Source organism: Lepisosteus platostomus, chromosome 16, assembly GCF_059453375.1.
Source record: "Lepisosteus platostomus isolate fLepPlt1 chromosome 16, fLepPlt1.hap1, whole genome shotgun sequence".
Taxonomy (NCBI): Eukaryota; Metazoa; Chordata; class Actinopteri; order Semionotiformes; family Lepisosteidae; genus Lepisosteus; species Lepisosteus platostomus.
Window position 1 is genome coordinate 23,680,273 of NC_142626.1, and position 72,089 is coordinate 23,752,361.

General features: G+C 41.5%; 3 protein-coding genes across 3 annotated transcripts in view; all 3 read right to left on the minus strand.

Moving 5' to 3' along the window:
• Positions 1-8,052: 8,052 nt before the first annotated feature.
• Positions 8,053-13,176, minus strand: LOC148647077 (uncharacterized). The gene is made up of 2 exons (XM_088608845.1): positions 12,624-13,176; positions 8,053-9,687 (listed from the first exon to the last, which is right to left on the minus strand). The coding sequence occupies exons 1-2, from the start codon at positions 13,000-13,002 to the stop codon at positions 8,513-8,515; spliced, it is 1,554 nt and encodes a 517-aa protein (XP_088464971.1). The 5' UTR covers positions 13,003-13,176; the 3' UTR covers positions 8,053-8,512.
• A 3,471-nt stretch (positions 13,177-16,647) lies between these two features.
• Positions 16,648-46,943, minus strand: LOC148647078 (uncharacterized). Its single transcript, XM_088608656.1, has 4 exons — positions 46,815-46,943; positions 40,046-40,153; positions 24,929-25,024; positions 16,648-17,851 (listed from the first exon to the last, which is right to left on the minus strand). Exons 2-4 carry the CDS (start codon positions 40,141-40,143, stop codon positions 16,945-16,947), a joined length of 1,101 nt encoding a protein of 366 aa, XP_088464782.1. The 5' UTR covers positions 40,144-40,153; positions 46,815-46,943; the 3' UTR covers positions 16,648-16,944.
• Positions 46,944-69,417: 22,474 nt separating this feature from the next.
• LOC148647079 (B-type lectin plumieribetin-like) overlaps positions 69,418-72,089 on the minus strand; it is a 5,959-nt gene continuing 3,287 nt past the window's right edge. Inside the window, exons 3-4 of the mRNA XM_088608809.1 lie at positions 70,437-70,530; positions 69,418-69,795 (exon numbers count right to left, since the gene is read on the minus strand). Coding sequence (XP_088464935.1) covers positions 69,523-69,795; positions 70,437-70,530 — 367 coding nt within the window. The 3' untranslated portion in view covers positions 69,418-69,522. The remainder of the gene's footprint in view (positions 69,796-70,436; positions 70,531-72,089) is intronic.

Consider the following 72,089-nt stretch of genomic DNA (forward strand, 5'->3'; position numbering starts at 1 on the left):
TTATTAGGAGGCATGGGAAATTTGGCCAGGATGCCAGGGTTACACCCCTACTCTTTTCGAGAAACACCCTGTGATTTATAATGACCACAGAGTCAGGACCTCGGTTTTACGTCTCATCCGAAGGACGGCACTTATTTACAGTATAGTGTCCCCGTCACTATACTGGGGCATTAGGACCCACCTGGACCGCAAGGTGAGCACCCCCTCCTGGCCTCACTAAGACCTCTTGCAGCAGCAACCTTAGTTTTTCCCAGGAGGTCTCCCATCCAGGTACTGACCTCACACCTGTTTATCACTAATTTGAGGTAAATGAATGTTCAAATGTTCAAATCTCTCTGAGCCTTTACCAAGATGACCTTGATTTGGGACACATCACTCCATTTATGGCCATATGCCACATGTTAGAGCCCACATCGACTGGCTGGGCTGTAGACAGGCTCTGTCATCTTTTTCTGAAGATGGCGTCGTTCTTGATCCAAGCAGCCTTGAACTTTGGCGGAAAGATGGCAGCTGAGATCAACTCCCGTTCCTCCAGTATTTTGCCAAAACACATTTTAATACCCCTATGAAGGCTATCTTCCAGTAGGCTACAGAGTTAAGAAGAAAGTTTGGAGTCCTGCTGGTACAGCCATGAGTGTGCTGGTCTCATCTTGAAGAATATTCAGTGCATTTGAGACCTGGTCCATGACAGTAGCATACTGCGCAGAGAAGACCATCTTTGCTGAATGAGCCTGTCAAAAAAAAAAGATAAAGATAAAGATATGCAAGATAAATGTATACATCAAAGCAATGTTTTTTTGGGTAACTGCTACTCAAGACCATAATTCATGTCCAGTTCCAGTTCTTTTGAGTAAGAATTCTAGCTTACTTTCCTCAACAACTTTTTTCTCTAGATTCTGTTTTTTTGTCTCTAAATATTGTACATTGTAAGGAAATTTTAGCAATTGTCTGTGGTGGTTCTAATGAATTTCTCTCAGATATGATACTCTGAATGGATGTCATTTAAGGCACTGGCCAAAACACCAAACGTGAGTGAGCCTACATGCTAGTATAACAGAACATCTCTCTAGACTCAATCCAGTGAGATTATCAATACATTGTAGCAATGCCACATTCCACTTACAGCATGAGTGAAATTAGTTTTTATGCTTTTAACAGCCTTACAGATCTCGGTACAAACACAGGTTTTAATATGAAGGTAGAAATGCCCTGTACATCATGTATAACATCCTTAAATGCAGTTGTTAAAAACCTGTGTTTTTAATACATTTGTGCTGGATACTAAAGAGTGTCTATATTTTGGAATAAGTTTCAAAAACAGGGTCACCTGCGAAGGATTATTCAGTTAGTGACATTTATGTTTAGGAAAACTGATTTATTTACCATTATTATGATTTATGTCTAATTCCAAGTATATTAGGGTGGTCAGTATTAGGGCTCTATGGATATAAAGCAATTAAGGATCTAAGATGTTTCAACACTGATAAAATCAGACCCCTATTCCTGTAAATATTATAATGTAATTAACAGAATTCTCTGTATGTTATTGAATGAATCTTTCTCTTCTAAGATATTGTTTTGACCAATTAAATATTCACAGAAAATACAAAAATCCTCTTTAGGTTTTTTAACTCAGTTTTTTACCTTCACCAGACAGGTAACCATTAATGGCTAAGACATTTTTAGATTATACAATATGGTTATGTATTCTATAAAGTCCTGAGGTGCAAAGGCCATACATTTTGAAATATGCAAAGTTACTAGATACCACAACATGAATGCAGGTGTCCAGTGGCAGTCATTTTTCATTGTGCATTTGAAAACCTTTTTAGGCTGGCAGCAAAATAAAGTTTGCAGGAAATTAAAATGTTGTTTTAATTGTAGACAGCCTAAATAAAAATTCTAAAATAAAAACTGAAATCTGTTATTAATTTTCCTCAAAAATACAAACGTCACAAAGTCTTATAAAGACTTATGGAACGTTATAAAGCACCAAGAAGGAGTTTGATTAAGTACACTATTTAAATATTTTTTAAGGCATAGCAATACATTTTACTAAAGATTAAAAATTATCTTTAGGAAAAATGGCTTTAAACAATATTCTTCTGTTCTTCACAACAGAAAACTTATTTGTGGGGAAAAAGAAAACAATTTAAAATGGAACTTATATCCTTTGAAGAAGAACTTGATATCATGTAAAAAAAGTGATTTTATATATATATCAAATTTCAGGTTTTTCTGTACAGTTGATACAAATTGGAACAAAAACATTATGATAACCTGAGGGTTGAGCATCTTGGTGATTTTTTATAGGTGGATCCTTGGGAAAACTGGCACAACGCTCTAATAAAAGACAAAGGTGCTCCTTAATTTAGTGCTATAATATAAAACTAAAGCCTAAACTTCTTTGATGTCCTGTCTAAACTCACTTTAGTTCCCTCAATCTATAATAATAATAATAATAATAATAATAATAATAATAATAATAATAATAATAATAATAATAATAATAATAATAATAACTGGGGAACTAACTGACTTGACAAACCAGATTCTTAACTTTGGAACTTACAGTCCCATGCAGACCTTCCAGCAGCTCCACACAAGATACTTTGTTCCATCCTCTTCCTTTGTCTTCCCCTCCATGTGTCACCACCTGAGTTACACAGAATTCTGAGGCCCTTATAGCAGTTTGAGTGATGTGGGTATTCGCAGGGCTGTTGTCACAGTGATGTGTTGCTCCTTGGACGGAGGCTGTGAGCAGAGTGTTGTTACCAATCCAGTGGCATTGCATGGTGGATGCGATGAGGGCAGTGTAGTCTTCCAGGTGTTGGTCTCTTTCCTTCCTGGTTCATGGAAAGGGGAGAATAACTAGGTGGTGTTCCCCTCCTCCTCTGGAGGATTAATGGTGACATCAGTGGTCTTTCTTTCTACTCCAGAGTCTATAAGACAGACCAATACCCTTTCTCTGTTCTTTTCCAGGAAATACAAGATACCCATCAAACATCAAATACAATACCCATATTCCTTCACCTTCACTTTTTTTGGTGTGTTTGCTGTTGAAAACAGATACCTTTTGATAGCCTCCTTTTCTTCTTTTGGTTGTGTACAGTAGGCACATCTTCCTTTGTGTGATAACAACACCATCACCCTCTTGTCACAGTCACCACACCTTCCTCACCACCAAAGGTAAAAGCACTTTCTCCTAATGTCTTTTGGGATGCAAGCAGCTGTTTCTTCCTCAGATGCTGCCTGACCAAAGTAAGCTACCTGCTCAGTGTTTGTTTCTATCTGGTCCATTTTCAGCTAGTTGTGGGAATTGGCCATCTTGGTTCTTCAGACCATCTCCCCCTTCTGCACTGCTCTGAAGGTCTTCGTGCACACAGTCCATGGTAGCAAGTACTCTTCTTTGCTGCCCATACTCTGCCTCTTGAATAAGACTAACAGGTGCAGTGTTTCTCTAGAAGATTGGCTGAGATAATTCTGTGCTTTCTGCTTGAATTTTTTTAAACCACTTATTCTGCTCTGTGCCAATGAGAATTTGAGGGAAAGGCACTTAAAGATCCACCTTTTTCTCCCCCAACCACGGCCTCAGCTGCTGTTTCACAATACTGTTTGCAGTCTGAAAAAAATTTAACTTCTCTTGACACTTCTTTTCAGCAGGTGCCAGTGCTGCTATGGTTTCTGAGTGCTCCAACAACAAATCATTAATCTGCATCTTTGTGGCTTGTAGTTTCTTCTTAGTGATTCTCCCTCCATTTTTTGCTCTCTGGCTAATCTTCTCTTCTAACTGTCCCTTCTCAGGTTGCTTGGGTGAGCTGGAATTGCAAAAACATCACTCCTCCCTCTGCATTGGACAATCTAGACTAGACCTTAGGGAAGACAGCCATCAGCTGCTTAGCGTTTCCCACCTCTGGGATGCTATGGCCTCTCTCATTTGCTTGTGATGTAAGTACTTGCTCTCACCGTGACTGAACTGCAGCTGATTGATCTGTATCGCACAAGTGGCCACATTGGACTCCAGGCTTTTTCTCTGCTCTTCTTTAGCCTACAGGGCTTCACTCTTCTCTCAGGTGAATTTGGTGCACTCTTGGCAGAGTATTCCCTACCCTGTACCTTGCTGGTTCTTCACTGATTGCAGACCTGAAAGAAGAGTCTGTAAGAGAAGGTAAGTCCTGCAGAGCACTGTGCTGGTATTCCAGCTGCTTATGCAAGCACCTAACCATGGCAAACAGCTACTGAATTCTGGTTAATCGGTTCCAGCAGCTTGACCACATGTGGGACTCTGGAGCTGTGCATCCCTGGTCAGCTCCACTTTTTGGAAATTATTTTAGCTCTGGTAGTTTCTGATTGGTTCTCTTCCCTATTTCCTTTCTAGAAACTTTCTCTCTAGTCAAGCCTGTTTCACTGAGCTCAAGGCACACTGCTGCATGAGCAATTGGCCCCTAGTCTTAGACTTCCACTGCTTCTTCTACTTCTTTGTCTTGCCTGGGCTGAAGATATCTGACATCACCTCAAACACTCCTGAAAAGGATGCACTGCACTCCTGTCATGCTTTAGGTACATCCCAGAGCAGGAAGGTATTATGTTGGGGTCCATAGATTTGGGGCAGTAGACCCAGTCATGTCCATACTCATTACAGTTGTCACACCAATTAAAGTGTCTCTTGGTGCTCTCCACTGAGTGTGAACAGCCCTATTCAGAAGACTGGACAGGTCCAATCGATAATGCAACTTCCTACCATGCTACTTGAGCCAGCAAGTTATGCATCATCAGTTTATTGATACTCCTGTCTTCCCCAAAACTTCCCTAGGTTTTGGTGTGCATTCAGGTCTCCAAAGCACCTGCTACTAAAATTAATCCGCTGTTAGCACTTTGCATGCCCTTTATACGGCAAAATGTTCCAGGTACATCATACAAGATCACACGTTGAAAAAATGAAACAGATGAAGTCCCTGAAAGTGAGATGATGAAAGATTGCTTTTTCATAGCCTGCCCAACACTGTTAAATGACAAAAGGAGCTTGAGAAAGAAGTGGGAAAAAAAAAGCGGCCTGATGGTACTGTGGCAAGACTGGACTCAGACACAAACTAGGAGACTCTGAGAGTACAAATGTCCTAAAGGATGTTATGGATGAAAGCACCAATATCCAACATATCTCATCAGAGTTACAACTGCTAATTTGATGTGAAGAAAACAGAATGCAGTGTAAAATGGAAATGGGAGAGTATCTCAAAATTCAGCATTGGGTAAGATTTTGTTACTTTTTTAACAAGTAGGGGAGAGGTAGTACTAAAGTTAGAATTCTGCTTAACCCTTCTTCTAGAGACCCATGCCTTTGACGCAGTCCTTGGGGCAGTTAGCCCAAGGGGTGGAAGGACCTCAAGAGCCAGTTGTTTTTAGTTATTTTAGCCAAAAACTGTAATTCCAAAAGACTCAGTAATAGAGAGTAACGGAATATCTAATCGAGAAATAGGTTGTTGCCAGTTTAAATTATTGCCAATGGAACTATCCATTTGTGATGAAACTTGACCACAGGGCTTTAATGCACGTAAATCAGATATGGGATGTCAACTATCATATTCTGAGGTGTGTTTATCACCGCAGTGCTTTTAAATTTAAGACTTGCTATCATTTCAAAGGGCTCATACTGTATTTGTGTGATGGGAATTTAGTACCATCTGGTGGACATGACAGGGGTAGGATTACTGTTACATGAAGGTTTTGCAAACGTTCACTGTATCCATTTACCTGTGACTTGATAGTGAAACGGAACTGGATTTTGTGAACACGTACAGTATATGTGGCTATAATTGTGATTGCTTTCACATTAACCTTCAGGTGTACTCCCATTGAAAAAAAAATCTTATCTGCAAATATTTCTAGTCACAAAATTCTAAAATGTTATACACTAATCTTAACACTTCAATGAGAAAAGCAGCATTTGTCCTAAATTTAAAAAACTCAAGGGTAACATTTGTTCAATCACCTTTTGCTGGTATTTTGTAGATCCTTCTCCATCATTTGAGTACCTACAAGATGCTGAGATTCTGGCACATCTGGGGTTTGGGGAGTTTTGACAATTCCTCCTTGCAGAACTGCTCTAGGTCTTTCAAACCCTTTAGTTTCTATTTATGAACTGTCATAACCACAGGTCTTTGGTTGGATTGAAGATAGGAGAGTGACATTTAAAGTAATAGTAACTTTAGTGTAATATTTTTTACAGCTATGTACAGTTAACCATCTTTTTGTGGTTCTGAATGTATGCTCTTGATGACCACAATGGTAGACATGGCCAAATGGCATTTTTGGTCAAACTTGCAGATATGTGCAGAGAAAATAGGTGTTGAGCCAAAATATAAAGGGACCAGTTAGAGCGTCCATTCTCCCTATCTTAACAAGTTCAACAGGTCAGAAGATATTATATACCCTGTGCCTGTTGTTAGAGTGGGTATGTTTTTACACATTTCACAACAAATGATCATATCCAAAAATACAAGTTTTCATTTAATTGGCCACAAAGATATCCTTCCATCCGCCGTTCACATGTAATTCAGCAAATTCAAGTCGCCCCTTTCTGTTGTTGCTCATAGAAGAGGCTTCTTCCTTACAACTGAAGTAAGACACAAGATGTAAAAAGGGTTAACTTAAGTCAGTCCTGCCTGAAAATTAGACTTCTAAGCAACAGGGATTTATGGCAGGAAAGGGGGTTAACTGATAAAGATTCCAGATGCGAGCTAGGAACTCCCTGGGGGCATAATCTTAAACTGACCATTTGACCAGTGTCTCTTAACTGCCCAAATACCATGACCCCCCCCTTACCATAACACCGAATGACGTCCGAAGCAGCAAGGAAGGACTACAGAAACTACAAGTTTGTACCGGCACATCGAACAATACTTCGGTTTTGTTGTTTCTTGCGGGAAACAAGACTTCGGCTTTATTATTCCTTGCATGCAATAAACTCATCTGTTTTACTTCATCTCGGGATCCAGAACCTTATTCTTTCTGTTACAACACAACCCAGCTGTGAAATGGTGAAATGTGAAATGGTGAAACCATTTCTAACTAACTAGTAGTGGATATTACAGTGGAAATTGGTAGATTCAGTTTTTTGTAATTCTTTTATAACTAATAATAATAATTCCTTATACTTACATAGTGCTTTTCTGGATGCTCCACTCAAAGCGCTTTACAGGTAATGGGGACTCCCCTTCACCACCACCAATGTGCAGCCCCACCTGGATGATGTGACAGCAGCCATAGTGCACCAGAACGCTCACCACACATCAGCTATCAGTAGAGAGAAGAACAGAGTGATGAAGATTATTGATGATTATTGGTGATGGGGACCATTAGGAGGCCATGATTGGTAAAGGCCAATGTGAAATTTGGCCAGGATGCCAGGGTAACACCCCTACTCTTGTCAAGCACAGAGAGTCAGATCCTCGGTTTTACGTCTCATCCGAAGGACGGCGCCTGTTTACAGTATAGTGTCCCTTTCACTATACTGGGGCATTAGGACCCGCACAGACAGCAGGGTGAGCGCCCCATGCTGGCCCCACTAACACCTCTTGAACAGCAACCTCAGTTTTTCCCAGATCTCCCATCCAGGTACTGATCAGGCTCACACCTGCTTAGCTTCAGTGGGCTGCCAGTGTTGCAGGGTGACATGGCTGCTGGCAACTACCACTCACCTTGTAGCGGTCAATGAACATTTGCCTGCAGTACATGGTGATGCATTGTGCTATTGTCTTCCATGTGTTACCCCTTTTTATACCTTCAGAGGCATCTATGTAATTCTGGAGGCTTTGAGTGCACTTCCAAAACAACTGTTTTTAGCAATAACACTGCATATGTATATGAGAATTTTGTTCCTATTAGGGGAATTAATAAACCTGTAGAGCACTGCATATTTGCATTTCTAAAATTCACCTGCTCTGGAACACAGTAACCTGGAAACATAAAGAAGGTGGGACTACACCCAATCCAAGACACCACAGGTCTGTATCTGTGTCAACACCAAAGAACATCTGGGAACACACTTAAATGTCTTGTTTTTAAAAGATGTTTATTTATTCAAAGGCATAGATTAACACTTAAATCAGAGTGTATCGAAAATTGTCAGTACCGTTGCTTTACTGCAGACATCTCCAAACCTGGTCCTAGAGAGCCCCAATTCAGCAGGTCATTATTGAATCACCATTTTCTAACAATTTTCGTGTGTTAATGTTTTGAATTAGAGATTGGTGCTTAAGATCTAGGGACCACAGTTCACTGCAATAACTTAAAGATGTGCAAGACACAAGCTTCCTGTAAGAAGAACTGGATATGGTCTCTCTTGGACCAAGGCTGGTGATCTCTACTGTCTCGTCAAGCAGATGTGTTTTGTATTGAGTGCATGGACCCTGTTGCCACACTAACTGCAGCAATAAGGCAGGTCTCCATAATGAATCTGCAGATGTGTATTAAAATCTCTCACACAATTAAAAGTATTCAAGTATTGACTGTATCAATATGGTCTCTCTCCTTTGTGAATCAGCTGATGCTTTTTAAAATCATATGAATACTGAAACCTCTCCCCACAGTGACTGCAGAGAAAAGGTCTTTTCCCTTTGTGAATCTGCTGATGCTTGTTAAAGTCATCTAAATGGTTAAAACTCTCCCCACAATGACTGCAGGGAAAAGGTCTCTTCCCTTTGTGAATCTGCTGATGCTTGTTAAAGTCATCTAAATGGTTAAAACACTTCCCACAGTGTCTGCAGCGATACGGTCTCTCACCAATGTGTATGTGTTGGTGTTTCTTAAAGTCATGGGAATGACTAAAAGTCTTTCCACAGAGGGTGCAGCGGTATGGTCTCTCTCCAGTATGAGCTCGTGAATGATGTTTCACGTAACTTGACTCGCTGTGCCGCTTGCTACTTTGTCTCTCTCCAATGTTGCTGACCCTTGATGTGGTCCCCTGTGTACAAAGACTCGCGGTCCCAGAACTTCCACTTGGCTCTTTCGTGTCCCCCGACAGCGAGGTTAGCGTGCTGGAGGATCCGTGCTGCTTCTGCTGCTTGTATTGTAATGGCAGTGCTTCTGCTTTAGCTGAGGAAGACTGCATATTTATAGATGCTTGTGGTGTAGTCTTCCTAATTCCTGGGCCTCTCTGCTGCTCTCCCCTTTCAAAATCTTCCTTACATTGTCTCTGATCTGCCCTCTTCACTGTGGACCCTTGTACATTATTACCTGTATCCCCCTTTTCAGAGTGAAGAGGGTGTAGTGTCATAGTGTGTTGCTCTGCAGAGGGACTTGACTGGAACTCAATACCTTGCGTTCCAGGTTTAACCTCATTCTGTCCTTTCAGCACTTCCTTGTCTGCTTCTGTAGCAATAGTCCCCCGTTTCCTGAAACTTTCTCTAATTTTCTTTTTGTTCAGAGTCCTGAGAGCTTCTCTATGGGGGTGAGATCCTAAAGAAACCAGATTTTGTACTCTAGGCACTGGTGCTGTCATGTTGACAGACTCAAGTTCACCAGGATCCTCTATACTCTTTCCAATCCTGTGCTGCACAGCGACATTTCCATTGTCTTCTGTAGGAATGAGTTCCATGTTTTGCATCAGACCTGAGCCCCACACCTCGCTATTGTGTTTAATGGGAGACTCCTTTTTTATGGCAAGGGGGGCACTGGCTCCTGCAGCTCCTGGGAAGAAAAAAAAAAGGTAGGATTAGACAATCTTAGTTACTACAGTGAGGAACAAAACAAAAATCACCCACCTAGAATGTGCAAAAAGTAATGGCAAAGTAATTTGAAAGACTGGCCCTTGAAAAACAAGCCTGAATGAGAAACATAATGTACATCCACTGCAGAACTGAATACAATAACCTTTAAGTCAGGTACTGTACAAAAAAGAGCCGATTGCATCACTGATGCAACCAACTCCAGTCAGATAACTTAACAAACCAATCAACGACAGCACACCCAGCAACATGCACCAAGCTTTGCCACGTCAGCATCATTCACTTCTCATCCTCGTCATTTACGAATTAGCCGTGCAATCAAGTAAACCTGACCAGGCCTTCAGGCACTACTGTTTTGGAGTACTCCAGGAGAATTAGAAAAGCACCAAGAAACTTTATTTTCACTGCTTTGACTGATAAAAACTTACTTTCTCTACAGTTCTAATAATACTACAAAGTGTACCGTTTAATGATCACAATTATTTTAAGATTCCCTTACCACTGTCTTCACTGGGCTAGATTAATACAGACACATTTTGGAACACTGGCAATCTTGTGAGCACAGGAAAATGTGATAGATAACAGAAAAATATTTAAGGACTGTTCTAGGTTAATTTGAAAAAAATACACAGAGCGTCTCTGTGTTTCACTCCCATGAGCATGAAATAAAAACTTCTTTTAACTTCTGAGACGGACTTCTGAAATGGAAACGGGGAAAAACACAAGCTTGCGGATTGCTAAAGCAGGTAAGCCCCACACTACTTGTGAAGAACTTTGTTTACCATTGGCAAAAGACCTGACATGTATTATGTGTGGAGAAAAAGCTGCTAAACAGCTCGACCTGCTGCCGCCTTCAAAAAACAGTCACTCATAGAATTATTGATATGGAGGATGATGTCAAAAGTACGCTGATAGAGCGCGGCAAGATGAGCAGATGCTTTTCACTGCAATAAGATGAGTCTGTAAATGTTGTTGATTTGGCCAATTTGCTCGTTTACGTTAGATACAAGTTTGAGGGTATGTCCCATGAGGACTTTCTGTTCTGTAAGCCGCTACCAACAGGAACTACAGGAGAAAACATATTTCAGCTTCTGAATGAATGTATCGAAGACAATGGCATCGTCTGGATATAGTGCGTCGGAGTTTGTACAGACGATGCTAGAGGGATGACAAGCCGACACAGTGGTTTAGTTACATGAATTAGAGAGGTTGCCCAGATGTGAACTGCAGCATGCACCGCGAGGCCTTGGCAGTCAAGAAAATGCCTGACAATTTAAAATCTGTTAGACTCTGTTGTGAATTGTATCAAGGCTCGACCAATGAATTCACATCTGTTTTGCTCGACTAAACAGGCTCACCTCTCTCACTGAAATGGTGCTTTTTATTGTTTATTTTTAATTGTTGTTTCTGTTGTCATTCTGTAAAGCACTTTGAGAAGCCACCTTTAAAGGTGCTATATCAAATAAAGTGTATTATAATATTTATTATGTGTATGTGAGTGTGTGCGCGCATGCGTGCTCATGTTGATCTTTGAGATTTTCTGGGGTTCCTATAAGAAGATGACCTGTAGGTGGTACTTGGATGCTTAGGTTTGATCAGGGCTGAAACTTGGTCCAAAAAGTTTGAGAACCACTGCTGTAGACATCCTCAGCGAAAGGGAATATCCAAATAAATAGTGACTGTCCAAGTTATATTGTTGTATGGAATACACTTAAGAAAATCACAAACCGATTTTAAAAACTCACAATTACATGAACTTACACTGGGAAAAGATGACTCCACTTTCTGCTGTATTGCCATGGCCATCCCTCCTGATTATAAAATTGTCTCACAATTCTGACAAGAAAGATAGGGAAGTCAGCAAAAATAATTATCTTTTTATCTTTGCTAACTGCAGTTTATCTAGGATGACAACATCAAAAAAATTAAGGGATGTTTTGGTAACAGCTCCACATCATATTCCTTTTATAACTAACCTCATTCCTCAACTCCCAACTCTACCAGTTTCTCACTTCAGAGAAGGATAAAAAACTCAAAAATCTTCTACAGTGAAAAGCCATTAACACCCCTCCCACCTCCACCAATCCTAACATTGTTGTTACTATACCCCTGACCTTATAATCAGGAGGGAGGGCCATAGCAATGAAGCAGAAAGTGCAATCACTGTTTGCCAATGTCTTCTCACATACCTTGTTCAGAGGGTCATATTTAAAAAATGGAACAGTCAATTTTTCTGTTCAGGATTTTGATATTTTGCTATATTGTCTCTCATACCTTGGTGCCAATTGTGAGACGATTTTGTAATCACCCTTTGCTCATCCTCGGTTAACCACATATTCTCATATTCTCTAAATGTCCCATTTAATACTGCTATATTAAAATGTCTTGTAAAATGCAATAATTTGAGACTTTTAATGATCAGAAGGCAAGGTTGTAGTAAATATGCAGAAAGTGCCAGTGAATTCACGTTTTGCCTTTGTCTTATTTACTCGTTGTCTAACATGCCAGTTTGTGTTATTGTGAGTTTTGAAAATTGTTTTTTGGATTTTCTGAAATGTGTTTCATATAAAAATGCAATTTGGACAGTCCCTTTTTACATACACATTCCCCTTTCCTGAGGATATGTACAGTAATCTAGCCTCGTCGAACTCCAGCACGTCTCACACATATCTGCAACTTTTCACTGTTTCACTTTCTTGCATTTTAGTACCGTAAAGGTTCTCCTAAACTGTTAAAACAATTATATAATTTAACTCAAGTAGGGATAAACAGAACCGAAATAGTGGAAATTTAACTGACCAATCAGTTCAAAGAAAACTGACTGTTTTACTACGACTCCTACATCGTGCGGTACAAGACGTGACAGTTTAGGCTCGGAAATGTGTTTATTGATCTCACCAGTCAGTGTTTCTCCGCGATGTCCGGTGCTGCTCTCAGTACAGTCCTGATCCCCACCGGCGCTGCCGCTCTTCCCGGTATCGCTCAGCCCGGCTCCGGCTCCGAGTCCGGGTCCCGGCTCCCTCCCCGCCGGCCCCAGCCTTTCCTTGGCGATTTCCAGTCGGAAATCGTTCAGACTGGCCTCGAAGACCTTGGTGATCTCTCGCACTGCCAGCTTCAGCAGGGTGTCCGAGAGAGAGGCGAGCCGAGCCTGGAAGACGAACACGGACTGCGACACCCCGCTCTCCACCAGGTCTGCGATCTCCCGCACCGCGACTCGCAGCAGGATCTCCATGACAGAGCAGAGCCGGCTCTGGAAGGCCACCACCGACTCTGCCATCCCGACTTACTGGTCTACAGTTTTAGGTTTGAAAGCTCGGTTAGGGTCCATTCCACTGAAACAATCCAGCGGCACTCTGTGCCTTGCTTGCAACGGGGAAAGCTGTTTGAATGGGTCCCACAGGCTGCCTTCTCATTGGCCCGCTCCACACCCCCCTCCACCCTGGCGCACATTGATGACGTGTGACTGTCACGTGACAGTGGACCGCACTAGCCATATAGAGGGGCCGCAGTACAATGATTTTCATTTTTTGTTAGTCTTTTCTTTACCTTGTTATTTTTCAGGTTTTTGATGGAGTATAATATCGTATTTCCACCATATAAGCATTAAAGGAGGGAGTAGCATTAGACCATTTTGTTTTGTGAATGTGGTATCAACCCAGTATTATTATTTTTTTCATTTATAATTTAAATCTATATTATGAACTCCTTAAATCTAACATTCACATTTAAATGTTTAAAGATAATGTTCTGCAAGTCCAGAACAACCATATATATATATACAGGTAACAAACAAATATCTCAGTTTATTTTCCTAGCTCACAGAACACACATACTGTAAATCTTGTTCTTGTTCTTGTCTGAATCTCGAAAGTGTTAAACAGAATTAAAGCTCCAGTATGAACAATTGCAAATGTGATTTAACCTTGTTTGCAAGGCAGTATCTGTTGGGTTGTCCAAACTAATTTCCAATGACTGATTTCAAACGTTGCATTCCAGAAGGACAGCATAATGGAATCATCCCTTTTATTTATTAGTATACCAAATCGTATTATTATACAAAGTCTGCAAAAATATACTGTACATTGCCCCCATCTTATAATGAAACAGCTGCTGTTCCAGATGTAGGAATATCCACAGCTATAAAATGACTTTGTGCAATTCCCACCTAGGCAAGATAAGATAGATAATTCAATTCAATTCAATTCAATTTATTTTAATATAGCACCTTTCACAACAAGGTTCCCCCAAGGTAAGAAGATCTTTATTGGCCATATACAATTTCTTTCATTAGGAGTTAGTCTTTTTCACATACCTCTTTCCTTGAGACACACAGACACAGATAGGGAGAAAAGCTTGGGGTCAGAGCACCATTTATATGGTGCCCCTGGAACAGTTGGGGTGGTGGTGGTGGAAGGGGGTCCCCATTACCTGTAAAGCGCTTTGAATGGAGTGTCCAGAAAACCGCTATATGAGTGTAAGGGTTAGGGTTAGAGTTAGGGTTATCTTATTTGAGAGGATAGGCTCCGGCTCCCCTAATATCAATATCGAAGCGCTTAGAAAATGAATGAATGTGTATCAGAATTACATTATGTTCTTATTACCAGAATTGTTTGTTGGCTACTATTTTACAGTGAAAAATTACATTTTCTGTTAATTTTACTGCATTCATAATCTATTAGTTTTATTATCTGTTATAAGCCTTTGTTTTAGAAAGTGTTGCAACAAAGGATATCAAAGTACAACAAAGGTTGCAAAGGATCCAACTTCAGGCCTCACAGGCCTCCAACACAATGGTTGGAGTTCATATGCACTTACTCTATGAATGTTACAGTATGTAGAGTAGTTTACTTACTGTATGTTGAAGAAATTAATTGAACCTAAGGCACTTAAGAAACATCAGAATGACACAACCATATAAGATGAAAGTGAAAGTCATTGTATAAATTCTGCAGGCCAGTATGCAAAAATAATCAATGCAGATTTTCTAGGAAGCTACACTGGTCGATTATAGTGAAGAATTAAAATTCAGCACCCAGAAAACAGCTTAAGACTATGAGAGAGAGTCTCAGAGAGGACAAGCTGTGCTCCCAGTGCCAGTAGAGACAGAGATGCACTGTAGGATGTACTCTGGGTTTAGAGAAACAATTATCCCTAAAATTGCAAATCTGAGAATTCTAGCACCTGTCAGAATCAGAACAGCTTCCGATCCTACTGGTATAGGTAGGATGAAACTCAAAGCTTCAGCCCAGTATGTGATCTCCTGTTTCAGTCTTGGGAACAGACAGTGAGCTTATTTTCTGTTTTTTTGTATGTCGTGGGGACCAGATCCTAGCCAAGGAACATGAATCTTGTTTAAGAGAGCTTGCCATACTGTATATTAGGAAACTTATTGCTTTATTTTGGAAATCTCAAGCTAAAAACTCTCACTAAAAAGACAGATTCTCTCCTAATTTGGTTAGGAACCCTTAGAATAGGGAGATTCCTGTTCACTTTTGAGGACAGTTTTATAGAAAGGGAGATTTAGTACTGGGACTTATTCTGTTCATTTAGGAAGCAAAGTATTTCTCTTGTTGGTCTTGGTGTCCAGGCCTCTTAGATGCCTTGTTTTTAAGTAGTGAAATGTGGTATATGTGGTATATGTGGTTTTTATTATTAGCAAAACACATTATCCTAGTTTGCATCTGATTTATTGCTATTATCTAGCACAGCTCTGGTGCCTCAAATTACACCTACAGCTAGGGTATATCTTTGACGTTTGGGTTTTAATTATTTTATTTCCCAATCTCTATGTGCTATTTTCCTGACACCGCCTTATTTCTAACAACGTTGGATGTTCTTGATGTCAGGAATTGAGTAATGGATGGGGTGCCACATCCAGTACCTTATATAAATAATAAACAAAGTAGGATGCTATTTTCTTGATTTGAAATTAAACTATTTAAGCAATGGAAGGTGCCGTACCTCTTTGTGCCAGCAGGGAGAGAGTACTTGTCATGCTAAATGTTATGCTCAATCTGTGTGGTTTAGATTTCACATAATGTCTTCACTAAAGATATTTGAATTACCACTGCGCCGGTGAAAGTTTACCTGCAACTTTGTTTAATGTGCATGTTTATGTAAACAATAACATAATTAATCCTTTGGAGATTATTATAAAATACCCTAGTTGCATACAGTACCAATTGTCCTGTACTATGGTTACAGTTATGACTCAAGCAACAGTTAAATGTCACTAGTTTCAACAGTTAAATGTCACTAGTGTCACTAGTTTCATTTAACTCAAGTGTTGCTTTTTACTTATTGTACCTGCATCACTATTACATTTCCTTTCACATGCAGTTGCAAACTCACTTGTATCTGTTTGAGACTAATGATGTTTATAATTGTTGTTAAACATGATGTGTATCATCACTTCTTTATACTCTGTGTGCAGGATTGCAGGAGACATGCAAGTTCATTGCAAGTTCTGTTCTTCTGCAGAAGTATACAGATAACATAGCAGGCAGACTTATTCTGGTCTTCCTGGCTGCAAACAGCTACAGTAAAATCTCTGTAATGTGTGGGTTGTGTATCTGCTATGGTTTTGCAATGCAGCAAGACAGAAAAAGCAGGTTTCAGAGCCCAGCTTTTCTCTCAAGATAAATAAGTGATAGAAACTGTCCAGAACTGCCCAGTGTTTCCTCTGGGTGCTCTGGTTTCTTCCCACAGCCCAAAGACATGCTGGTAGTTTAATTAGGTTCTGGGGAAATTGGCAGGGAATTAGTGTCAGTGTGTACATGTCTCTGTTTGTCTGTCTGCCCTGAGATGGACTACTGTCCTGTCCAGGGTGAACCCTGACTTGTGCCTGTTGCTAACTGGGATAGGCTCTGGCTCCCCCTTAATCCTGAATTGGTTGAAGTGAATAGAAAATGGACAATTGGAATAAATGCTTAGGAGCTTTAATCATTTTAATGAACAGGAATTCTATTTTGTTATTAATTAACAAAATTATAATAAAAAAGTGAATACATTCATCTTTTTTTCCCTCTAATATTAGTTTTCTACATATAGATTGTTTTATAGCATAACTGTATGTAGCATAAACTCGAAATCAAAATATTTTGCTCAGATTTCACAGGCATTCTCACTAAAACAAGCCAATTCAAAGCTTTAGAATTGAAAACATAATGCCAAAACTCAACATTTTCCACCCTGATTTCATGTCCAGTGTATTCCGTGATCATTTGTAGTTCTTCACCTGGCACTTGATGCGTGTGCTCAGGCAGCTGTCGCACTCGAGGTGACGGTTCCGACAGTCCTCACAGGCACGGTCCCTGGTTTTCTCGCACTCGAAACACTCCGTTTGAGTCTTCACACAGGTTTCACAGTACACTCTCATGGTTTTGCATTCCTCACAATTTTGCCTACGAGCATAGCAGTCTTTACATTTTATTTGTTTTTCTTTGGGGATCCTGTTGCACGTCGGGCAATCTTTCTCAAATTCTGCACAAGTTTGACATGCCTTGTCATAGCCGGCTACTTGGCAGTCTCTGCACCGTCTCATCCTTTCTTTGCAATTGTTGCACCAGGTCGTCTTGTCCTTGCAGGTGTTGCATGAGGTCATGGCTTTGCACTCAGGACAAATCTTCTGCACTTCATAAGGACAGTTCCAAATATGGAAGTCCATGTTGGCCAAGTTACTAAACCCTTGTTGGACACTCTCCATGCACTCCTCATCATTCTTGTAGGTCTGGGTATACACAAAGTACAAGGCAACATTTTGTCTGTCCTTCCAGGATCGAAAGGGGTCCTCAGAGAGGGGCTTGTCAATCCTTCGGTCACTTGTGTCGTTAAAACAGTATTTCAAGCAGGGACTGTTGGTGGTGTAGAATACCACACATCCTCCACCTTGAAGAGTCTGCTGCAACTTCCCTCCCAGCCACTCAGCCCCGGTCATTTCCCTGGACTGCTGCCCTGCCGCCACGTCCCATCCACTTTCTGGCTGCCTCAGCATTTTAAATTCAGAACATTTCTGATGTGGATCTGGCAGGACAGCCATGTAGTTGGCTGTGTTTGCAGTGTTGAAATCTTTTACTGAGGTTGCAATGTTGGGGATAGGCTCATTCTTTCCATCCATATAGTACCTGACTCCTGTAGCGGCGAGGCTTAATAATAAGGCAGAATTAAGTGTTTCTGAGCTTTCCCAAATTAGGCCTCATTTCTCTGTTCATCTCTGTGGTGCAGCCACAGAGAAACCATTCATGCAAGGTGATTTAAGGTCCAAGGACAGCTCCCAAAGGGGGATGCACTTAGCTAAGCCTGGCTATCATGATCAATGGTCATCCATTGGTGCCTATCTGTCTAGGGAGTGCCAGTTGGACATCTGGACTGCATTACTAAGTGTCAGGACTAAGTGACTCATATCTCACCTTGATCAACCAATCAGGGACTGGTAGGGCCGAGTAACCCACGTGGGACTCTGATGCCCATGGAACTTTCAGCCAATCAATGAGCTAAAGTTCCTCCAGGTAAAAACAGGCAACACAGAGAGCCTGAGAGATTCAGACAAGATTCAGATTCAGATTCAGATTCAACAAGATTCTGTGAGAATTCCAGGGCAGGACGGCCCAGGAGCAGAAGGCTCCCAAGGGCAGGACATTCTCGCAGCGCGCCTCCTGACCATCCTGAGACTCAGCCCGGACAACCACGGAACGGCCAGTGTGTCCGAGTGCCAGAACTTTCCTTTGTTCTAAGAGTCTAGAGTGGAGGTTACCAGAGAGTAACCAGCAGCAGGCCTCCTGAACAGGTCGGAACTGTGGAAAGCTGAATCACTATTCAGAACTAGCTCTTCATCAGGAACGAACCAGTCCTCTTCCTGACTTGCTGGGACCCACAGTCATCTTTTCTCCTGTGCACAAACTTTGCTAGTTAATGCCAACAGTGAGCATCAGCAGCGCACCGTCGCAAGCCGCACAGCACAGCCTGGCACCAAGCCAGAGAGCGCGGATTGGACAGCAACAGCCTGCAACTGTTTCTTTGTGCCCGCAGGAGATCTGAATCCCCAAAGATTGGATGAGTATTCAACTTCAATGCATTACAGCTCGAGAATTCAATTGTTATCCCAACCAGTTGATATCAATTTAATTCCTAAGAGTTATGTACTTGTTTGAGTATCTAATGTAGAAGTTGTAACCAAGTTCACTTTACGAAACGGTCTTAATGAATGATATACTGAACGTATGTCCTCTTGATGTGTAACACTTTGTAACTGATTGAATATATATCTTTTGTATTCTGATAACCCTCTCGATAAGATCTGTTAGGTTTATATGCATATTCTATGTATTAATAAATGTATCCTCGTGTATTAGTACCTGTGTGTGCGCGTTGTTTGAGTTATGTCGCATGGTTGGATTCTAAAGCCATCAAAAGAATCAACTTTGTGATTTACTGCTACAATTAATAATTGTCTCAGTAAATGCCCAAACCCTACAGAACTGGTGCCTTCAGAGAGCCACTATGATTACATATTTGGCGTCCCTGAACCGGCTATGAATCACTACATTTATTTGGCGTCCCTGGCACGGGCGTGGCAAGACTGAAATGAGTCAACCAAGCGAATAATTCATATAAAACGCCGCGGGTTTCATACACGACAATACAGTGTGCTGAAAGCCGAAAGGAAAAAAAGTTCCCCTTGCTCTTTAAGCAGTGCTTGATTGTTTTGTGATCTTTTGCGATCTACCGGGTTGATTGCATACTTGATCTTGTGGTTTTCTGTGGTAAAACTGTAATTTCGTACTTAAAAGTAATACTCTTTAAGTTTAACGATGGTTGCTAAAAGGTCTGAATTCGAGTCGCTATTAAGCACTCTCTCTAGCAGCGACAGGTCTGACCACGATCTCTTCCATATCTCCGTCAGCGGAGAAGCTAGAATAAATCTCCATTCTCTGAGAGAGCTAGCGAAGGACATAGAGAGATTTGACCCCGCAGTGTCAGAGAATAATATCAAGAGTTATATTCAAGACCTCAGGTATACCCTGCAGTACCTGCCAAACGCCACAGAACAGGAGAAAGTGTTTCTGGTCAGGAAAACTACCAGCAGAGCTGTACATGAGTGGATGGCTAGGCAGATGAAAGAAGTCTGTAATGACTTTGAGCAGCTATGTCAAGCACTTATCGAAGAATACAGTGCGTTTATTGACCCGACTGCCGCGATAGCCGCCGCACTTAACATTAAGCACGAGAGAGCAGAGTCCCCTCGCGAATATTACGAGAGACTTAGACGAACTTATTTTGCAGGGCGAAATGATGAGGGTTGCGAAGAGAACACACATTTCAAGGGTTTATTCATTGCGAATCTCCACCCATCAGTCAGAAATATGATCTTAATGCATACAGATGCACACACCATGAAAATGACTGATATTAAGAGATTCGTGCAGAAAGCCTGGGAGTATGATGTCCAAAGTCGCTCTGAGAAAAAAGCTGTTAAAGCGACTGTGTTCGCCGTCAGAGCCAGCAGGGTTAACTCCCTCCTGCTCGAAGGAGCACAGGTTCCTGAGCTGGCTAAGCCCCGTTCCAAAGCACTCACACAGGACCGCACCCAGCGTTCTAAGTGCCATGAGAACACCGGGGGAGGGAAAGGGCTAGATAAAGCTGAACAAAAGGATTCAGTAGCCGCCCGCCTGGCCAGGCTTGAACAAGCTTTATTAAGACAGGGACAACCGCTCCCCAGGGCTGCCGGAAACGTGAATGAGCTGATACTCTCCACTGGAGGAGGCGGAGACCCGCCCCCTCTCCCTCCCTCAGTCTATCTGATTGAGCGGAAGAGTTCCTGCCTGGATAAGGTCAGCCACTCCCAAGCGAGTGCTGACTCCACCCCTGAAGTCACAGAGCAGGCAGTAAAACAGAGAGGAAAAGCAGGAAGCTTTTACCTCAAGGCTGCCATGGGAGATGTCTTACCCAGTGAGACACTGATTGACACTGAGGTTGAAAGGTGTTTGATGTCACACGGCAAGCTCAAACGGGTAGAAAAAGAAAAGGGCATGCGACTCAGAGAGGAACCTTTGGTGGATCACCAGAAAGGCAAAGTGTGGAAACAGGTCAAGGCTCCTAAGTCTTCTGTACAGAAGGAAAGGGGGGCCAAGAGGCAGACTGTGCTCACACAATGCCCACCGAACACAGAAGCCCATGCGGAGATTCCTTCTGTTCCCTCTGGACAAGAAATAAAAATATTTTCTTGTTCCCCGAATATACAGGGAAGTCGTGTCCCGGCCGAGGTCTCAACAGCCTCCCTGCCACAGGAGCGGTGCTCCAAGCAGCCGCCTGATCCACCAGGTAAAGCACACACCTTTTACATCCCTAAAGAGGAGCAGATCTCCCCACCTGGCGATGAAAAGGAGCTTTCCCTGTGCACCCTGGCACCCAAGAGGGGTCAGGACCACCACCCCGCAGTGGTGGAAAGGATCCAGATGGCAGGAGAGCAGGTTGGTGATGTAGCCCCCACCCTTAGCCCTGAGAGGTCCTCTATTAGTGAGGATCTGCTTGAGCAGCTGTCACAGGGCCACCGCCAGGTGCCCCTGGTGCAACATTCACAGGTTAGACAGGAGGTCCAGCTGGACGCTGAGACTACTGCGCTGTGGACACACCTGATCCCAGATGCTGATTCCCTCTGCTTTGACCCAGGGAACCTGCAGTCAGGTAACATTATTTCTCACGACTACCAGGTAGTGAGTGAGACTGACCTGATTGTTCCTGCCTCAACGGCAGGGTTTCCAACACACCCAGTCCCCCAGAAGGGACAGGGAATGAAAGCCGAGCCGGTTTTCTTACAGCCACCAGCTCAGTCTGTCAGTCTGAGTCTGACCAACAGTGGTTCAGCCAGACTGGAGCTGGATGGTCAAGTCACCCGCCTGCCAGTGCAGGACATCGCAAAGAGAGGTGTCAGAATCCCCGCCTGCACTGACATGGGCCTGGTGAGTGATAGTAAGTTCAAAGACAGTGAACTAGCTATCCCAGTGCTGGGGCAGCTCCCTGAACCCCTAGCGAGGGAAGGGGGGAGCGAGCAGGTGTCCTACACCTACCCCCAGCGAACGATTGTAAACATGCCGATAGAGGGATTCCTCAATCAGGAAGTGTGCAGGGTGGACCTGAACAGTGAGAATGGGGTAACAATCCCAGATCACTCAGGTGCTCCAGATGACCACTCAGCCGAGGGTCAGGCATGCTCCACCGCTGCACCGCCCCCTGCAGGGTTCCTAGAGCATAGGCATGAACAAATCGAAAAAGCAGATGCCCTGGAAACGGAGGAGCAGCATCAGCCGCTGCGTCAGATCTCCCCAGATTTCCAGGATGTTGGTGCCCAAGATGCCACAGGGCATACTGAGAAAGACACCATGTACATGCTGCGCCACCTTAGAAAGGCAACAGTCACTCAGAAGGAGATGACTGGGATCAGCCACCCGAAAAGACTTTTGGGAGGACTGATTGCTGCCGCCACTGTTGCACGTTTGCTTTTTCTGGTAGGTTTGTGTGCTACTGGCACTCACACCCTGACTGCCCCAAGAAGGCAGGTGTCAGAGAGGCCAGAGGGTAGTGACAGACTGTATCGACAGCAGCAAAAGTTGGAAAGCTTAGGGAAAACCCTACAGGCAACTTCCTATGCAACAGGGTTAAACCTTATTCCCCAAACAGTGGACATGATTGTTGGTGTTATACAGTGGGTTTATGCTTGTGTGCAACAGGCCAGAATGTTGACACAAGACCTGTTAAGGGAGCTTGGTGCCACTGTAGCCAGTCTAGCCATGGCACAAATCCCAACCCACTTGATTCCACTCTTCTCAGTAGAGGAGTGTGTGACATTAACCCCATCGCTCATAGCTCACCCAGAAGGCAATCCAAGATTGAATTCGGTTCCAAATCTTGAGATGGGTATGGCTACCAAAGCTATCCATTGGCTGTGTCTAAATGATTCACCAATGAAGGGTGTAAAGCTACTAACGAGCAGAGGGAGGTTAATGAACCCCATGAAGAGCAGGTGGGAAGTAAATGGCTCGTCAGCACACCACATTTAACTGACACCATGACTTGTGACGGGCATGATACAGCTACCACAATGCAGCTACCTAATCAAACAGTTTTCCTGTAAGTTCCCGAGGAGGCCATAGTACAGCATGGTAACTTAACACTGTACGGTCTGGAACCAGACGATATAAGACCAAACTTGAGGTCTTGGATGCCTTCAGGTGCCACACTATTGAATTGGATAGAAATCCAAGAAACAGTAAGCCCTGAAGAGGTACAGGTAGTTAGTTTGCTTTAATGGAACAAACCTCCAAACCACCCTAGCAGATACCCAACACAGGTGTTGTGGTTTATCGGGGGGCTGGGAACAGGAACTGTTGTTATTGTAACACTACTGCCAGGTAGCTGGATCATGACTGACAGTGTACTCTGAATGATGTAGTCTCACATCAAAATGTACTCTGGGTAGCATGAATGAGTCAAAGGTAGCATGTCAAAAGAAAGGAAGTGACTTCTCCCCAAATATCTACCACAGAGGTATCAGATATTGACAGTGAACTTCCTGATGTGTAATTCCTAGACTTAGATAATGTCTCCTACCGTGTTTATACATACTCCAGATGTTATTCATCCTGTTTGTATCCAATGCTGGTTCCGGTATGAATTCTCGAGGAGTAATGTAGACATTTAAGATTAATGTTCTAATGGCAAGGGACATCACTTAACTCTGTTTTGTTTTGAAGGCAACAACGCCTCAGGACCTCGTGACCTTCAAAAAGGGGGGATATGTAGCGGCGAGGCTTAATAATAAGGCAGAATTAAGTGTTTCTGAGCTTTCCCAAATTAGGCCTCATTTCTCTGTTCATCTCTGTGGTGCAGCCACAGAGAAACCATTCATGCAAGGTGATTTAAGGTCCAAGGACAGCTCCCAAAGGGGGATGCACTTAGCTAAGCCTGGCTATCATGATCAATGGTCATCCATTGGTGCCTATCTGTCTAGGGAGTGCCAGTTGGACATCTGGACTGCATTACTAAGTGTCAGGACTAAGTGACTCATATCTCACCTTGATCAACCAATCAGGGACTGGTAGGGCCGAGTAACCCACGTGGGACTCTGATGCCCATGGAACTTTCAGCCAATCAATGAGCTAAAGTTCCTCCAGGTAAAAACAGGCAACACAGAGAGCCTGAGAGATTCAGACAAGATTCAGATTCAGATTCAGATTCAACAAGATTCTGTGAGAATTCCAGGGCAGGACGGCCCAGGAGCAGAAGGCTCCCAAGGGCAGGACATTCTCGCAGCGCGCCTCCTGACCATCCTGAGACTCAGCCCGGACAACCACGGAACGGCCAGTGTGTCCGAGTGCCAGAACTTTCCTTTGTTCTAAGAGTCTAGAGTGGAGGTTACCAGAGAGTAACCAGCAGCAGGCCTCCTGAACAGGTCGGAACTGTGGAAAGCTGAATCACTATTCAGAACTAGCTCTTCATCAGGAACGAACCAGTCCTCTTCCTGACTTGCTGGGACCCACAGTCATCTTTTCTCCTGTGCACAAACTTTGCTAGTTAATGCCAACAGTGAGCATCAGCAGCGCACCGTCGCAAGCCGCACAGCACAGCCTGGCACCAAGCCAGAGAGCGCGGATTGGACAGCAACAGCCTGCAACTGTTTCTTTGTGCCCGCAGGAGATCTGAATCCCCAAAGATTGGATGAGTATTCAACTTCAATGCATTACAGCTCGAGAATTCAATTGTTATCCCAACCAGTTGATATCAATTTAATTCCTAAGAGTTATGTACTTGTTTGAGTATCTAATGTAGAAGTTGTAACCAAGTTCACTTTACGAAACGGTCTTAATGAATGATATACTGAACGTATGTCCTCTTGATGTGTAACACTTTGTAACTGATTGAATATATATCTTTTGTATTCTGATAACCCTCTCGATAAGATCTGTTAGGTTTATATGCATATTCTATGTATTAATAAATGTATCCTCGTGTATTAGTACCTGTGTGTGCGCGTTGTTTGAGTTATGTCGCATGGTTGGATTCTAAAGCCATCAAAAGAATCAACTTTGTGATTTACTGCTACAATTAATAATTGTCTCAGTAAATGCCCAAACCCTACAGAACTGGTGCCTTCAGAGAGCCACTATGATTACATATTTGGCGTCCCTGAACCGGCTATGAATCACTACACTCCGCTTGCATCCCTGCACTGTTCCGGGCTCAGGCCAATCATAAAGCTCATCTGGTTTAGAAAGCCAGATCTCTGGTAGTTTGTAATGAGGAAGCTGTGAAAGAGAAAAGGGTGCAAAAAGAAAGTGAAAAAATATCAACTTTTGTCAAGGAGAAGAACATAATTAAAATTTCTGAGACAAGAATTAGATAAATCCATCTTCTGCTTATAGCTCTGGTTGCAGACCCATCACAAAACATAGTAATAAGAAAAACACTGTTTTTAAGACAAAAACACTATTTAGCAAGTATACATAAAAATATCCAGAAAGAGAAGCTGACAAGATATTGAAATTTGCTCACATCATCCCAAATAGACACTGTGCTCGTTACAATGATGCATTGCTACCCATTTGTTAAGATCTCAATTCATGTGTATACTGTATTAAATTCTGTGGCTTTAAACTGAGACTTAAATCATTGTGATGAAACCTATCAAGATCTTTCTGGAAGTCTAAACATATGATAACATAGTAGTTCAGGTGGGTAGCTGCGTCAGCATGCGTAGGCTGCAAAGGAACAAGTAATAGGTTTATTCCATGCTGAAAAAAAGAAGAAAGAGAACACAACGTTTCGGACGTGGAGCCTTCTTCAGGTGTGAAGAAGGCTCCACGGCCGAAACATTGTGTTCTCTTTCTTCTTTTTTTCAGCATGGAATAAACCTATTACTTGTTCATATGATAACATATTCTTTAATTAATCTGCTGTCCTGCCTACATCTTAGAAGAACTGGACCATTTCTGTTTTTATTTTTATTTTTGCCTTAATAGTGTTTGAATTGAACTCTATCATTTCATTAGCTTAACCAGTAACATAGGTCCAGCTGACAGGAATAAAGTTTCCTGATTCAGATATTTTGTGACTTTGGTAGTTCTGTGAAATTGTAATCATGATAAAACAAGCTGACAAATATAAAGGTCTAGCATATTTAGTACTCATCTGGGTGAGAAAATGAATGTTGGGTGAAGATCCCCTCGCTTACAAGGAATGAACCAGGGAGGCAGAGCCAAGCGTGGGAAGAGGGACAATAGAAAAATGTGCGCAGCGTTGGCAGGCAGTTAGCAAATATTTAAACCACATGGAAGAGAGCAGAAGTGCAAGATTAGAAGTTGACCTCATCATGAACTTCTGCTAAATAACACCTTGGACTTTTTCACATTTTACTGTGTTACTGTGATGCCCTGATGAGCCCCAGTGCTCCCATAATTATTCCATCCAATTCCACGGCGTGTTTGTGTGTTTGCTCTCTATTTCAGGTTTCCAGAAGGTAACTGCAGCTTATTTTTTCCCATTAATGGAAAAACCCGATGTCATATATAACGAAGAAGAATCACCTTACGACACCGCTCACTCCCTGGCCAAGGAAAAGAAGTGCTCTGCCGGTGCTCAGGCAGTACACGTAAAACCAGACACTATTACATAAATTATAAACAAATATAAAACAGAAAATAAGTGATTGTATAAGTATACACCCCCTTTACTATAATTAACCTAAATAGGCTCTGATGTAACCAAACATCTTTAGAAGTCACATAATTTGTTGAATGAATTTGTGTGCAATTAGGGTGTTTCACTTGAGTTTAGGATAAATATATTGTACCTGTGGGAGGTCCCACAACTGATTACTACAGCTCCCAATAAAAGCTACATCATGAAGACAAAGGACCTTTCAAAGTAAACCTGGGATTATTGGAAAGCATCATTCAGAGAACGGGTATAAGAAAATATCTAAGGCATTACATATCCTCCAAAGCACACTAAAGTCCATTATAAAGAAATGTAGAAAATATGGAATAACTATGAAAGTGTGACAAACAGGGAGTCCTCAGAAACGGTGTATCCAGGCGGGAAGAGCACTGGTCAAGGAGGCCACCAAGAATATACCCAAAAACACTGAAAACATGAGTCCTCTCTAAATCTCTAAATATGATCTGAAAGAACCTGTTAAATCTGTTAAGTCTATAAACATTTAGGAGAATACAGCAAGAGCCTGAGGCAGAGTACAAACTTAAAAGTGAGATTAATACTTTTTTTGAAGTAAAAGGTGATTTAGGTGTTTTGCCAACACACCCCAGAAGAATTGATGCAAATAAACTTTTAAACAATTGAAACATTGGCTTTTTAAAGCCAGAGCTCTTTAAAAGCAGGAGTTACTGTATATCCCCTCTGCCATGAAGCAACAGGCATGTTGCAGCTGTAGTGACCACAGACTTGTCTTTCTCATGTAGTGGCTGAGGGCCACACCTCTACACTCCTGCCTGCTTTGCACTGATTGCTGAGGAGACCAGATACCATATTGCATCAAGTGCTCTGAGTTATTTACTGTAAGCTCTACTAAGCTTCTCCTTGGCAATCTGGCATCAGGTTACTTGCATCCCTGCCCTGTGATTCATGCTCGAATCACCAGATTGCTTTTCCAGTGCTGTCCTCTCTGCCTCGTTCCCGTTTCCCTGTCTGCCTGGATTTTCCCTGTTGTTTCCCTGCTCCCTGGCATGCTCAGACTCTTCTGGGGGACCATCTGATGCTATGATTTTCAGTACTGGTCCAGCCTGCTGAGTGTGGCAGTGTAGCTGGGGACTCTGCAATGAATCTGGTTCTCCATGGGCGAACTGCTTGGCCTGGTCCAAGGTTTGGCTTTGATAAACATACCCAGCTTGGTGCCTGGCACTCTCCCCATTGACCACCCTGTTGGCTCAGGTGCAGACCCTTCAGCCCTGCCTGTCACGCCCTCTACTCACCGTATTCTCACACAGAAACGCACCCACACTAACTACACTCCAGCCCTGAGCACTTCTGCCAAACGACACCGCCCCTGCAAATCAGCCAACCACGACACTTCCTCAATCAACGCACCTTCTTCCTCGCACAGTACTTAAACCCCTCTGAACCCTCTGCTCTTCGCCCGGTATTGGTTGTACGTTAGTTCACCTGCCTTGCCTTTGTATCTCTTTGCCTTCTAACTCTTAGTTACTAACCACAGAACTCAACCTCAACTTCGTCTACTGTCTCACCCCTCGGATTTGGAAGCCTACTCGTTGATCTTCCCCTTTTGACTCTTGGACCTGCCTTCTCGACTTCGAACTCAGTCTTGCCCTTCTCTGGTTTGGATACCTTCTCTCTTGCCTTTTTCCCACGGATCTCTGAACCTGACTCGGACTTTAACTCTTTAGGTACCGCATAGGGACCATCCTCCCGTTACCTTAGTGGGTCAACCTGACACTGCCTTGCAGCCTGGAGCACAGCACAACCTCAGATCCTGATGGTTCGTCCCTTTTTCAACTGGGACCCTGGCAGGCTTCAAGTGCAGACTGAGCAGCCCTGCCCTGTCCCTGATTCTCCTCCCTGTATGTCCAGTATCCCTGTGAGTATCCCTGTGAAGCAGAGTCCATTCTGGAGCGCACTGGCCACTACCTCTGAACTATGACTCCCTTGTTCTTGGAAATGTCACTCCTCCTGTCCAACCCCCACTGGTGGGTGGTATGGACTAACAGTAGCTGTGTGAGCAGAGGACTGCTTGGTAATTCAGACAATGAGAAACAAAAGTGAAGATCAAGGGAATGCAGAGAGTGAGTTATGCTTACATATGGAAGCAAGTGGAACTTGCAGCAGAGGGGTTCTGCAAGTGACAAAAGCTTTGGGCTGTTTTGCCAGTCAAGAATGAGAAGGACTGTGAAAATATTTACCACATTGGAGTACCCTCTGAGGAGTCTGAGGTTTAGGGAGGATAAGCAGTGGTAGCAGGCACCATTGCCATGACCTAAGTGTTTCATCCTGCTGCTGCTTTGAATGGGTTTAGTGAGAGCAAAAATCGCCTTTTAAAGAGACAGTTGGTGTCGGTGCTTGGTTAAGGAGCTACCATCTGTGGAATTATGCCTGAGCACCTCTGTGTCAGAATCTGTTGTTTTTACTCTGGCATCCACACAGTGCAGCGTTGGTGCTGGCTGATGTTGTGTGCTTGCATCCACAGGGCAGAGGAATGGAGAGGAAGGAAAAGGGAAAGTAGAGTGAGAGGAAACTGTGGAAAAGAGGAGGGGACCACAGACAGGGCGGGGTTTAATGGAGATTGTGAAAGAGAGAATGAGATGGAAAGAGGATGAGGTGTGGTTGTTCCAGGAGTTCTAGGAGTTTCATCAGGTGTACAGGGAGGAAGAGCAGGTGTGAGAAGGTGATTTCCATGGAAAGGTTAAGGCCAAAGAGCTGCTTGTTCAAGATTGCAACATTCTGCCCTGGTAAAGGAGAACAGTGGTTGATTTATTAGTTTTTATCTTTCCTAGCCTCTCTATACAGATGCAGCCATTCAAAGTGAGCGGTACAGACACGTGTTCTGTTTTAAATCGCAAACGCGTGTTTAATTATGTGTTTATTAATCATAATCAGGCTAATGCATTTCTACATTTTCTGTATGAACCAGCTTAGAGGTTCATACAGAAAGACAGCTTGTGTTTAAATTGAGTGTAAGGTAATTTATGCTTCTAAAGTCATGGTCAGCATTTATTATTGTACTGTGCTGTAAACTTTTTCTGTGCCTAGTCACATTATTTTATAGCGTTTTTATTGCGTTATTAAATCCGGTGGTGCTGTGTGTTAGTTTCCTGACTCCCATGTCACATGGTCTGTGATTGAAACCCATGGAACTATGACTTTATTTTTTAACAAACATTTCTTTGAAAAAATGAAACGTTTCCCTTGGCCAGAGATTAAATAAAACCTCACTCGCACCAAATATCAGGACATGATCGAATTTAAAATAAAGTCATAGTTCTATTGTTTATAGATTTGAGAGAACAAGTGTAGGTTTTAATGATATACAGTATGTGTATGTGAGAATTTTTATATGCTGTACACAATCCTTTGCCAGTAATTAATAATAAATTATTGTTATAGTTCTGTCACTTGCAAAAGTGAAAGTTGAAAAAGATGTCTGGCACTTGTGTGAAGTACTTACAGTATGAGTGTAGTACAATGTCTGAGGTAGGCATGAATGACTCAGCCATGGTGTTACCAAATTATGGAATTTGTTTTGTTCTTAAAGGGTCGCTTTCATAAAGATATGTTGCAGATGAAGAGCTCTTCCTTGCTCAGAAAGACAGGAGCGGTAAACTATGAGCTCTAATTGCCACTTACAATACCAACAGTACCAGCTAACTTTAGTAGTGACATTTTCATGGATCTTTTTAACAATAAAATTTACAACATCAGACTTCAGACACAATTAAACAGGCCTCAAAAAAGTCTGGTACAAACATTTTCAGCATGGAATAAACCTTTACTTTAATGGTATAAACCTTAAATGGATTCATATTCTCAATAAGATTTGGTGCTCAGTAACATGACTTAGAAAATGACAGAAGACATACGTATCATGCTTATCCTTCTATTTTTCATAATTGTAAACTCCTTAAGGCAGTTATATTTTCTCTGTTCTGACCTGGAGTTACAGAGAAATTTAAATTCTAATAAGAGATTTGTAATGAGGAAAGTCATACCAATCACTCATACCAGGATTTGCAATTACAATACAAATACTTTCTTTCTGTATGTGTTTATTTTGCGGTTTGAGTCTATGGCATTCCTTTGGGGGTCTATACTCCAAGGCATGACTTTTTTATGGGAACATGACATTTTTTTAAAGTCTTTTAATGCAAGCTTCATATAAACCCTTAGCAGTGGTTACTGTCTGGAGTAGGTACTTGAATGGCACAGATTCATTGAAATGATTCAATTTCTTTTGAAAATATTTGGGATAATACATATTCTAGAAATCATAGCCGTTGAATTATCCAGAAATTAATTTCTCTCAGGGTGTATTTAACCCCTCATGGATGGCATTGTATGAAATGAGTTTGTAGTTCCCCATTTGCCTCTATTATGAGATGCTGTGGACACTATTTTATACATTTTAGGAGTGTCCATAGGAAGGTATGTTCTAGAAAGAGTGAACTTCTGTTTTGCCATTATTTTTAATAGGGACGTTACATGTTTAGATAGATAGATACTTTATTGATCCCGTGAGGGAAATTGCAGTGCAACAGCAGCTTAACACACACACAACACAGCCACAGTGTAACGAATTATATACTAATAGTACAATACATACAATACAATACAATACAAGAGTTACTCACAGTCCGGACACACAAGAGGAAACTAGAACAGAACAGTACACAGAAAATCGTATCACACGTATGAATATAGATATAGATGTAACCATAGATATAAATATAAATATAAATGTATTGCACAGGTCCCTGGCATATATTGCACAAAAGTGGTTGTAAACGGGAAAAAGAAAAAGAAAAAGAAAGAGAACAGATGTAGCAGTAGATGTGTATATGCGTTTAGTCCAGAAACAGGTCACTGTCGCTGTTGCCTCTGCCAAGACGCATGGTGGATGCGTTGTACAGTCTTATGGCAGACGGCAAGAATGACCTCCTGTAGCGCTCCCTGTCGCACCGTGGATGAATCAGTCTATTGCTGAACGTGCTCTTCATTCCTGCAAGCCTGTCATAGAGGGGATGGGAGAAGTTGTCCATGATGGCCTCTAGTTTGGACATCACTCTCCTCTCAGCCACTACCTCCAAGGGGTCCAGGTCAGACCCAATGACAGAGCTCGCTCTCCTGATGAGCTTGTTCAGCCTTTTGGAATCTACTGCTCTAATCCCAGAGCCCCAGCACACCACTGCGTAGAAAATGGCACTCGCTACCACCGACTGATAAAACATGTGCAGCATCTTACTACACACATTGAAGGACCTGAGCCTCCTCAAGAAGTAAAGTCGGCTCTGTCCGTTCTTATAGATGGCCTCGATGTTCTTAGACCATTCCAGTCTATCGTCGATGTGCACTCCCAGGTACTTGTACGAGTCCACCATCTCCACGCCACTCCCATGGATGTAGACAGGAGTAGGTTTGACCTTTTTCCTCCTGAAATCTACCACCAGTTCCTTTGTCTTTGTAACATTCAGTTCCAAGTGGTTCACCCCACACCACTCCACAAAGCTGCTGACCAGTCCTCTGTACTCCTCCTCCTGCTCACCCTTGATACATCCCACAATTGCAGAGTCATCTGAGAACTTTTGCAGGTGGCATGACTTTGAGTTGTACTTAAAGTCCGAAGTATAGAGGGTGAAGAGGAATGGAGAAAGAACTGTCCCTTGAGGTGCCCCTGTGTTACTCACTACCAGTTCAGACACACAGTTCTGAAGTCTCACAGACTGTGGTCTGCCCGTCAGGTAGTCAGTGATCCACGAGGTCATGGAGGCATCGACTTGCATCTCCTCCAGCTTCCTCCTTAGAAGTAAGGGCTGGATGGTATTGAAGGCACTGGAGAAGTCGAAAAACATGATCCTTACAGTGTTGCCAGCCCTGTCCAGGTGTGAGTAGGCCCTTTGCAGCATGTAGATGATCGCATCCTCCACACCAACACTGGGCTGGTAGGCAAACTGTAGGGTGTCCAGTGATGAGCTGACCAGGGGTCTCAGGTGGGATAAGACCAGCCTCTCCAGTGTCTTCATGATGTGAGAAGTCAGTGCAACTGGTCTGTAGTCGTTGAGGACAGAGGGGCGCCCTTTCTTTGGTACCGGGACCAGGCATGATGTCTTCCAGAGCACCGGGACTCTCTCCAAGCGCAGGCTCAGGTTGAACAGTCGCTGGAGCACTCCGCTCAGCTGATCAGCACAGGCCCTCAGAACTCTGGGACAGATGTTATCTGGTCCTGTGGCCTTACCCTCGTGCAGCCTCTTCAGCTCCTTCTTCACCTGGTCAGCTGTGATGGTCAGCCTGGCCCGGGGGATGATGCTCATAGTGCTTTCAGTGCCGGAGGTGTTAATGGCGGAGGTGTTGGAGAGTGGCAGCTGTGGGGGATGGGTGGGTGAGCAGCCGTCGGGGGTTGTATCTGTAGGCGGCCATGTTTGTGGGGGGATGGAGGAGGTGTTGGGCAGTTGCAGCTGTGAAGGGTTAGGGAGCGTGTGGCTGTGGGGGGATGGGTGTTGCGCCACAGAGGACCCAGAATCAAACCTGTTAAAGAACTGGTTCAACTTGTTGGCCATCTCCAGGTTCCCTTCTGTTGCAACCCCAGCCTGTTTGAAGCCAGTGATCTCTCTCATGCTGCTCCATACATCTCTCACCCTATTCCTTTGCAGCTTGTCCTCTACCTTCCTCCTGTAGGCGTCCTTGCTCTCTCTTAACTTCTGCTTTAGCTCCCTCTGTACACGCTTGACCTCTTCCTTATCTCCCCTCCTAAAGGCTCTCTTCTTGTCATTCAGAAGAGCCTTCAGGTCGCTGGTGATCCAGGGTTTGTTATTTGAAAAGCAGTGTACGTCTTTGGTGGGGATGGTGTTGTCTACGCAGAAGTTAATATAGTCAGTGACACAGTCCACCATGCTGTCTATGTCGTCCCCATGTGGTTCGCACAGCACATCCCAGTTGGTGGCCTCCAAAGCACCACGTAGATCCTCCATAGCCTCCTGAGACCATCTCCTCACGGTCCTCATGGTCACAGGTTGGCGCTGGACAATAGGCTTGTATAGTGGTGTAAGCAAGACAAGGTTGTGATCTGATCTGCCAAGGGGGGGAAGGGCTGTGGAACTATATGCATCCTTAGCATTGGCATATAATAAGTCCAGTGTTTTGTTTTCCCTGGTCGGGCACTTAACAAACTGGTGGAAAGTAGGCAGAGTGGTGGAAATAGATACGTGGTTAAAGTCCCCTGAAATAGCTATAAAAGCGCTTGGGTGCTTTGTTTGTAGCCTGGCTGTGACTGTTTATGACGTCACATGCTACCTCTGCATTTGCCGTAGGTGGAATGTAAACAACAACAAAGATGGCGCATGTAAACTCCCGCGGCAGATAGTACGGACGCAGTCCTACGGCTACCAGTTCGATGTCCGGGTTACAGACGCGCTCCTTAACATGAATATGTCCAGGATTACACCATCTGTTGTTTACAAGCACCGCGAGCCCCCCTCCTTTCCTCTTACCGCTCTCGGTGTTTCTGTCCGCCCGCACCGTCTGAAAGCCGCCGATGGTAACGTTCGAGTCCGGAATAAGTTCCTGCAGCCACGTCTCGGTGAAACACATGATACTGCATTCACGATACTCCCTCTGGCTTCTCACCAATGCTCCCAGTTCGTCCATCTTGTTCACTAAGGACCGCACATTTCCCATGATGATCGAAGGAAGGTAGGGTTTAAATCTCCTTCTCTTCGCCTTTTGCGTCGCACCAGCCCTACAGCCTCGGCTTCTCCTCCTCAGCTCCTCCGGCACCGATGGCTTCTCTCCAGTGAGTAGAGCCGGACGCGCTAGCGCGATCAGCTGGTCCCGCGTGTAGACAATGCCTCTGTGGCTATCGGCATTGCAACTCGATAGCCACAGAGGTCCGAGTATCAGAAAAAACAAGAAAAAGTTTCTCAGCTTCCTAGTATCCATCATGTTGTGATCGCAAATCTAGTTGCCGGCAAAGGTATGAAGAAAAAACACTAACACACTAGCATTAACTAACTGAAAGAAACAAAAAGACAACAAAAAAACACAGAGCTGCTGTAGCAGGCTGCCACTAACATGGCGTTGGTGCTCCTACTAGAGGAGAGGATATGATTAATCTAGGCTTATCACAGAAACTGAAACACATCTGGTTGGTGAGTCTACTGTGGGTAAAATGTTACTGGTACCGCATGTTGTAAAGCTCAGTATTTTCTCTCTTGGCCTGACTTTTTTAATGTCTGAGTGTTAGAATCCATGTTGTTGCTGGTAAGGGAACGGTAGGTGCTGTGATTGACACAGTCAAAGCCTTGTACAGAGATACCATTGTAGCTGTTTGACAGTATTTTAGATGTCCTTAGTTAAAAGCATGGGAGGAAGTACTGCCAAAGGGAGGGGGGGAGCAAGGATTTTTTCTTTGAGTTTGTGAGGTTATTTTTTGTTATATTGTGTTTCAGAAAGCAAGAAAATAAAATTTACTGTATGATAAAAAGAGAAAGAGCTGGAGTAGATCCTCAGATCAGTTTGCTACCAGCAATCAAACAAAAAAAATGGAAAGATTTGTCTCCTCCTGATTGGAACCTTTCTTACTGTCTTATAATTTATCAGGCTACCTTTTAATTTCCACTGAGAGAAGGAAGTCACTTGTCATGCAGCTATTTTATTCTTCATTGCACAATATGCTCTAAGTTAGCAAATGAAACATGAACACTTTGAAATAAATCAAGAATACGATTAACAGGAATGTATAAACATCCAAACTATACTTTATCACATTTAATTATTGGGTTAGCTTTTTATTGAGCCGAAATGTTATAAATGTGTGAACGTCTGTAAAATGGAAATATTTATATTTTTCTCTTTTCTGTTACCTGCCTGACAGCATTTTGTATGCCATTCTGTATATTACTGGAAAATATTAGACCCAACCTAAAGAATTCATGGGGGTAGTGGGACACAGTACTGTAAAGAGTCTCCTAAACAGACAGAGCTATTAGTACTTATGTGTTTGAGTCTGGAGAATATAGTAAACTCTAAACATTAAGGGAATGCATGGAATCGGAAAATATAAATTGCATAGTACACAAGACTTAACTGGTTTTATTCTAGGAAAGCAGACAAGACTGAGTCATGGGACTCAGAGGATCCAAGGCTAGACTGAGTATAATAGGCTTCGGGCTTCTATTGTGACATCTACTGTAAATTACAGAAATGTTAAAAGTAAACAAAATAAAGTAACTAAAATGTGGTCTGAAATCACCCCTTTAGACACCCCTTTTACTTCACTGGTGTCAGATATGAAAGGCAATAGTCTCCCGTTCTGTCTGCTGTGTGTTGCAGCAGAGGGACTCCCTGCAGCTGAAAGGGGCAGAGTAACTTGCATGCCCTCTAGTACAGTTTACACATGCACGACTTTAAAAGCTAGCAAGACAGGTTTTGATTCACATTAGCTGGCGAGCCTTGTTAAAAAAACTAATGATAATGTAACATGCCTCTGTTCATGAACAAAGTTATACTGAGATTTCCTAAGATACGCAATTAAAAAATAAATAAATAAAAATTTGAATCTCCTGCGGAACACATTCCATAAGAATCAGCGGTTTTACAGTATATATCGCCTTTAAAGGTGGCTTCTCAAAACGCTTTAAGGGATAAAAACAACCAGAACAGCAGCAACAACAATATTGTATTTCATTGCACTTTGAAAACCAAGTAATAACTTAACTATACAGTACGTGCAAATGTTTCGTATGTTGCTGTCGTGAATGCCTGCGTACCCATAAGTATCTTATTTGCCTTGAGTCTATCTACAGTATCTCTGTCCCACTACCCCCCTCTCTCCCTCAATTCAATTCAATTCAAGGTGTTTTATTTGCATGACAGATGGGTACAATTCTTGTTGGGAATGTATACTTTGATATTTACACCCGGCGCGGCACCGAGGGAGCGTCTGCATTTATAACTTGGTTTTTAAAATTAGTCAAGCAATATGAAGCATCTCCTTTTACTTTTAAGTCCCTTAAATACATTGAGCACAGCTTTCTCACCATCCTTACACAAAGCAGAAACTTTCCGATGACTCACAGTACAAGTGGAAAGATTACAGATTTTAATCGTCTTTAGTTTTGTCTTTAATTTTGCCTGTGGAGTGTATCTTATTAAGCTCTAAATTGCATTTTGAGCGCGGTTTTTTACTTTTTTTAAATTGCATTTTGGGCGCGGACAGCACATACAAGGGTTAATGAACTGCGCCAAGAAATTTAAAATAGTATTCTTTAAGTGTGAGGGTAGGAGTGGACCGCAGCAGGCATAATCAGCAAACCAGGAAAACAAAGAACAGGACAGGTGAGATGTGTATCCAGAAAGCGAGTGATCAGAAAAAGGAAATGGAAAACAGAAAAAGGAAACACTTTACAGGATAAAAACAATAACAACAGTAGTGGCTGGGCAAACGATTTTTTTTATCGAAATACAAAATGAGATACTGTATAATGATGTGCATGAACAAAGGTATACTGCAATTTTCCTTAGATACGCGATTAATGCTTCGTAGGAGGAGGCGGTCTTTTCCTCTTGTCTAACAGTCTGTCCACAAACAAAACATTCCTGTTAGACAAGAGGAATTGAAAAAAAACAATTTTGTCAATGAAAACCGGTGTGTGTCTCTCTCTGCTGGATGTCCCTCTCACAAACTGCTGAATGAATAAAATAATTGTATTGAAAACGTGTTTGCGATTGTTTGGTATTTAATTTGGTCCCTTTTAACTGTTTTTCGATCTACTGTATTGCTTTGAGATGCCACTTTTAAAGGCGATATGTAAAATAAAGTTTTTTATTATTGTTATAGAGAAACATGATCAGATTTTCCCTGGTTCAGAAAAAAGATCTAAAGTGCTACACATAACTTTCTTAATTCGATGTATTTAAAGCAGTGAACTACTGTAGGTGTCACATAACATTCAGAAATACAATCACGTATTTGACAAATAAAAACGATTATAATCTAATCCTTCCACGTTTGATCCCAAAATCCCAAGAAATATAAATCTTGACGGGTAGAAAGCTATGCTGAAAGTTTATTAAGATACTTCGAAGACAAAGATACTGTATCAATGTATGTTGCATTAGCCTGATTATGATTAAAAAACACATATAATTAAACACGCGTTTGCGATTTAAATCAGAACACGATTTAAATCAATATAAATGTTTATATTGTAATGCATACTGTCCAGCCTCCATTTCTCTATAAAAATTTACTCTGTTGCACACACATACACAATAGAAGCAGGAAGCAGAAGCAGGGACCGTTGTCAAAAATGACTTAGAATCGATCATGTTGCGATATTTTGAAATATAAAAGTCAATTGATTGTCCATAATATCGCTATTCTATTTTTTCGAAGAAATGTTTGTTAAAAGAAAAGTCCAGCACCAGCTGGATTCAAACACACAACCTGCCAGTTGGTAGTTACACACGTAGACCAGTAGGCTACAAGACAGCTCGCATGAACAAGCAGGCGAAACAGCCCTACACAGCCCTGTCGCAGCACACGAATACCGTTATTAAATTCTTTAGATACGCGATTCCATATTATATTAGCAGAAAAGCTTAAAACTACCACTTTTTCACACGCTATTTCACATGCTAGTTAAATACTTCGATGCTTAAAATCGTTAGGGAGAAATGGAATACCGGTGAGTATTTTTCCTTTAAAGTGCCGATTCCTGGAATCTGACTGGCTGACACCCCTCTGAAGTGGTTCCATAAAATCTGGTATACGGAAAAGAAAGCGTTGATAAATACAAGTGTCTTTTAATACACTCTTTGCTGTGCTCTTGAGGATCCTTGTGATATTTTAAGCTCTAGTTGAATGATAAGTGTCGCATTTTAAATCATTTTCGTAGTTAGAAATTATGAAACGCCCTGTTAAAAGCAAGGGAGTTTTTATGCCCGTTGAAGTAAAACAAAATGCCTGACAAAGTATGGCTTGGACAGATTCCAAGTGCTTGTACAAATGTGCTAAAGAAATTATACTTTGAGTATACAGCTTGTCCAAAGTCATCCATTATTAATACTATTAGTAATATCTTCAGTAAAGGCTTTGATGCATAAATATTTCTGATAAAGGTAGGTTGTGTACTTTTGTCCAACTGAGCAATCTTGCTTTCATAAAATATACCAACATTTTAATGCATGATGATTAACATGCTGTAATACAACGCTCAAATGCTGTACATGAGAGGTTAAGCTCCCCCTGGCGGTTTTACAAGGCGACGCCGGATAGTTAACCACGTGACACCACGTTAACTGCGTGATACCGCGTGATACTGCGACACGCCCACCGGGGTATGCCGCGAAATACCTCACCAATTTTGAATGGCTGCATCTGTAGCATGTTGCAATATCTTCATCATGTTTTATTTCTGCATCATCATATTTTATTCTCTACCTGCAGTTTTTTCTTAATATCTCAAACAAACCATTAGTCCTATAATCCTTTTAATCATCAACTTGAACTTCATTGTTTTAGGGATGAATTAATTTTGAGGCTGTAATGTTATGTGTTTGAAGTGTGACCGTCTTTCCTTATAATGATTGTATATCCATCTGTTCCCAGTTCTCCACTTGTAAGCTTCATTCTTTTGCAGTTTGCGTTTCTAAAATGATCAAACATGATTTCTTACTAATGGAAAGCTGCCATCAAGCAAAAAATATGTCATGTGGTATTTCCTTATTCGAGGTAGGAAATTATTTCCGAATTGAAAGGTACCAATGATCATTTGACTATATGAAAAACCTATTACATTGTGCAATGATAGCAACTACAAATTACCTGTTACACATCTCTGACCTCTCTCGCATTTCCATGCGCACTGTGTGTTACAAACGCTCACGTGGCAGGTATTGCACCTGCAGCATCACCATTCACCCCCGTCACTATTTCAGTTCCCTTCTTTCCTCACTTCCATGCTCACTATAGCGGATTCTCCTCGGGCTCCCAGGTGTGCGTTATTTCTTGACTAGTTTATATTCGGTATCTGACCTTCTAGCTTGCCCCTCATTTACAATTTAGTCTTTAGTTTTGGGTTGTTGCTCTCTAGTTGTCTCTCTCATTTTCTGACCTTCTTGCTTGTTTCCTGAATTACATTTTGTTTAGCAATTTGGAATGGTGTTCTCTATCTCTCTCCTGAGTCCTGCACAGGATCCATATTTCCTACCTGCCTACTGTTACACTAGCAATAGCTGAGCTGCAACTTTAAGAAAACTGTTACAATGTTTAATGCAGAAGAATGTGCATGGACTTTTGACTGGCATTTAGTCATAATGTTATATTTGTACCTAATATAACCATGAGGGCATTCACACTTACCCTTCAACCAGAATGACTGTACCATGCAATCAATTTCACTGCTTAAAACTGAAAGTCAACTAATGATAATGTAGGTATAGTATAACCATTCCACTATCACAAATGATAATAAATATATCACACAGCAGAGTGTAAAAAATGAATTGTGTTGTAAAGTATCTCAAATTCAATGGATCTCTATCTTTGCTTTAATCTCACAGAATGACCTTTATATCTATATACTTACTCCTTGACGAGCTTCCTCAGGACCTCTGGATGGACTTCTTCTGCAGTGCCGATGCTGATTTGCAGAAGCAGCACCAGGGCCAACCTACTATTTTGCATCTTCTTCTTGCTGAAACACACCACACCAATTACACATATAAAAATAATTCTGACTGAACTTTTATACTGTACATATAAATCTACAAAGGAACAAGTAAAGGTTTATTCCATGCTGAGAAGAGAAGAAAAGAAACATATTGTGAAGTCTTCTTCAGGTGTGTGAAACCCACTTGAACTACATATACTGTAAATCTATTTAATTCTATCATTTAAATTTGAAGTGACACTTAAATTTCACCAATGTTATTTAAAACATATGGCCAAAAACTCAGAAATACTGCCATTCTTGATTGTTATTACTAGCTAAGCACTGCTGGGCTTTGAATGGGAGACCTTGTGCAATAGATGCTATACAACATACAGATGCAGCCATTCAAAATGGGTGGGGTATTTCGCGGCAAACCCCGGTGGGCGTGTCGCGGTATCACGCAGTATCACGTGGTTAATCGTGTCATTTGACGTCATGCCGGAAAGTATCCGGCATCACCTTGTAAAACCGCCAGGGGGAGCTTAACCTCTCATGTACAGCATTTGAGCTTTTAATTTTGAACTGTGTATTACAGCATGTTAATCATCAGTCATTAAAATGTTGGTATATTTTATGAAAGCAAGATTGCTCAGTTGGACAAAAGTACACAATCTACCTTTATCAGAAATATTTATGCATCAAAGCCTTTACTGAAGATATTACTAATAGTATTAATAATGAATGACTTTGGACAAGCTGTATACTCAAAGTATAATTTCTTTAGCACATTTGTACAAGCACTTGGAATCTGTCCAAGCCCTACTTTGTCAGGCATTTTGTTTTACTTCAACGGGCATAAAAAACGATCCTCAAAAAGGATCCTCAAGAGCACAGCAAAGACTGTATTAAAAGATACTTGTATGAGATACATGAGAATCCAGGCTTTTTTATCAACGCTTTCTTTTCCGTATACCAGATATTATGGAACCACTTCAGAAGGGTGTCAGCCAGTCAGATTCCAGGAATCGGTACTTTAAAGGAAAAATACACACCGGTATTCCATTTCTCCCTAAACATTTTAAGCATCGAAGTATTTAACTAACTTGTGAAATAGCGTGTGAAAAAGTGGTAGTTTTAAGCTTTTCTGCTAATATAATATGGAATCGCGTATCTAAAGAATTTAATAATGATATGATTATATTCGTGTACTGCGACAGGGCTGTGTAGGGCTGTTTCGCCTCTTTCTTCATGTGACTTCCCTTGTAGCCCACTGGTCTATATGCCCAATTACCAACTCACGAGTTGTGTGTTCAAATCCAGCTGGTGCTGGACTCTTCTTTTAACAAACATTTCTTCGAAAAAATAGAATAGCGATATTATGGACAATCAATTGACTTTTATATTTCAAAATATCACAACATGATCGATTCTAAGTCATTTTTGATAACAATGAATAGTCACCTTCTTCCCTTCTGACAACAGTCCCTGCTTCTGAGGCTGGACAGTATGCGTTACAATATAAACATTTATATTGATTTAAATCGTGTTTTGATTTAAATCGTGTTTTGATTTAAATCGCAAACGCGTGTTTAATTATATGTGTTTTTTAATCATAATCAGACTAATGCAACATAAATTGATACAGTATCTTTGTCTTCTAAGTATCTTAACAAACTTTCAGCATAGCTTTCTACCCATTTAGATTTATTTTTCTTGGGATTTTGGGATCAAACGTGGAAGGATTAGATTGTAATCATTTTTATTTTTCAAATACGTTTTAGAAAAGTGTAATCTATACCTGCCCAGACTGTACGCCTTCCTAAACCCCGCCTTTCACTAGTGTCCTGCTCTTCCCCGCGCATCCCCGCTGGGCGCTCTTCGGCCTGTGCCCGGGACGAATGTGTATTTTGATATTTACACCCGGCGCGGCACCGAGGGAGCGTCTGCATTTATAACTTAGTTTTTAAAATTAGTCAAGCAATATGAAGCATCTCCTTTTATGTTTAAGTCCCTTAAATACATTGAGCACAGCTTTCTCACCACTTAAGATTACTTTTTGATACCATCCTTACACAAAGCAGAAACTTTCCGATGACATATAGTACAAGTGGAAAGATTACAGATTTTAATCGTCTTTAATTTTGTTACGTTATATGTTTTAGGAACGTTTCATCTAAACAAACACCACAAAACTATTCTCGATTGTATTTCTGAATGTAATGTTACACCTACAGTAGTTCACTGCTTTAAATACATCGAATTAAGACACCCAAATTATTAATGTAACATGCCACTGTTTGTGCATGAACAAAGTTATACTGAGATTTCCTTAGATACGTGATTTAAAAATAAAAATAAAAAATTTGAATCCCCGGCGGAACACATTCCATAAGAATCAGCGCTTATACAGTATATATCGCCTTTAAAGGTGGCTTCTCAAAACGCTTTACAGGATAAAAACAACAAGAACAGCAACAACAACAATATTCTATTTCATTGCACTTTGAAAACCAAGTAATAACTTAACTATATGTGCAAACGTTTCATATGTCGCTGTTGTGAATGCCTGTGGAGTGTATCTTATTTGCCTTACGTCCTGGTTATCTCGCTTGCCCTCCCCCCCTCTCTCCCTCAGTTCAATTCAATTCAAGGTGTTTTATTAGCATGACAGATGGGTACGATCAGTGTTGGGTATTTACTTTGCTTTGAGATTCCACTTTTAAAGGTGATATATAAAATTTTAACTAAAATAAATTGATATCTTTGTCTTCTAAGTATCTTAATAAGCTTTCAGCATAGCTTTCTCCCCGTTTAGATTTATTTTTCTTAACTAGTACACTTTAGATCTTTTTTTCTGAACCGGGGAAAATCTGATCATGTTTCTCTATAACAATAATAAAAAAACATTATTTTACATATCACCATATTATATGATATCACCTTAAGGATGCGCAAAGAAATTTAAAATAGTCTTCTTTAGGTGTGAGGGTAGGAGTGGATCGCAGCAGGCATAATCAGCAAATTAGGAAAACAAAGAACAGGACAGGCGAGATGTTTATCCAGAGAGCGAGTGATCAGAAAAAGGAACAGCTGTTACACCCAGGTTTTACGCTCTCTCTCTGTTGAATGAATGAAAGCATTTTATTAAAAACGCATTTGCGTTTGTCTGGGTATTTACTTTGTAATCTGTGGTTTACATATACTGTATTGCTTTGAGATGCCACTTTTAAAGGTGATATGTAAAATAAAGTTTTTTTATTATTGTTATAGAGAAACATGATCAGATTTTCCCTGGTTCAGAAAAAAGACGATTAAAATATGTGATCTTTGCACTTGTATGTCATCGGAAAATCCAATCAGTTTCTGTTTTCTGTAAGGATGGTGTCAAAAAGTAATCTAAGTGGTGAGAAAGCTGTGCTCCTCAAAGCGCTTTGCAGGATAAAAACAATAACAACAATAGTGGCTGGGCAAATGATTTTTTTTTATAGAAATACAAAATGAGATACTGTATAATGATGTGCATGAACAAAGTTATACTGCAATTTTCCTTAGATACGCGATTAAAAAAAAATTTTTTTGAATCCCCGGCTGAACACATTCCATAAGAATCAGCGCAGTATATCGCCTTTAAACACATATATTTAAACACGCGTTTACAATTTAAATCAAAACGCGATTCAAATCAATATAAATTTTTATTTTGTAACGCATAGGTGACTATTCATTGTTATTAAAAATACTTAAATTCGATCATGTTGTGATATTTTGAAATATAAATTTGTTTGGTGCGAGTGAGGTTTTATTTAATCTCCGACCAAGGGAAACGTTTCATTTTTTCAAAGAAATGTTTGTTAAAAAATAAAGTCATAGTTTGATGGGATTCAATCACAGACTGTGTGACATGGGAGTCAGGAACCTAACCCACAGCACCACCAGCACGGTCACATGCTGAGTGCTGAAAAAGCACTACAGAAACATTATCGACAGACAATGTACAGATTTGATAAAGCTATAAAATAATGTAATGAGGCACAGAACAAGTTTACAGCACAGTACAATAATAAATGCTGACCATGACTTTAGAAGCATAAATTACCTTACACTCAATTTAAACACAAGCTGTCTTTAGCCCTCTAAGCTGGTTCATACAGAAATGTAGACGTTTTACAGTGGATGGATTTTTAGAAACATCCCATCAGTGACATCACTGAAGTCAACTCCTAGGTAACTGTTGTGTGGATGGTTTCACAAGAATCAGACAAAGGTTTAAGCATCGCTTGTTCTAGATAAAACTCCAAAAAAAACAACAACCCATAATGTACTTCTTTGCGGCTCTGTTTGCCCAAATCATATATTCACAACGTGAAATTAGAAAATAATATTACGTAACCAAAATCCGCAATATGGAAACAGAACCTGTGTAATTGTTGACAGATGATGTACTCGTAACATTTTTACAAGACGAACTACAACATTTAAAAAATGACTTGTATGTACTTGATATCTCTAATCAATCCACGGCGATATAGTTAAAGCAGTACCCGCACAAAACGAAACTAAAACGCCCTGGGCATACCGTTTCGCGCTTCTTATCAGTTGCTCAAAAGTAATTTGACCGTATGAAATGCATAATATAAACCTAGAAACATATACTTGAGCAGTATTTACATAGTATCGGTGTCAAGGCATACCTCTCAAATACTGTAAATCAAGTTAAAAATATCTCAAGACCGATTCTGGTCTTAATGAAACCATGTTTCGTGTATGTTTTCTTTAAAGTACCGAGACCAGCCATATACTGTATTATTATGTTCCAAAATTAATATTGTTTATGGCCTTCACACGCGTTGCAGTATGCTCCTATTCTTTTTATGCTCAGGCACTAAGATTTCCCTTCAGTGGTAAAATTCCATATGAATATTCAATACTACAACGGGCACAGTAAAGACGTTTACAGTAAATCTTTCTACGACAGACCAACGGACCACGAGTGCCCCTGTCGGTCAACCAATCACGTACCGCGGTACCCCGCGTCATCTTGCTTCAAAATGTGCGATGCCATAGCCAATTACCTCCTGTACGTGTCTGTACCACGCACTTTGAATGGCTGCATCTGTAGCTGCTGCCTGACATTTGGTAGGGCTGGAGTCATTGACCCTCTAACCTCATGTTACTGTCTGCCCTAAAGAGGAGTCAAAAGCAACTGGTCTTGGAACCATATGTGTCCTCAGTGATTTCAGGACTCTTCCACCTCAGGAGCTCAGAATAGTGAGTGGAGGAGCACCAGGACCCATCTGGACATAATGTGGGGACAATTCTTCAAGTACTTCGGGCCTAGCTCACAATGGTAATAGTAAAAGATATTAATGTCATTTGTGACACAGTGGTGAAGTGTTTAGCATTGATGCCTTGCAGTGCTGGGTTCATTTCTGGCCCTGGGGGTGGAATATATTGGATTCTTGGAAAATTAGATCTGGTGTGAGTGTGTTTTTGTTTGCGTCTGTGTGTGCCCTGCGACAGACTCGTGTCCTGTCCAGGGTGTACCCTGCCTTGTGCCTGTTGCTTGCTGGGATAGGCTTCAGCTCACCCGTGACCCCGAATTGGAACAAGAGTTTACAAAATGGATGGATGCGTATTCTGGTAGAATAGGTCATTTGAATTTATCATGGGCTTGGGTTCTTATGACACAGGTAGCATAAAAATCTTCCATAAAAAGCATGTGTTTATGCTGTTGATTCTCCCCAGTGCTGTAAAATAAAGAGCACTATGTTTTTTTACCCTTTGGTGGACTTTGTGTCTTTCTTGAAACGAGGTGTGTTAAATATAACCAAAGCTCCTGCACTACAAGTTCTGTTATTAAGAACTCTGTATCGGTTCCCTTGATCTGTTCAGGGGGTCTTGTCAACTTCTACTGGCAATTTCCACATGCCAAATATTAAATACGCGATTTCTATAAATTTATTGTGACATTGCATTAATAACAATTTGACCAAACTACTACCAACCCAAGGTTGAAAGGGGCTAAAAAAAGGAGTTCTTGCCTTGCCAGTGGTTCTGAACTTTAGGTGATAATGTACAGTACCACACCTGCCTCAGAAAATGGAAACCATTTGATTCCCTGTTAGACCTGCCTACCCACTGGGAACACTACAACACCTCAACACACATATTTATACTATATATGCTATTTATATATGGTAAAAGTACATCTTCATATTAGTACATTAAATTGGAAAATGTTATAAATCTATATACAAGATGTTCATTCAGGATATTTTAGAACCTATTTTATTACCCAGGACTGAGAACATGTGACTGAGCAGTGCTAACAGTTCCTTCCATTTGAGCTGGTCTGCACAGAGACCTCATACTAAGTTAGAAGGCCTCGTATTGTACAACAGAAAGAACTCTGAAGTTTCAGAACTAAAATATTATCTGCCAGCTCTCTTGCCTTCCAGAACTCTCCTAAATACAAAAACATTTATGCTAAAGTATACAATTCTAAAAACATAAATTAATTTGATATGGCAGAGGAGAAACAATTAAGACGGTGAAAAGTGTAAGTGAGCAGAGGGCAGAAACCTAATAGCAAATTCTACAGTTAAGTGAACATAGTAAAAGGACAAGGACTAAAAAAATGCAGAAAAATGTATGGAAAAGAGCACAAAAGATAAGGCAGAGAACATGGACTGAAACTACTTACACTTGAATGTGTAGAGGAGATCGAAGCAAAATGACACCAGCTCATTAAATATAAGATAGATCTATCTCTTTATATGCAAACTGAGGAGGAAGAGACAAATCAGCCTTTTTTGTTTGCTTAAACTGGAAATGTTCCTTCTTGTTTGTTTAAAGGGTTTGAGCAGTCAGGTCTTTAAATATTTTTATAGTTGATGGCTTATTCATGTCAATAATACACTGCATGAAAAACATTCACTGGAATTCAGTCAGGATCCAGATCAGGAGCGCAGCATGGACAAAACAATGAACCTCAGGCTGCAGGCAGTAAAACAAAGTTCTGTATTTTCATAAAAGAAATAAAAGCAATTTGAATGCTACAAGTACTCAAGATTAGCAGTTAACACTAGTAGACCTCATTTTGAATACTGTAAGTACATTTTTAGTCACCATACTACAAAAAATAGTTATTTCTTTGACAAACACAGAATCCAACAAGTTTGTTGGCTGCTCTTTCTGTCTTTCAGTCACTGCATTTTATACTATACATGTACACTATACTGTACACCATTTCCAGCTGGATTTTCTGGGAGGGATGTCTAGATGTCAAGACAAGAAATTATTTAAGGTCTGAAGCAAAAGGAATGATCTACAGTACATTAATAGAAGAAGGTACCTCATTAATGCGACAAAAGTAAAGATCTGTTCAATTCATATGTCAATTTGATTTGTCACAAGTCTGCTTGTAATAGTAAATAAAGTATACTTTGCATCTATGATAGACAGTTTTGAATGTATATTTATATTATAATGTATAAAGTTTTTATCCTGCTTTAGACCCAGTATTTAATATTATCAGTGCTATATTTCCACACAGGTTCTGCTTTCGATGTTAAGGCATATTCGCTTTGCTCATCTTTTAGCATTTTGTTTCACTTTTACTAATGCATATTTACAGAAATGTTCACTATGATTTTGTTACATTAGCCCTTTTTCTTCTGTGTCTTGACTCTTAGAGAGTTAAACATTCCCTCCAAATGTGACTAACTATTTTGATGATTAATTGTGTGTTTGATGTGGGGGGGAAAGCACAGTCAGCCACCCATAACATCCATTACAAATGTTATTATGTACTAATTAAATAGAGCAGTTACATCTTCAACCCTGGAGAGACACAATCAAGCAGGTTAGAGGGGTTGCTATTACATCGCCAAAAATGAGTGTTAATGGCTTGTGTGATGGCTCTGTGGCTAAGGATCTGCTCCTGTGCCTTGAAGATTGCTGGTTCAAGTCCTGTGGCTGGCAGAGGAATCCTACTCCATTGGGCCCCTGAGCAAGGCTCTTAATGCTGACCCCAACCTTCTCTCCCTGTCTGTTTGTCCCCTGGAGAGCAAGTTGGGGTATGTGAGAAGACAAATTCCTAATACAAGAAATTGTATATGGCCAATAAAGTGATCTTAATATTGTTCTCATTGTGAACAATTAAAAAATGGATTTCTCACAGTAAGTAATATATTGCAGATATACAGTAATACTAGACATACTTTATGATACTGGATAAGACTTCAAGGACTGGAGTTCTCTTCATTTAATTTATTATTTCCATAAAGTATATTTATCAAGAACATGCAGGGGTTCCCAAGCAACAGGTGAAGGTTCCTGGCCTCATGGAGCTTTCAGGGAACCTGGGTTATACAATACGTGTAAAAGTCTGTTTTTCAAATTACAAAGTATAAGCCTTCTCCTTCTGTAATTCTACACCCGGGCCATATTGTTGCAGTATATTGAAATATTGTGCATAATACTTTTCAGACTTTTTCACACAGTTGTATTATACTTCATAAAATATGGTTTTAAAATGTTGTTTTTTAATATTTTTTTTCCACAAAGAGACAATCATCCAGTAGGTCTAATGTGGACACCTTAATGGTACAGTTAACAAAAAACCAAAACTCTACTTTTACACATTTTAGTGTAATATCAATCCTAAATTAGATTTAAACCTATTCATTAGGCTTGCAGCACAATTGTTTCACTTTAACTGTAATATTAGCATTTGTGTTTTTCTAAACACAGATCATTGAGGTCATGCTGTGTTTGCCATTTGAGCTCTTATTGCCTCTGTCAGCATTTAGAATTTACCGGCTTTTGATTCCCAGAGAGATAAATATTGCCGCCAGATGGAAATAACAATAATGATGAAATGTGTCTGAGTGGAGAGGTGAAAGCACTCCAAGTCATCAGGCCATGACAGCTTATCTTGTGCAAAGATCAAACACTGGATTTATTCTACTACAAGCTCACAGGGATAGAGGAGCAGAGCAGTCCTACACTGAGACTTAGGCTGTAAACAGGGCCCTCCTGACCATTAAAAAAGTTATCAAACAAAACAGCTTTGGTTGTCTCAAAGTATTAATTCAATGCATGTGTTGGGAGTCACAAAACAAAGCTATCAAGAAAAAGGAAATCATGTGCAAAATCATGAAAAGGAGATTAGAACCGTTTAAATAACTGAATGAAATAATATTTCACTAAAAACTGACATGACAGTAGTGGTTATTCTCAAAATCTTTTTTATTTAAAATTTAGGATCTAAGACACAAGGAAAGATCATGAAGCCAATGCAGAATACAAAAAGGAGGCAGGCATATGGAATGTTTCTGCTAAAAGCAATCAATTCCATTTACTACTTGTGCTTAAGCTAAAAGGACTTTAAATTAACAAAACTTTGGTGGAAACTTATTTTAAAAAGTCACCACAGTGCACAGTGTATTGTATGCATTGTTACAGTGTGAAAGTAATATATTACCTTTCAAAAAACATTTTCAGTGAAGTAACTTTATCCAACACTCTAGGAGGCAGATGTGTATCCTGCACACTAACTCCCACTACAGCCTACTCAGATCCGTCTGAGAGCCCATCCCATCCATTTTCTAACAACTTTATCCAGTATAGGGTCACAGGGAAGCTGGAGGCACTCCAGGATCCAGGGGCTCTTGTTAAGATCAATGGCATAATGAATTCCACTAAGTACCAGGATATTTTAGCCCAAAACCTGGCTGCCTCTGCCAGTAGGTTGAGACTTGGCCATAGATGGACCTTTCAACAAGACAATGACCCCAAACATACATCAAAATCAACACAGAAATGGTTGCGGTAACACAAAATCAACGTTTTGCAATGGCCATCCCAGTCACTGGACTTGAATCCTATTGAAAACCTGTGGTCTCAATTGAAGTGAGCAGTTCACAAGCGCAAACCTAAGACTATCAAGGATCTTTTAAATGTTCTGCATGGAGGAGTGGTCCAAGATCCCTCCAAAAATGGATACAACCTTGTCACGCTTTACAGGAAGAGGCTCAGTGCTGTTATCCTCTCTAGGGGAGGCTTCACCAAATATTAATTGTAGGGGCGCCGATAATTTTGAAACCTATGTTTTGCAGAAAAAATTGTACTACTGAATAAAATATTTTGTGTTAGAAAAATGATTGCGTTAACATAAAAGTATACAGCTTCCCCATATGTTTGACCCCAAAATATGACTCATTGTATGTGTTGTTTATTTTATACATTCAGTTTTGCTCAATTTCATAAAAGGTTCCAATAATTCTTGAGTTGACTGTATATAGCACTCAGAGTCTGGAATTGAACCCAGGACCCCAGCACTGTAAGAAAGCAATGCTGAACTACTGTACCACCCAGATCCAGGCTCTGTCACAATGCGTTCTTTCAGGACCCTATGCAGACAGCACAATCAGGGGAGGAGTGAGGAAGACACGAGTAAAAAAGCATGCAAAGAGGTGTCCAAGGTGCGCTGGTGTTCTGGGGGGTGTGTCCGAGGCAAACAATCCAAAGGAAAGCAAAGGGGTCCGTAGCAAATCCAAGAATGTTCCAATGTCCAAAACCAGGAGATCCATCCTGACACAGAAAAACAGTAAAAAAAGGCCAGAGCGGGATCCGGTGGAGGGTCGGGGGAATAAAAAGGGGGGTCACGGGACCAGACGCTCCCAGTCCCGGACTCAGAGGGTCAGGACGCCATTGAAGCTGATGCTGTTGAGTCGCTCCTGGACTCGCAGGTAGGCGGGCTTCCAGGCGTCCATCTTCCAAAGCTGAGCCCGGTTTGGCAGGAATGTCTGGCTTTTATAGGACGGGGGGCAGGAACCGGAAGCAGGTGGAGGAGATAAAGACAAAACTAGGAAGGGCTGGATCGTCCTTAAGAGGAGGGGTTTTACGAGTGTGACAGACTCTCTGAGTCTCTGATGCACTCACTTGATCCCCAGAAGTTATTTTCAGCCACCTCAGGACAACCTGAACACCAATCTTATCAGCTTCACATTGCATGTATGCTTTCAGGAGATCATCCTCCTCCCTGGCCAGTACTTTGTTAACCAGCTCCTTAAGCATGCTTCTCTGGTGTGGAACAGACTGAATCTGTAAATATTAGGAGTTTTAGCAACTAAATATATGAAATAAAAGTTATCACAATAATACTCTCTGGAGAGTGATGGTGATAAATACAACATTAGCGTATACACAGTGCTCTGGAGAGATGGGAAAGCAGAAGGTGTAGTTTAATTCTTTGAAAAGAATATTCAGGATTAGGGATGTAGCCCAGAGGAAAACATGGTTATAAAATACATTCCAAATCTATTTTATTTGTTTTAGTTTACCAAATGCAGATATTTGTCATGGTGAACTTGAACTGAACTTGAACTTGAACTTTATTGCCATATGTAACCGGTACTGGTACAATGGAATTCTTACTTACAGAAAGTCTCCTGTAACATGACCAGGGGAAGGGTCATTCATAACAGGTATTTTCGGAATGACCTACTTAAAATACTAGATATGGACCTTAGCAAAATGGCTGCCAAAAAGAATCAGCTGACAGGTAAATGGAAAGGGTCTACCCTGAGAAACAATGAGACACAGCTGAGCCGCATCAGGAATCGAAATATAAGTGCCCCGGAGGCAGTGAACAGGGCGGAAGCCGATAAGGTGAATGCAGTTTGGAGGAAGAGAGAGGAAAGAGGTGTATGTTAAAGATCGCTCTAAAGAATAACTACTGAAAGGAGAAAAGGTTTATGGTTTTTGGTTTACGAACACTGGATAAGGATACATCGCGGATTGGCTTTATTACGGACTTTTGGAACTCGGATCGGATCAGGATTAAGGGAACGGATTACGGACTGTATTTGGAAGATAGTTGGAGAAAGGAACGCCACAAAACTCAGGAAAGAAAAGTGTGGTGTGAGTACTACTTTCATTTACATAAACTTTCCCCCGGAGACACCACACTCCCGATTGTAAAACAAGTGTAAAAAACAAAACAAAGTGCAAACAGTGCATCAAGACAATATACAAACAAACAATAGATAATGTGCAAGTAAACATGTAGACAGTTTGAATGTAAACAATACAGACATGTAAACAATGACTGGAGATGTGCAATAGATAAGAAATCATAAAGAGGTAGATGGTGATGGTGTAGGTGTGGTCCGAGGGGGATGGCTAAATGTGTTCGCCAGTCTCACTGCTTGTGGATAGAAGCTATTGAAGAATCTAGTGGTAAGTGTCTGTATGCTCTTATATCTCTTGCCTGAGGGCAGTGGGGTGAAGAGCTCATGCCCAGGGTGGTGACTGTCCTCTGTGATGGCCAGAATTCTACCACGGCAGCGGTCCTCATAGAGCTGTTTAATCTCGGTGAGACCGCAGCCGATGATCTTCTGGGCCATATTGACCATTCTCTGCAGTGCCTTTCTTTCTTGCGAAGAGGTGTTGCCATACCACACGGTGATCCCGTTGGTGAGGACGCTCTCGATGGTGCAGCGGTAGAAGTTCACCAACACATGTATTGGCATCCCCCATCGCTTGAGGCACCTCAAGAAATAAAGGCGCTGCTGAGCCTTCTTCATGATAGAGTCAGTGTTCACAGTCCAGGTTAGATCTTTAGAGATGTGAATTCCCAAAAACTTAAAGCTGGTGACTGTTTCCATCAATACCGAGTGGGCTGTGAGTGTATGGCCTGTGTCTCCGAAAGTCCACTATTAGCTCTTTCGTTTTCTTTATGTTCAAGTCCAGGTTATTGCTATGACACCACCTACTGTAAGCAGCTGTACAACTTCATCCCAGTAAGTGGACTCGTCATCATCACTGATCAGTCCTATTATAGTGGTGTCATCTGCAAACTTAATGATGCGGTTGTTGCTGTGTCTTGCTGTGCAGTCGTGAGTTAATAGGGAGTACAACCTTGGACTCAGACAGCAGCCTTGTGGGGTTCCAGTGCTCAGGGTGAGTGGTGTTGATGTTTTATTGCCTATCCGCACCACCTGTGGTCTCTCGATAAGAAAGTCCAGCAGCCAGTTGCAGACAGAGTTGCACAGACCCAATCCCCTAAGCTTTGTCACCAGTTGACTGGGTATGATGGAATTGAATGCTGAACTTTAGTCCACAAACAGAATTCTCACTTACGAGTTCTTAGTGTCCAGGTGTTCCAAGGCTGTATGCAGAGCCAGGGAGACAGCATCATCCACTGATCTGTTGTTCTGGTAGGCAAACTGCAAGGGGTCCAGGGACTCTGTGATGGAGGAGTTGATGTGTGACAACACCAGCTTCTCCAGGCACTTCATCACCACAGATGTTAATGCTACTGGGCGGTAATCATTCAGGCATGTCACTTTTGCATTTTGGGGGGTTAGAACAATAGTGTTTTTTTTAAAGCAGGTGGGGACCATGGACTGTGACAGGGAGGAGTTAAAGATGTCCGTAAACACTGTGGTCAGCTGGGCTGCACATGTCCTTAGGACGCAAGGTGGTATCCCATCAGGCCCTGCAGCCTTACAGATTTTCACCCTGCTCAGAGTCTTCTGCACGTCCTGCACGTCCTGAGAGTTTCAGAACAAACTCGCCCTGCACACTTGGGGTCTTCTCAGCATTGCCCGTGTTCAAAGCGGACATAGAAATGGTTCAGCTCGTCAGGCAGGGATGCATTGTTCGTGTCAATCTCCTGGCTGGCAGTCCTTGTAGCCTGTGATTGACTGTAATCCCTGCCACAGCCTCCGGGTGTCAGCGCACTGCGTTTCAAGCCGCACTCTGTAGCTCCATTTGGCGCGTTTTATGGCTTCTTCTAATGCATACCGTGATTTCTTGTACAGCTCTTTGTCCCCCGATTTGAACGCGGTGGATCTATCTTTTATTTTATTGCGAATGTCGTTGTTGAACCACGGTTTCTGATTGGGAAATGACCTAATTTTCATTTCTGATACACAAATGTCGGTGCAGTATTTAATATAGCTGGTGACCGTGTCCGTATACTCATTTAAATCTGTGTCGGGAGCTCTGAATGCGACACAGAGCAGTCTATTAACTTGCTTTCCGCCTCCTCAGACCAACAACGCACTGACCTGTTCGCAATGGGGGAGGTCTTCAGCTTCTGTTTGTACTCAGGAAGCAACAGGAGAGCGATGTGGTCCGACTTACCGAAACTCAGTTTGGGAAGTGCTTTGTATGCTCCTTTTATTGGTGTGTAGCAGTGGTCCAAAATATTGCCTCCTCTTGTCGGTACAGTGACATGCTGAATGTATTTTTGCAGTTCTTTCCTCAGATTGCAGTGGTTGAAGTCCCCAACTACAATTGAGATGGCTTCTGGGTGGGAGTTTTCGTGCTTGTTGATAATGTCGTGCAGTTCGCTATGTGCTGCTTCCACGCAGGCTTGAGGTTGAATGTAAACGGTTGTGATAATAGTGGCGGAAAACTCCCTCGGCAAATAAAAGGGTCGACATTTTATGGTCAGGTGTTCTAGATTCAGCGAGCAGGATTTAGAGATTACCTTCACATCGGTGCACCACTTGCTGTTGACCAGGAAGCAAACGCCTCCTCCTTTGTGTTTGCCGGTTGCTTGGTGGTTTCTGTCCATGCGGTAAATGGTGAACCCCTTTGGCTGGATGGCGGTGTCCGGGACGCATGCATTCAGCCAGGTTTCAGTGAAGGCATAAACACAGCACTCCCTCAGGTCCCTTTCCGCGTTGATCCGACAATGTAGCTCACCTATCTTATTGTCCAGTGACTGAACATTAACTAACAAAATAGACGGCAGCGGTGGTCTGTGCGGATGCCTTCGTAGTCGCGCTAGTACGCCGCCTCGTCTCCCCTGGTGTCTGTCCACCTGTTGTTGTTGTTCGCCGCATCTTTGTCCGATCCAGCAGGTGGGGTCCGGTATGTGAAAAAAAAGTTGTTTGATGACATTAAGGAGTCTGTCCTCAGGTTTAAAAGCGTTTGTCTATTATAAGCAATGACAGACATTGAGCGTCCAACACAAAACAAGAGTATTAACGTATAAATAAACATTAAAACAGTCACACAATGAGAGAGCTTTCTGTAAACCGTCGCCATCTTTCCGGCGCCAGAAGTCTTAATCTGGTCTGTGCTTATCAGAACAAACGCCAGCACCAGATTGACACGCCTTCTGGTAATCTTAATCAAGCACCTTCTAATTCCCGCAAATGACAGTGCTTAAACTAATAACTCAATTGCAACCCTCAGTCACCACACACCTCCTGGTTCCCATAATATTAAAGGACTCTATACCTCCATTTCTATGCTCAGTATTGGGTTTCCATCTGTAGCTTCATTATTCTAAATCTTTTGCTTGCGCTTTACTTACTGCTCTTCGAATCTCTGGCTTCCTGACCTTTGCTTTGCTAAAACAACGACTTCGGATTCTCCTTGCCTACATTCTGTCTACCGTCCTCCGCCTCCCTGGCTTCTGACCTTCACTTTGTTTTTGACCACGACATTGGATTCAGCATATTAGTTAAATACATCAGCTTCTCTAATATTTGTATCGTATTCTTGTTCAAATACCGCATAGGGTCCTACTTACATCTTGACTGCAGGTCATTACAATATTTAATTACAGTACCTTTCAGCATTTCCTTAACATTATGTACTCTGCTCTAAAGCAAGCTGTAATGCAAGCATCATCGGTTGAAAAATATGCGGCAAAGTAATGTTTCGGATAAATTTCCTTTACATGTTTTACAAGCCATGAAGAAACTCACCAGCATGGCAGTATGGTGTGTCTCACAGGTCTGTGGCTTTGCTTGGATTTAAATCCAGACTAGGGTGTCTACTGCATGGAGTTTGCATGATCTCCCCATGTCCACATGTGTCCATTTCTCGACGCTCAAATAAGTTGACTGCTGTCTCTGAGTTGACACTGTGTACAGTATATGGATGTGCCCTGTGTTGAACAGGGTGGAGTCCCGCATTGTACCCTAAGCTTCCAGGAGAGGACATGGGCCTCTTTCTAAAAATCAAATAGTTAAAATCATGTTAAATTTATTCAAGTTATGACCATTTAAAAAAAATCATATATTTGGAATATGTGAAAAGCTTTTGCGGTTAGAGTGCAGCATGGTAACAAGTGGTTAGTGCTGAGGCTCTGGGTTCAATTGCTGGGGTGCTACCAGAGTGGAGTTTGCCTGCTTTCCCCATGTTCGCATGGGTTTCCTCCTTCCTTCTTTCCCCCACAGCTCAAAGACATACTGGTGGGTTAATTGGCTTCTGTAGGAGTTGGCCCTGGTGCATGTCTTGTCCGTGTGTGCCCTGTGAGGTACTGGCATCTCCTCCAGTGTGTATCCTGCCCAGTGCCTGTTGCTTGTTGGGATACATCCCAACTCCCTGGTAACTCTTTGATGTTTCACAGAATGGTGTATTTCCAATGTAGTAATAGGTGATCGTATTGCTTCCTAGACAGTAGGTACTACATTAATAAGTAACTCAAACAATAATAATTCAAAACTACAGTACAGCATCTCATTTACACAATTATAGCACCTGAATCACTCTCAATCATATCAATCACTCCTCTTCTCCTTCACTGTTTCAGATCTTGCTGTGTCACTTATTGGGACGTCATTTCAAGTAGGGACCACGAGCCAGACGTTTACATTATATGTGTACTGTGTTATTGTGGAAATGTTGCACAACTGTCCAAGAAAAAAGTAATTTAACTTCAACAAGTTTTGAAATATTTTATTGCCATTCCAGAGTTGTCACATTCACATAACATAAGAAAGTTTTCCTTCGTCATACCGCTGGATTTTAATTTATATAATGGAAGCGGTAACTCACAAGATGTTTCTTATAGCTGAAAGTTGTTATGAGGGAAAGTTCACCTACTACTCTACAAACTCATTGGAATTAGCTGCATGTTCAGTACTTTGAACTATAAGGTGGATAGAAGGATTTATGTTTCTCTGACAAAAGCATGTTAGAGGGGAACATCTGATAACACACTGCCCTTTCACAGCATTTCATTCTTTAAATTGAAGAGGAGAAGCAAAAGGATTTTTAATGGCTTTACTGATCAGAATAAAGCAGATGCTAAACCTGGAATCCTATTTTGTAATTATACTTTCATCAAAGTGCACAGGGAATTTCTCAGCATTACAGCCGATGACAATGTATCTGGAGCTTTTACCCCGCTGTATTCACAAGGGGGCGAGTGGACCCTCCTTGATGCTTACAGGTGAGAACTTGGAAGGGTGAGGTGCTTTGGTGCAGGTCGCCACCCACAGGCGTGCCCCCTTTGTCACAGACTTCTTGAATTTGTTTTTTTGTGGCATCGATGATGAATCTGTTCTTCTCTTTGCAGGGGTTGTTCATGCACCTTTGACTCATCTCAGTGTTGCAGTCTTTGACACTCATGCCTTCTCTATGGTAATGCTGTCTTAAGAACTTCTGATAGGGGGGTCTCATTGGCAGGGGGTGGACAGCGTCCCAACACAGGCACTACAATCACAAACACGAGGAGTAGCAGCAGAGTGGCAATCATCTGGGTCATCATGTTTCTCTATAATCAGAAGGAGGGAGAAAGATTCATGGGCTCCTTTCCACTGAGTTCAGCTCACTTTTACTTTCACTCAGTTTGACAGTGCCATGCTGTTTCTACCAGTATGGAGGAGAGTTTAAATTTCAATGAACATCAGTAAGATTGTGAATAAGAGGCAGCCATCCAGCCCATCTTACTCTGTGAAAAGAATTCTCATGTTTCTGTTCTGAGCTGCAAAGGTACAATGAAATTTTGAAATACTATGATATAATTGATGCAAACAAGTTAAAGCAATAAACTGGGTCTCTGAAGGTGAATTAATTTTACTGTAGTTCCCCCCATGACACTTACAGGGTCTTCACAGGAACCTAATCAGTATCAAAGAATACAATTACTATGGTATTTATGAGCGCTAACAATAACAAAAATGAATAACATTTTTTTAATATAGTGCAATTCTGCTTTCTCTACTAGTCTCAACTAGTCTCTATTTTTGTAATGACTAACAGAACAAATTAATAATAATTGCTTAACTTATATAGCACTTTTCTGGACACTCCACTCAAAGCACTTTACAGGTAATGGGGACTCCCCTCCACCACCACCAATGTGCAGCATCCACCTGGATGATGCGACGGCAGCCATAGTGCGCCAGAACGCACACTACACACCAGCTATCAGTGGGGAGGAGAGCAGAGTAATGAAGCCAATTCATAAATGGGGATTATTAGGAGGCCATGATTGGTAAGGGCCAATAGGAAATTTGGCCAGGACACCAGGGTTACACCCCTACTCTTTTCGAGAAACACCCTGTGATTTTTAATGAGAGTCAGCCTCAGTTTTATGTCTCATCCGAAAGACGGCACCTGTTTACAGTATAGTGTCCCCATCACTATACTGGGGCATTAGGACCCACATGGACCACAGGGTGAGCACCCCCTGCTGGCCCCACTAACACCTCTTCCAGCAGCAACCTTAGTTCTTCCCAGAACGTCTCCCATCCACATACTGACCAGGCTCACACCTGCTTAGCTTCAGTAGGTTGCCAGTTGTGAGTTGCAGGGTGATATGGCTGCTGGCCGACAGCTTGTAGCAAAATACAAGGCCTAGAGTGACCGGACTTCGGAGGATTGGGATCCTATGTGAGGTTCTTCAGAAAGGAAGGTTTGGAGTGGAGATAGTATGCGAAGATGTGGTCAAGTAGAAAAGCAGGGTCCAAAATCCGGGAAGGCGTCTAGGGAGCGCCCGTACCAAATCGGGAGGCGAAACGTAGTCGGAGAGAAGCGTAGAGTCGAATTGCCAGGAATCTAACACTAGTAAATGCGGGTAGGGAACGTACAAGTAAGGAGCTCAGGGAGGAGACCTCAATCGTGAGCAAGGAAAGGAAGACTAGTGAGGGTTTAAATAGTACTGAGAAGATTGGTGTGTGAACGTTTGGGGTGAGAAGAGCTTGTGGGAATGCAGGAGCACATGGATGCTTGAATGCGATTCATGACATAGAGCAGTTTCCTACAGTATTGCTCAGGATTACAAATGGTATATCTACTGTATTTGCATGTTCGTGCATCCTTGTTGTTTGCTGGTAAGAAGTTACTTAACATTTGCCATCATGCTGCCCCTTAATTCATTCAAGGACATATGAAATAGAACAAACCCTTTCTCTCAGATGTACAGGAACATCCAGGATTAGAGAGTCTTCAGACATCTTTAGAGTTTGACTGGTTCCGTACTGTAGTCCTGAAGAATGGCAGGGTTAGGGTTAGAGTTAGGCTGTCAGTCTTGTGTACTGACCTCTTCAAGCCTGTTGTACTCAATAATGGGGGACCAATGGAGAGGGCAGGGAGAGGCCTCCAAAGTTTCAGGAGGCAAAGGTTAAAGCCAATAAAAGAACAAATATAGGCCCTGGGTTCAGAGAGTAAACAGGATAGCAGCCCTACAAAAACAGGTCAAGCAGCTTCTTTTACAGTCGGACAAGGGTACTCTGAGGCTGTGGGTGAAGAGCTGCTGACAGCAACAGACAAGTGCAGGAAAAATAGTCCCTCTGTATTCCTGCAGCAGGTTCTTGCAGGACAAGGCTGAACAACTTTTCCTGACATTTGGAATGCTAGAGCTTTGGCAAAGTTCAGTTTCAGTGTGTAGGCTCCCCCAAGCACACTAACACACTAAAAGATAGGGTAGTTTTAGCTATTCCTCAGTTATTAGCAATTAATTAACTGAATTTACTCATGGAGATCAGATGATTCTCTGATGATTAAGATGATTGTCTTATTAATCTCAAAAAGCAAAGCTAAAGAAGATCTGATGGAGCATACAATAGCTTTTAAGAAAAAAAGTGAATGATTATATAAATAAAAAACTTTAAAGACAAAACAATATACTGTACAGAATTGCCTATGAGAATAAAAAAGAAAACCACATTGGTTTTGGAAAAAGGTGGAAAAGTTGACTACTTTGAAGTACAATGAGCATCTATTGTTTTGAGGAGATGCACAGAATATTTACCCAATAGCAGACATCCTAACAACTTTATATGGTCTCAACTAGTTTGCATACATTTTGATCAAAATTCAAGTGATTTAACTACATATTTCTCTTGGTATTTAAATATATAGAAAATATGCATTTAAATGAGCATGGTTGAGTTTAAAACATGATCAATAAAGAAATATTGTATGGAGGACAACACAGAGACACACTACAAAAACAGAGGATACTTACAAGCTAAATATATTGCAGGTGAGGAAAGAGAAATGTCTGCAGCTCAGTATGTTTGAGGAGGAATCATTACCTTATATGCATCTTGAGGAGTAAGTGTTTATAAGATGAGATAAGACCACTTTATTGGCCATATACAATTTCTTGCATCATCAATGTCTTTTCACATACCCCAGCTTGCTCTCCATGAGACACACAGACAGGGAGAGAAGCTGGGGGGTGGAGCACAGGGTCAGACATTTATACAGTGCCCCTGGAGCAGTTGGGGGTTAAGGGCCTTGCTCAGGGGCCCATCAGAGTAGGATTCCTCTGCCAGCTACAGGATTTGAACTGGCAACCTCCCAGCCCCAGGCACAAATCCTTAGCCATAGAGCCACCACACTGCCTCATTTATAGTTGGAAACTGGATGCCAGACGGTAAGATGTGCCAGTAGATCTCGGAAGAGACAGGGATCATGTATCTTTCAGTGCAGGGAAGACTGTCCATGGATGGGTGAGCCTGACTGAGTGTGCCAGGGGATCCAGGGAATGAGAGGAGAGAGTTATATTTTATAAGGGAGAAGAGAAATGGAGAACTCGAGAGTTTGTGAGGAATTAGTCTGCTCCACTTCTCTTAGTGCAATAAGAGGAGTTCCATTTGAGAAAAGGAGCTGAAGATATTTTGGAAACTAATACCTATGTGAAGGACTGTTTTTTGCAAATGATCAGGCTTCTCCGAAAGGGGACCACCGGCCCTGAGGGGTTCCACAAGCCAACTTTGACAGGTCACCGAAACGTGCCAAGAATCTTATTGTATGCTGGATCAGGGCTACAGTCGGTGGCTGAGGGGTTGGCCGTCATCACTGTGATTAATACAATATTAGCGGATACACAGTGCTCTGGACAAACAGAAAAGCAGAGGGTGTAGTTTCATTCTTTGAAAAGAATATTCAGGATTAGGGATGTAGCCTAGAGGAATCTATAGTTGCATAATCTGTTAGAACTGATCTACAGAATAAAAATATTCCAAATGCATTTAAACACTTTTCAGCATTTCCTCAACTGTACAGCGGCAGCTAATGCAAGTTTCATTGCGTGAAGAATCAGTGACAAAGCAGATTTTGACAGCCATGATGAGACCAGAGGCAGTATGCACAGTACGTCTCTCAGCCCCAGGGTTTTTTGCAGATTTAAATCCAGCCAAGGGTGCCTTCTGTGTGCAGTTTGCATGATCTCCCAATGTCCATCTTTCTATTGTTCTGTCTCAGTGCTCTGGCTTCCTTTCACAACTCACAGATATGGTGGTTATGGTGATTGCTGTCCTTAAATTGTCATTGTTTATGTGTGTGCCCTGTGTTGGAAATGCAGGGTGCGGTCTCCCATTGTGCCCCTAAGCTTCCAGAATAGGAAGATGCTTCCCAGAAAGCATCTGAGAGAGAGGACAATAAACACCCTGGACAATTTGATTTTTCACAGAATCACAGAATGGTTTATTTCTGTAACGGGAGTTGGCAATTTGCAACAATGTGATAGTATAATTATTGTTATGTATTCTATGATATGCTAGTATTTCTAGACAGTACAGTAGGTAGTACATTAAAGAATAATTCAAACAATCATATTTTAAAAAAGCACTGCCCTAGCACCTCAATTTTTCATTGTATCTTCAATCACTCCTCTCACCCTCCAAAATTATTGTCTTATCCACAGTCTCAACTAGAAATAATTTTGAGCTCAATGTAGATGGAAACCAGTATGATCCCTTGTGCCCAACACATTCAAACCCAGCTGTTTTGGGTCTTGCTGTGTCACTTGCTGGGATCCACTGAGGTTCATTATTTTAAGTAGAGAGCACAAGCCAGTTATTTTTTAACAATTTGAGAGCTTTTGCATTAATATAAGAAAGTCTTCCTTCATCATAACATTGATTTTCAATTCTTAAAAAGTGATTGGTAACTCCAAAGATGTCTCTTCTACCTGATAGTTGTTTAGAGGGAATGATCCACCCACTACTCTACAAACGCATTGGAGCCGACTGCATATACAATATTTTAAACTATATGGTGTCAAGAAGGATTTATGTTTCTCTGACGAAAGCATGTTAGAGGGGAACATCGGGTTATACACTGCCCCTTCACAGAGCTGCATACATTAAATCACCTAAATACAATGGAAGGAGAAGGTTAGGGATTTTTAAATGGCTTTACTGATCAGAATAAAGCAGACAACAGGCTAACCCGGAATCCTATTCTGGAATAATACCCTCCTCAAAGTGCACAGGGAATTTATCTGCATCACAGCCGATGACAATGTATCTGGTGCTTTTGGACCCCTTGTATTGACAAGGGGGGCGACTGGACCCCCCTGAGTGCTTGCAGGTGACAACTTGGAAAGGTTGTGTGCTTTGGCGCAGGTTGCCCTCACCCAGGGGCGTGCCCGCTTTGTCACAGACATCTTGAATCTGGTTTGTTGTGGCATCGAGGATGAAGCTGTTCATCTCCTTGCAGGGCTTATTCAAGCACCGTTGACTCATTGCAGTGTTGCAGTCTTTGACACTCATGCCTCCTCTATGGTAATGCTGTCTTAAGAACTTCTGATAGCGTATCTCATTATCAGGGGGTGGACAGCGTCCCAACACAGGCACTGCAATCATTACCACAAGGAAGAGCAGCAGAATGGCCATCGTCTGGGTCATCATGTTTCTCTATAATCAGAAGGAGGCAGAAAAATTCATAAACTCTATGAATTTCCATTACGTTTATTGTTTGACAGTGCTCTACTCTGCTGTTTCATACAGAAGCTTATTAGTGCCATGACCAGCAATAACAGTAACACTAAGCCAACTGTAGGTATAACTCTTGCTGTCATTTTAAATGTATTCTGGTCAATGTTTGTGGAGTAGGCAAAATCCACAGTACAGTATGTACAGTACACGTTTCTGAAGTTTCACATGAAGAATAACATGCCTTTGTAAAGCCGTGTCATTTCTGCTTTTCACATAAATGTTGAAAACGACACACATTTGGGAATGCTCACCCAGGAATGCTCACTGACCGGGTGTTCTGCTTCATGCATACAAAAGACAGTACATGTGGTCCTTTAGACTTATTAACTGGCACAAAGAGAAGTGTGATGATATTCTTCTATTGTTAAGGTCAATGCTAGATTGTATGGGACAGTATTATTGCATGTATATTACAAGATATTAATATAAGGCAATATTGTTCACAAATAAATTATCATTTTTCTAGTTTACAAGCAATATAACCTCCCTGAAATGCAAAACTATTTATTTTTCTCTGTGGCACAGATAAGGTTCTGTACTATTAAACTCTCCACCTGTATGGTGGAGAGTTTAAATTTCAATAAACATCAGAAAGTTTGCGTAAAAGAGGAGTTCATCATGCTTATCTTTCTCTTTTTTCTGAGCTGCAAAAATAGTGTGATATATTCAGTATCAAAACAATTCCAAGGTTAAAACAATATAGCAGGTCTGGGAAGGTGTATTCTACTATAGTCCTTCAAGGCCTATACTACAAGACTTTAAAGGTTCATCACAGGAACAGAACAGTATAAAAGTTTATATATATTAAGCTATTTATGAGAGATAACAATACCATATATTTTTTTATTTAGGGTAATTTTTCTTACTTCTTAGTGTGTAGTGTGCTCTCTGAAGGCACCAGTTTTGTAGGGTTTGGGCATTTACTGGGACAATTATTAATTGTAGCAGTAAATCACAAAATTGATTCTTTTGATGGCTTTAGAATCCAACCATGCGATATAACTCAAACAACGCACACACACAGGTACTAATACACTAGGATACATTTATTAATACATAGAATATGCATATAAACCTAACAGATCTTATCGAGAGGGTTATCAGAATACAAAAGGTATATATTCAGTCAGTTACAAAGAGTTACATATATCAAGAGGACATACGTTCAGTATATCATTCATTTAGACCGTTTCGTAAATGAACTTGGTTATAACTTCTACATTAGATACTCAAAACAAGTACATAACTCTTAGGAATTAAATTGATATCAACTGGTTGGGATAACAATTGAATTCTCGAGCAGTAATGCATTGAAGTTGAATACTCATCCAATCTCTGGGGATTCAGATCTCCTGCTGGCACAAAGAAACAGTTGCAGGCTGTTGCTGTCCAATCCACGCTCTCTGGCTAGGTGCCAGGCTGTGCTGTGCTGTGCGGCTTGCGACGGTGTGCTGCTGATGCTCACTGACCGGCTAGTTAGTGTTGGCTTTAACTAGCACAGTTTGTGCACAGGAGAAAAGATGACTGTGGGTCCCAGCAGGTCAGGAAGAAGACCGGTTCGTTCCTGATGAAGAGCTAGTTCTGAATAGTGATTCAGCTGTCCACAGTTCTGACCTGTTCACGAGGCTTGCTGCTGGTGCTAACCTCGGGTGGATCCTCTGGTTACTCTCTGGCAACCTCCGCTCTAGACTCTTAGAACAAAGGAAAGTTCTGGCACTCGGACACACTGGCCGTTCCGTGGTTGTCCGGGCTGAGTCTCAGGATGGTCAGGAGGCGCGCTGCGAGAATGTCCTGCCCTTGGGAGCCTTCTGCTCCTGGGCTGTCCTGCCCTGGAATTCTCCTTTGAATTCCCTTTAGAATAGTCTACAGAATTCTCCTGGAGCTCTGTCTTGCCTGTTTTTACCTTGAGGAACTTCAGCTCATTCATTGGCTGAAAGTTCCATGGGCATCAGAGTCCCACGTGGGTTACTCGGCCCTACCAGTCCCTGATTGTTTGATCAAGGTGAGATATGAGTCATTTACTCCTGACACTTACGAATGCAGTCCAGATGTCCATCTGGCACTCCCTAGACAGATAGGCGCCAATGGATGACCATTGATCATGATAGCCAGGCTTAGCTAAGTGCATCCCCCTTTGGAAGCTGTCCCTTATCAAAGGAAAACATCTTTAAATCAGCCTGCATGAATAGTTTCTCTGTGGCTGCACCACAGGGATGAACAGAGAGATGAGGCCTCATTTGAGAAAGCACAGAAACACTTAATTCTGTCTTATTAATAAGCCTCGCCGCTACAAGTGTCATTAATTATTTTTAGGTAATGACCCTATAAGTTATTTTTTATCCTGATTGCCTTCAACATTCACACCATGGCTGCCAATAACCACAATTTCTATTGTGAAAAATTGTTTTTATTCGTACAATGTTAAGCCTGAATCCAGTGGAAAGGGAATGATTACAGAATAGTTGCATAATCAACATAGCTGTACAGTAAATCCTGGGTTGTGTCATTTAGCTAGTTCAGCAGGGCTCCACTGGGAGCTGAGTTTTGGGTTATTCTGCCAGAACTCACTCAGCATTCAATGAAAGAGTAACTTCTAATATGTACAGGGCTCCTGCAGGTGAAGATTGAGGGACACACTTCTGCTCCAGTCAATGTTAACCCTCTCCATAGAGTTTGGAGCACGCACAAGCACAAACATGAATAGCAATGAATGATATCCATGTCAGAGGTGCATTCCTGCCAACATTCGTCCTCTATGTAGTATAGATGTTGTTGCATAAAGGCATAAAGATTTGTTTTGTCTTCCTCTAAATGTTCAAAACTGAAAACTGAGACAAGGTGTTACGATCCCTGCCTCCCGGCAACGGAGGAGGCAGAAGTAGGCGTAGCCCCTATCCATCAGTTCACCTATCAGTTTTCCCGTTCACCACCACACCCCCGTCTCATCCTACTTAAACACCTGTCCTTCCCTACCTCGTTGCTCAGTATTGGTTTTCCCTTTCGAGCTTCCTGGTTGCGCTACTTCTACTCTGTGTTCGTCTTGGCTTTCGGTTTGCGGTTTTTCCCTTTGGACTTCGGCTTTTCGGATCTCGGCTTGGATTGGTTACTTTCGCTCTGTTTTGGATTACTGGCTACCCCTGGATTCTCGGATTGCTCTACGGACTACGACTTCGGATCTCGCTTCGGCTTCGGTACTCGTTCCCTTTCGGATATCTGGCTTCCCCTGGACTCTCGGCTCGTTCCTACGATTACGGTTTGCTTTCGGATAACGACTTGGTTTTGTTCGCTCCTGCAAGTGGGTTCACTCACTGGTTCGGTCCCTATTACCGAACCCATAACACAAGGGAGGACAGGCAAAAGAGTGAGTTTCCTCAATTGGATAAAATAGTTGGATGGTTGGTGTTTATGTTAGGGTTCTCAGAACATACACAGTAAGGGGGGTTTGGGAGGTTTTACCTTACAAATAAATTGTACTGTAGCTGTATTTATGCGTTTGCTCTGGCAAAAAAAGACATATACAGTAGTAAGAGAGCAAATGTCGAGCAAATGGCAGAACCACATTTCCCAGAGAGCAATATGGGACAACCTGTCATCTTCCATCACCTGACCAATGGGTGTAAGACAATTAGTCTGGTAACAGTTTAAACACAGGAAGTGGGTCCAGGTTTCTATTGGCCTCTGCTGTCTTGAAAGAGAACAGAGCCTCTGAAATGCTCCCATCCTGAGGGAAAAACTAACTGAAGAGCCCATGGACATTTTTGGAAAAGAGGTTTTTGGATCTGAGAGTTTTGTTTTTTTGAGGCTGGTGAGCAACTTACAGTAGTTGCCTGATTGTGTATTGAGAGAGTACAGATAATTGTCTTTTACAACTAAGGGAAACTTAGTTTTTAATTGCATTTTTTCTCACTGTATTAATAAAAGAGCCTTGTTTTACCTTTATGGTTGTTTTTGCATCCTGGAGACCCACCTGTTTTAAAGATCCGAGCTATCATGCTCCCTATTGTGTCACATACAGTATGAAGTAACACCTCACCATGGCCAGGTGTATTATTAAGATGACTACTAAATTAATTATTCTACTGTTTGTGACATGAAACACTAATTGAAAAATTAGGATTCTCCAAGTAATATCGGGTTGTCTGGTTGTGTGATACCACAGAGCATTCTTGAAAAAAACAGGAGTATGTGGCATAAGCACAGTACATTTTAATCTGTTACCTGTGTTTTGGCCTTATTTTTTTAAGGTACCAGTTTTACTGTAAACCTGAAGAACTGAAGGGTTAGGGTTAGGGTTGGGCTGTCAGTCTTGTGTACTGGCCTCTTCAAGCCTGTTGTGCTAATTAATGGGTGACCAATGGAGAGGAAAGGGAGAGGCTTCCAAAGTTTCAGGAGGCAAAGGTTAAAGCCAATAAAAGAATATATATATATACTGTAGGCCCTGGGTTCAGAGAGCAAACAGAATAGCAGCCCTACAGAAACAGGTCAAGCAACTTGTTTTACAGTCGGACAAAGGTACTTGTGGGTGAAGAGCTGCTGACAGCAACAGACAAGTGCAGGAAAAATAGTCCATCTGTATTCCTGCAGCAAGTTCTTGCAGGACAAGGCTGAACATCTTTTCCTGACATCTGGAATGCTAGAGCTTGGGCAAAGTTCAGCTTCAGTGTGTAGGCTCCCCCAATCACACTTACACACTAACGGATAGGGTAGTTTGAGCTATTCTTCAGTTATTAGCAATTAATTAACTGTGATGAATTTACTCATGGAGATCAGGTGATTCTCTCATTTATTAGGCAGGATTTTCTTATTAATCTCAAAAGGCATTTTGCTAAAGATCTAATGGAGCATACAGAAGCTTTTAAGAAAAAAGTGAATTACTTTGGAAATAAAAACTGGAAAGATAAAACTATATACTGTTTAGCATTGCCTATGAGAATTAAAAAGAAAACCACATTGGTTTTGAGAAAAGATAGAAAGATAGGAAGCTGATTCCAAAAGCACTGAGTGTGTATTATTTTATATTTTGAGAAGATGCAGATGAACTGTATTCAATAGCAGACAACCTTGCAAGCTTATATGGCCTCAACTAGTTTGCATACATTTTGATCAAAATTCCAAGTGTATGATTCATCTATATATATTTCACTTGGTATTAAAAGATGAATGAAATATGTATTTAGGCGAGCATGCAAAGGAACAGCTGTGGACCCTTCTTCGGGTGTGAAGGCTCCACAGCCAAAACGTTGTTTCCTTTCTCCTCTTTTCAGCATGGAATAAACCTTTACTTGTTCCTTTTCAGCCTACACATACTGACACAGCTCCTTGAACTACTTTAGGTGAGCATGTCTGAATTTAAAACAAAAAGATCAATAAACAAAAATTATATGGAGCACGACAGAAGAAAAAAGAATAAATATACAGTACAAACAGAGTACTTACAGTCTAAATGTATTGCAGGTGAGAAATATTTGCAGCTCAGTAGGTTTGAGGAGGGAGGACTATGGAAGGAACTTTCTTGTGTTTGTAACAGAAACTTTTCTCTTGTTACTCTCCAGGATTTGGCACAGATGGCTCTTTAAATATTTGATTAGCTGATAGCCCATTCAGATCAATATTACACTGATCTCATGAAAGTTTCTTTCAGAAATATGCAAACAAAAGTACTAAACTAAAGTGCATTCAAGATAATGTTGGGAAACATCTAGACAAAGGAAAATTCATCAACATCTGAAGACATGTCTGCAGACAAAATCCAGTATTAATTAATATTTCATGAGAACAAGCAGGAGTGCTCCAGGTACCTGAAGCTTTAGTGTAAAGAACTGCAACAGACCCTCCATGTGGCGCAACTGCAAATTACACAAGGTTCAATTCCAGGACTGCAGGTGCAATTCCAGACCTGGGGTGCTATCTGCATGGAGTTTGCATGCGCTTCCCGTGTTTACATGAGTTTCCTCCACATGCTACACTTTTCTGCCGCAATCCAAAAACATACTAGCAGGTTAATTGGCTTCAAGGAAAACTGGCCCTGGTGTGAGTATGTTTGTGTCTGTATCTGCTCTGTGATGGACTGGCGTCCCATCCTTTGCTGGGTTTGGCTCCGACTCACCCTGACCATGAATTGGATGAAGCAGTTGGAAAATGGATGGATAAATATCCCACTTTCCAATCTCTCAATGTCCTAGAACTCTGAACCCAGTTGACATCCCTACACAGTATTGCAGCTATGAACAAAGAATTTGTAAAAGTTGCTGTGATTCCAGATTTTAATCAGTCCCAACTTGAGTCTAAACTATAAGAAACAGATACATAATATGCTTCATGTATTTATTTATTTATTTATTTATTACATTTTGTGTGCTTTCCAGTGTAAAATATTTTTAGAGGTGGAGAAAACAGAACAATTTATAATGGAGCTTTCCATTAAACTTTGAGACCCTGGGATTTTGCAGAGGACCAGACTTCATGACCATCTCTTTCAACAATCAAGGTGCCGTCGTTTCTCAGCTGAAGCACGCAGTCTTTGAAGCTGTTGATGTCGGTGTAGGTGCCTGTGTGCCACATGGCTTTACCATCAGTCTTGTAGGCCACCAAGTTCGAGTCACTCTGCATAATCAGATGATCAGCATTGTGTAACCCATCAGTGTTACTGGCCCAGACTGGCTTCCAGCCATACACCACAAAGTTCCCATCATCCTTGAAAAGTTCACAACATAAAGAAGTTACAGTTTTCTCAATTGTAAACCTGAAACTTAAAAAAGCAAAATAACTATCAGTTCAGAAAATGGGGCTCACATAAATTGAAAACAGTAGTAAAATGCAATATATGGAAGAAGCAGCTCAAACTGCAGGTAGAAACACATTACCAGAGCTTCTGGAGGCGGATAAGAAGTTGTCAACGACAATAATTGCAGTTACAGTAACTGTATAACCAGTATAGTCTGATTCACTCTGCTGCAGTATGAACTAAATTAGGGACTAAAGTTGGTGATAATTCAGAGTCTGTGCTGAATTTAGTTTTCACATGGGAAAGAGTTCAAGGAATTTACAGTGAGTAATAAAACAGCTGTAGTATTTGAGTATCATTCCTATGAAATAAAAGGCCAAAACAAAAAATAGCTTATTTTTTCACATGAAGCTCTTTCTTAATCTTTAGATAATATCTTAAAATGTCATGGACAATTTCATTCTTGATATGGACTTGGTGAATGTTTTAAATAGAAGTATAAAAATGAAAGATTCATACTGCATGTAAGGAAGCAAATGACAAATCATGCAATTCCTGGTTTAATTTATGATCTTTGCTTAATTTGATTTGTGAAATAGGAGTCACTTACCTGAAATATAGCTTTGAAATTGCCGTTTTCTGAAAGCAGATAATCTCCTTTTCTCAGCTGTTCATCTTTCCCCAACTGATGCGAAAGTTCACACCTGGAACACACCGTTTAACAAGCTAAATATAATTGTCTAAGTAAGACACGCACAATTTGTGTAAATTTGTCCTCCGTGTCAATCCGACATTAATCTCCACCTTATCTTCTCATACTTAATGTGATACGAGTACTACACTAGCAAGCTTGTGATGTGAATTTCTCTATGATCACGGGTTCGAGCCTCGGTCATGTGAGTAGGATTCCTCAAGCAGTGACTCATAAATGGTTGAGCACTGCGGTGAGGATGCTGGTCAGGATGCTTGGCTCTCAGCGACACAGTGACGTCTGTGACCTCCAAGGTGCTTGCAGATGCAGTATGTAGTTTTGAAAGTGAAGGATGCATCTCTTCTCCAGTTGACACTCAATTTGGGGAATTCTGGAGTAAACAATTTCAATAACATTTTAAACAGGTAGATGAGGACTTGAAGTGATTCTCCCAATTCTCTTCATACACACCTAATTCCTAAAAGTCTCCCCTCCTGCTAGTCAGTCAACCAAATTTCTTTTGCCGGTTTAGTCCTGACTTCATAGGTATGATTCTAAGGAAAAGGCATTTGAAATTAATTCTTCCTTACATTTTGTATTTTGTAATTTAATCAAATTCTACATTGTTAAATATATTTTTTAGCAGATTAAACAAAAATATTTTCTTGCACATACCATGCTACCAACAGTAATGTAGAAAGTATAATTATATAATAATAATAATAATTGCTTACACGTATATAGCACTTTTCTGCACACTCCACTCAAAGAGCTTTTACAGGTAATGGGGACTCCCCTCCACCACCACCAATGTGCAGCATCCACCTGGATGATGCGACGGCAGCCATAGTGCGCCAGAACGCTCACCACACATCAGCTATCAGTGGGGAGGAGAGCAGAGTAATGAAGCCAATTCATAGAGGGGGATTATTAGGAGGCCATGATTTGGTAAGGGCAATGGGAAATTTGGCCAGGACGCCAGGGTTACACCCCTACTCTTTTTGAGAAATGCCCTGGGATTTTAAATGACCACAGAGAGTCAGTATCATGAAAGCGTTCTTTCTGGACCCTATGCGGACGACACAATCTGGGGTTGAATGAGAATACAAGGGAAAAAAAGGCATGCAGGAAGCGGGGAAGAAAACAGGGGGGCGTGTCCATGAAGTGCTGGTGGTTGGGGGAGGTGTGTTCGAGGCAAAATCCAATGTGAAATCGAGGAAAAGCAAAAGGTCCAAAGCCGGGCGGTCCATCCGAGACTGACAGTTAAAAACTGGAACTGGGTCGGAACCGGCAGGGGAACAAGAACAGAAACTTAAAAACATAACGGAGCCAGGCTATTACAGGTCTCAGGCTTGCACAAGCCCCGAACTGAGTGGGCGTCTGGCTTTTAAAGGGGGCTGGAAGGAGGCTGGAACGAGGGGCAGGTGCACAAAATCAGGTCCGAAGTGAAAGAGCTGGAGCGCCCTTAAGGAGGAGGGACTACAATTGTGACAGTCAGGACCTCGGTTTTACATCTCATCCGAAGGACAATTATATCACATTTATCATGTTTCAGTTGTAATAAATGTAATA

What these genes read in the sequence shown, in the direction of transcription:
- LOC148647077 (XM_088608845.1), bottom strand. Translation starts at nt 13,002, where the DNA reads ATGGCAGAGTCGGTGGTGGCCTTCCAGAGCCGGCTCTGCTCTGTCATG. An exon ending in TCGCGGAGAAACACTGACTG is followed by an intron (nt 9,688 to 12,623) that starts GTGAGATCAATA and finishes TTTTCTTCCCAG; the next exon opens with GAGCTGCAGGAGCCAGTGCC.
- LOC148647078 (XM_088608656.1), bottom strand. Translation starts at nt 40,143, where the DNA reads ATGCAAAATAGTAGGTTGGCCCTGGTGCTGCTTCTGCAAATCAGCATC. An exon ending in CTGAGGAAGCTCGTCAAGGA is followed by an intron (nt 25,025 to 40,045) that starts GTAAGTATATAG and finishes TCTCTTTCACAG; the next exon opens with CTTCCTCATTACAAACTACC. An exon ending in TGCAGGGATGCAAGCGGAGT is followed by an intron (nt 17,852 to 24,928) that starts GTAGTGATTCAT and finishes CGCTACAGGAGT; the next exon opens with CAGGTACTATATGGATGGAA.